General features: G+C 40.8%; 4 protein-coding genes and 1 long non-coding RNA gene across 10 annotated transcripts in view; 2 read left to right on the forward strand and 3 right to left on the reverse strand.

Moving 5' to 3' along the window:
- Positions 1-391: 391 nt before the first annotated feature.
- jak3 (Janus kinase 3 (a protein tyrosine kinase, leukocyte)) lies at positions 392-23292 on the forward strand. 2 transcript variants are annotated; one of them, XR_014869395.1, is made up of 25 exons: positions 392-569; positions 4109-4306; positions 4390-4507; positions 5174-5291; positions 5750-5895; positions 5981-6278; positions 6394-6531; positions 8131-8288; positions 8387-8498; positions 8666-8846; positions 9670-9794; positions 11482-11613; positions 11694-11781; positions 12046-12170; positions 12430-12568; positions 12786-12937; positions 13362-13512; positions 16350-16477; positions 16646-16835; positions 17142-17266; positions 19034-19206; positions 19510-19627; positions 19714-19827; positions 20018-21442; positions 21474-23292. XR_014869395.1 is itself a non-coding variant. In XM_085133193.1 (24 exons), exons 2-24 carry the CDS (start codon positions 4114-4116, stop codon positions 20135-20137), a joined length of 3342 nt encoding a protein of 1113 aa, XP_084989319.1. In that variant the 5' UTR covers positions 392-569; positions 4109-4113; the 3' UTR covers positions 20138-23292. The 2 variants fall into 2 exon arrangements, 1 of the variants encoding a protein (XP_084989319.1); XM_085133193.1 differs by having other exon boundaries at positions 20018-23292.
- A 95-nt stretch (positions 23293-23387) lies between these two features.
- LOC146502501 (N-acetyllactosaminide beta-1,3-N-acetylglucosaminyltransferase 3-like) lies at positions 23388-29533 on the reverse strand. 3 transcript variants are annotated; one of them, XM_085133196.1, is made up of 3 exons: positions 29239-29533; positions 27413-27501; positions 23388-26330 (listed from the first exon to the last, which is right to left on the reverse strand). In XM_085133196.1, the coding sequence occupies exons 2-3, from the start codon at positions 27424-27426 to the stop codon at positions 25178-25180; spliced, it is 1167 nt and encodes a 388-aa protein (XP_084989322.1). In that variant the 5' UTR covers positions 27427-27501; positions 29239-29533; the 3' UTR covers positions 23388-25177. The 3 variants fall into 3 exon arrangements, with proteins under 3 accessions (XP_084989322.1, XP_084989321.1, XP_084989323.1); XM_085133195.1 differs by having other exon boundaries at positions 27413-27524; XM_085133197.1 differs by lacking the exon at positions 29239-29533 and adding an exon at positions 26977-27109 and having other exon boundaries at positions 27413-29232.
- A 3099-nt stretch (positions 29534-32632) lies between these two features.
- Positions 32633-35645, reverse strand: LOC146502502 (potassium voltage-gated channel subfamily V member 2-like). Its single transcript, XM_085133194.1, has 2 exons — positions 34115-35645; positions 32633-33246 (listed from the first exon to the last, which is right to left on the reverse strand). The coding sequence occupies exons 1-2, from the start codon at positions 35372-35374 to the stop codon at positions 32965-32967; spliced, it is 1542 nt and encodes a 513-aa protein (XP_084989320.1). The 5' UTR covers positions 35375-35645; the 3' UTR covers positions 32633-32964.
- Positions 35646-48402: 12757 nt separating this feature from the next.
- The window catches only part of LOC146502503 (low-density lipoprotein receptor-related protein 8-like), a 36030-nt gene continuing 13017 nt past the window's right edge, over positions 48403-71415 (reverse strand). Inside the window, exons 7-14 of one of the 3 annotated variants that reach the window (XM_085132733.1) lie at positions 60571-60786; positions 59572-59690; positions 59223-59362; positions 58507-58648; positions 58236-58433; positions 53853-54013; positions 52765-52863; positions 48403-50943 (exon numbers count right to left, since the gene is read on the reverse strand). In XM_085132733.1, coding sequence (XP_084988859.1) covers positions 50908-50943; positions 52765-52863; positions 53853-54013; positions 58236-58433; positions 58507-58648; positions 59223-59362; positions 59572-59690; positions 60571-60786 — 1111 coding nt within the window. In that variant the 3' untranslated portion in view covers positions 48403-50907. The other 2 variants (XM_085132734.1, XM_085132735.1) reach the window with 2 other exon arrangements.
- LOC146502504 (uncharacterized) lies at positions 54008-56321 on the forward strand. Its single transcript, XR_014869330.1, has 2 exons — positions 54008-54505; positions 55573-56321. It is a non-coding gene; the product is annotated as an uncharacterized LOC146502504 (long non-coding RNA).

Below are 71415 nucleotides of genomic sequence, written 5' to 3' on the forward strand. Positions count from 1 at the left end.
AAGGAAAATAAATTTGGTCAACATCCTCTAGGAAGCATAAATGTGTTCAGTATATTTTATTGCATTCTGTATGTTTCATTTGCTGGTAACCAAGAGAAACAGCCACACTACTCTGGGGTAACCAAAATGTATTAAGTTCATCCACCGGTGACGGTCCTTATTAAAAGAAATGCATTACAAGGCGTTTTTTGAACACTATTTGAACCAATGATTATTCATTTAGACAGCTGGAATGAGCAACATGCTAATTCTCGTGCAATGTGCATCATAGGTCCTTATGGTGAAAAGTGAATTCTAACGAGAAGTTGCACAAGTTCTGACATCAGTATTTCAGTTTTAAAAGTTGTATGGGTTTGTATGTGTGGGGTGACAACAGCCTGGTGACAAACAGTTGGTGAGTTTTCTGAAAATCAGGAAATCCTTTTAAACTTCCTGTCTCACACAGACAGACACGCAGCGCAAAAGTCAGAAAAGTAACTCTGTGTTTGTGGCTACAAAGTAACAAAATGAGGACTTCTGATGGTCACATGTGACGATACACGACCCGACGAGTGATTGCACATATTCCTGTAAGTATAAAAGATATTTTTACATACTTCCTACTAAGAAACATCCACTTCCACTGTATATCGACAAGTATTATGTCACATTATGAAGAATGTGTTTGATCTATGGATTAATCTCTGTCTTTAGCTCTTTATAAATGGCTATTCAAAGAAGCTTTTACAGCATGTCCATATTGTGGGATATTTTTCTATAACAGTGACTCCTTCTTAAGTTGTTATGGTGATCTTTAAAAAAAACAAAACATTCCTAAAATTGATCCTAATATACGGTATTTGAAAGACATTCATGAAAAAGTCAAATAAATGTACTTATTACATCGAAACGTAAGTCACATGTTCTCACATAGTGTTAATTTGGGCTACGGCAAAGCGTGGTAACCAGTTTCACTTGAGGGCGGGAATCCCCGCAAAACTACAATTGACTTTTCAAAAGCTTTCTGAATGCTTTTATATGGATGTGAATACTGAATATGGGGTCTGTCCAGGTTTACATCATATTCGGTATATGATGTTTATCTAGATGACTTCATCCTATACAAGCAGGAGCCTGCATTAAGGTTTACAAACACAAATTGACATTTAAGGACTTACCTTTAATTAATTTGAGTGCTACTGAAAGGAATAGTTTTCCTGTTAATATTTGGTAAATGTTTCCTGTGAGCTCGCTGTCACAGATCAGTATTTGATCTCTTTTAGCAAAAGTATTAAGCAAAAATCTAAATATGATCAAAAATATTAATTATATTAAAGAGCTTGGTGGAAAAACATAAAAAATAATGTTGGTTATTACCAATAATGTAAATCTATGACATAAACCTTACATGATGGTGGTCTAATTTATCTGTGTGTATATAATCACGCAATATATTTACATGTGGACAATATTTTTTCAGCTCCAAGATTATGTTATTTTCTCTTTTTATTTTATTATTCTCTTTTTCATCCTTGCAATTATTTCCCATACAGACATTTCTTGCAGCCCAGAGCAATATTTATATTGCTTAATATTTAAGTTTATTAAACATTTTTTGTTATTTTTAAGAAACACCAAAATAACAGGTTCTTGATCCTAACAGAATAGTACAGTGTAATTTTATCAAGCATTGTTTACATAGACCACCAGAGAGTTCACTGCTACAGTAAACTGCATAAACACTTCACTGAAATTGTCTGGTAAAAGCACTATTAGAGTTACAAGCTAAAAAGTTCATTTAAAAAAAGCATCCACTGATCTTGGTAAAGATAACATTAAGAAAAGAGAAGACAGCCAAAGGGTGCAGCACCTCAATAGTGATGCACATGATTCCACAATAAAGTCAGGTGCCATCATAAATCACTCTGCCCCAAGTGTGCACACTGGTTGACATAAGAACCAGTGTTAAAATCACTACCATAATACCATTAATCACCAATAGAAACAAAACAAGCAATGTATTAGAATTAGAAGGACAATTAAGATACTATTAGATAATAATTGGAGCTTAATTGGAATTCAAAAGAGAAAAAGACAGTTAGATTCACAGGTAACATAAGTATAACAAATATAAAAGTATGCTATGTCTTTTGTTGACACAGACCAGGTAGGTACAGGTCTGTTTTGTCAAAAGAAGACCTTTGACATTAATGTATACGTGGGTACTGCCTGATGCATGGCTTTTTGTTACCTCACAGTCTCCCACTAACACACCCATTATTCCTCAGCACTAATGAATCTATGAAGGACCTGACTAATCAAGAAAACAACTTAGGACTACACCCTCCTGTGACTTTTCTCCTAATTTATGTTGTTTAAGGTCACAAATTCCTATACAGTTAGCAAGAAAATCCAGTGGTAGTTATCTTTGTAAACAGTCTTTCCAACACATCCCAGTCAGCATTTATATACATACATTTGGGAAATAGGATATGAAACATTTCTTTGGTTTTTGTCCAAGATTTTAATTATTAAGCATTTGGGGCTTTTCCAGGCATCTGAAACCATGTTGTAATGCACCAAGGTACCTTAAAACTCGATTTCAGCCATGACACTGATTCTTATGACACGATGAGTCATAAGCATATACTGTAAACTACTGTGATACAATAACACCTTGTAACAATAATCTAGTTTTTTTTTCCTGAGTCAAAGGGGTTTCATAGAGCTGAATCACTCCCTTGTCATGTACGTGCTGTGCGAGCAGCCAGATTTGGAACCCACAATGCAGGACTTCAGAAACAGAATAAAATCCCTCTGAACCTGAACCACACAGCATGTAGGTATGAGGGACGATGCAATAAAGGGAGACTGAGATAATATATACACACCGAGTAACAAGGGAAAAGGAAACACTGATTACAGGGGAGGAGACAAGAAAAGTTAAACTGAACGTAGCACATATTTGACAAGGGGCTATAGAAATAACACACCAAACTAACAATGAGACGGAGACTGAGACATGCAACCTTGACACTGACCAAAGAGGAAAACAAATGTCTGACTAGGGACAGAAAGGGGAACGAAATATAGCAAAACAGGGAGACACAACTGAACGAGAAACCTTGGTTAACTTAACAGAGGAGAACAGGAGGAAGTGACAGGGGACATAGGGAGACAAACAACGATTAGATTGGAATCCCAGGGAGCACAGAAGAGAACAAATCAGGGAAGATGAGACAGAGAGAGTAAAACTAGACCTAGAGGACAGGAGGACAAAAGACCACAGGAAATACCAGGTGACAGGCCAATAAATGAACCTAACAGGGAAACAGTAAAGCATATAAGATGCTGAAAGGTAAGGCTGATGCACACATGGTAAATGGCCTGCATTTGTATAGCACTTCACTCAGTCCCTAAGGACCCCAAAGCGCTTTACACCACATTCAGTCATTCACACACACATTCACACACTGGCAATGGCAAGCTACGTTGTAGCCACAGCTGCCCTGGGGCGCACTGACAGAGGCGAGGACACCGGACACTGGCGCCACCGGGCCCTGTGGTTAGTATCTTGCCCAAGGATATTTGGCATGCAGCCAGGAGGCAGCGTGGGATCGAACCACCGATCTTCTGATTAGTGGCTGAGCTGCTCTGCCACCTGAGCTACAGCCACATGAGACAAAGGACAAAACACAGATGAGACAAGAACAGACAGGAAACCAAGAACAGACTAAATAAGAAGCTAGACCTGTGAAAAACAATTCAATGAAACAGTTCCTGACTCAATGACTCAGTCAGACATCACTGATCTAAAATGGATGAAGTCAAGCTTTGTGGAAGTCACAAGAACAGAATAACCTTTTATTGTCACTGTACGCGTACAACAAAAAACAGTTGGAAAACAACTCAGGTATTCAGCATTAGTTATTTAACTCTCCATTTTTTTTTACACTTATGTCAACACTTCAGCCAATCAAGTCAAAATTGAACCTTCTATGTCAGAACATAAAATGTTCGAGTTATTCCAAGGATTTCTGATTTTCAGTGTAAGTTAATATAAAAAAGGTCACCTGACTGCCTCTAAATACATTTTCTGATGTTTATCTGTTGGCTTTATTTTCTGAAGTAACCATGGATCTCAGCGAGGAAGAGTCAACTCCTCTGGTGATCAGAGACCGCGGAGGCAGCCAGAGGTCCAGTTCAAGCAATGTTCATAATTTACAAGTCAACTTCTTCCCTGTCAGAAAGGAAGCAACAACATTACAGATCACATCTGGACAAATATCTGCTGAAAATGTCTGCATCCAAGCAGGGAAGAAATGTGGTAAGACTGTAATGCATTATGTATTATGTAAGTCACTAATTTTTGTCAGCCATATTCATTATTGTGGGGTTTTTTTCCTCCAGGAATCTTGCCGGTATACCTAAGTCTATTTGGTTTGGCATCTGAAGACCTCTCGTTTTGGTATCCTCCTTCTCACATGTTTGACACTGATGAAAACTTAAAAGTCCATTTCAGAGTCAGGTGGGTGTCAAAATGCTTTATTTGATGAGAAAAAATATATATATTTAAGATTCAAATTCAACTTTTCAAATGCTTGTTAATGCGCAGTTTGGCATGTAGACACGGTTAAAACAACTTGCTGAAGTTCAACCCAAACGTCAGAATGGGGAAGAAATGTGATTTAAGTGACTTTGAACACAATATAGCTGTTTGTACCAGACGGAGTATTTATGAAACTGCTCTACTGGGATCTACCCCACACAGTCATTGCTAGTGTTTGCAAAGAATGGTCTGAAAAAGAAATAAATAACCAATGAGTCAAAGTTCTCTGGGTGAAAAGGACTTTGAGCTGATAGGAAGACAACAATAACTCAAGTAACTGCATTACAACCAAGACACAGAATAAAATCTCTGAACCGGGTGCCACTCCTGTTAGCTAAGAACAGGAAACTGATGCCACAAGAGCTCACCAAAGTTTGACAACAGAAGATAAAGTGACAGACAGATAAAGTGGCTATTGAATATTCTTTCATTTGATGAATTCTTAGTGCATCAACTCCTTATACTTAGAATGTTGCTATAAATAATTAGAGTTTGGAGTACTAGTTGAAAGGTTTTTAATGGATCCTGATGTAAAGGTTAGTTTTATATGATTTAATATGTAATGGAGTTCTTTTGTGTTTGAAGGTTCTTCTTTGGAAATTGGTTTGGGCAAGAACCAAGATCTTCATACCGCTACAGTTTGACTAGAGACAGAATCAGTCCAGTACTCGACTACAGTGTCATTGACTATCTTTTTGCCCAGGTAAAGTACTAAATAATCATATTATTTTATTATTTTCAAACATATTAAGTAAATATTTTAATTAATTAACATAATTAATTAAAATTATGTTATACTTTATGAAATTCTTGATTTTATTTTAATTTTAAGAATCAAGTCGAGACTGATAGAAAGTGATTAGATAAATGTTTTTCTATTTTAAGTACCGATTTCCAGTAAGATGAAATATTTACAATTTCTATTATTGAAAATGGTGCGATTCCATGAGATTCTTCAATTTAATTCATTAGCAAAACTTTAACCAACCATGTACTGTCTTTGTTGCTTTGAGGTGTCTATCAGTTTTGCTTTTTGTAAAACTGATAGATTAATGTACTACTGCACAATATAACACAAGTTGTGGCCACAAAAAAACTGCATGCTTGTTATACTAGTAGATGTGACTATAATAAGTCCAATTGATTTCTTTTGGTGTTTAGCTTCGAAATGACTTCATTGAAAGTAAGGCAGGCATAGCCCCACCATTGACTCTTCAGGAGGAATGCCTTGGCCTTGCAGTGCTGGACTTGTGGAGAATGGCCAAGGAGCGCAACCAGAGTGTTAGAGAGCTCTGCAAGACTGTCAGGTATTTACAGTTGAGACTGTATGATTGCTTATACAACAATCCATTCCAGTTTGCAGTCATTACACCAAATATTATTCCTCTTTAGCTACAAATCCTGCCTTCCCATGTCACATCGCCATGACATCCAAAAAAGAAACCGGCTGGACCGCTACCGAATTAGAAATACCCTCAAGCGTTTCTTAAAGAAGCTCGGCAACTGCTCCGTAGATGAGTGCAGCCTGAAACTCAAGTACCTGATTGAGCTGTCTGGCATTGAGCCTTCTGTTGGAACGGAAACCTTCCAAGTGAATTATTCTTCCTCCCATCCAACGTCAGACTTCTCTCTTGTGCGGGTCACAGGGGAAACAGGAATCCAAACCGCTGGAAGTATCAATAACAGCCAGGTAAGATGACTGAAGAAGATCGAGTTTAGTTTGTAGTTGGTTAACTGCTATCATTTTCCTGCTTTAATATCTCTACTACGCTACTAAACAGATCAAAATGCTATTTGGTTGATAGGTTTTGTCAAGAGTTGAGTGGCAGACCTTCTGTGATTTCCAAGAAATCATTGACATCAGTATACAGCGGGTATGCCATGAGCAGGTTCCCCAAGACAGCAGGATGGTGACTATAACACGAAAGGATGACAGCTGCTTGGTAAAAAAAACAACATATTTTACACTTAAACCATTGCAATATATATATGTATATATATATGTATGTATATAAATATATTGTTCTAGTAACTATTTTACTGTTTGGATGTAAATATGAACAATTTAAAAGCTATTCGCATCAAATTAGTGTCCTCGGGCAACTGTATCCCTTCTACTTTTGTATTGCTTCTCCAAAGCTCCCTGTTCTGGATGACATTTGGTTTGCTGGGGTGGAAAAGTTGCAAATTTGTACCATCTGGCCAAAACTGGTCATGGCATAACACCAAACCTTTAATCGTAGATGGGCCGATGTTGGTGATGTTTGTATGTTGAATAGAATTCTACCCAGACCATCTCTGGATCAGAAGTGAGAAATATTCATCAAATAATGTCATTTGTGGCATTTTGAAGTTAAAGTGTTGGAGTCTTACAATTATCCCTATTCTTTCTGTGATGTCAGGAAAGCTGTTATATCTATAGGAAGTCAGTTAACGAGTTAGGACAAGTGGTGGACCCAAAAGTATGAGACATCAAGTTTTCATCACCACTGAAAAATGCTTTTTTCCCTCCTCATTCTTTTTTCAAGAAGGCTTTCAAATTTTGCTTAGTTGAAATTAATTAATAGAGAGATAGTTGAGAGCACTTTGTCTTTCTAGAAAGTCTAACAACGGTGTCCAGGCAACATTTCAGGAGTAACTTGACGGAGCATCATTGTAACACCCCAGACACTGGTTCAACTTTTAGTTTGGAAGTATTTTTCTACCATGACTAAGTCTGTGAAGGTTCTCAGTCATCCAGGTCATCGTAGTCAAAGGAGCTTGCAAAGAAAAGCGTCTGGACTTCTTTAAGTTACTTGAAGACGTTTCACCTCTCATCCGAGAGGCTTCTTCAGTTCTAAGGTCAAATGGTGGAGAGTCCCAGATATAAACCTGGTGGGAGTGTCCCCCCACAGAGGGACAAAAGGACCCCCTGATGATCCTCTAATCGCCTGAGCCAAGGTGTGGAACTGGGTGTGGGTCCCAATCAGCCAGAGTTTCGGGTGAGTTCATTGTGAAACCTGGCCCCACCTTATCATGCGAATTCCTGAGGTCCCTGAGATCCCTTCCCAGACGCCTTAACGCCTACTCACACCCTGGGCCATCTGACCTCAGGAATTCGTCTTCAAGTAACTTAAAGAAGTCCAGACGCTTTTCTTTGCAAGCTCCTTTGACTACCATGACTAAGCAAACACTTGGTGATTATTCAGCATTGTAATGCTTGCTGACGCTGTCAAACAATGGTCCTTTAACTTAAAACTAAAACTAGAGAAGAGGACAAGAACACAGAGGGCCAAATGTGGCAAGCAGGGTGTGCAGTGAGTAATAAATGTCTGCCTACAAATGGTTCATAACCAGAGGCCCAACTCCCGTGACTGCTGATGGTCCTCAGGATAAATGTTGGCTAGGTTTGATCCATAATGTGAGTGAGTGTGTGGGAAGTCCATGGTAAGACTCCACGGTACATGTGGCATCGGTCAGAACGGGAGTTTGAAAACCTAACTAAGTGGTCCAGTAATGCAACAGGAGACTAACTTTTTTTTTCGTGACTACTTTCATTACAGGAAGTCAAGTTCCAGAGTCTCAAAAAGGCACTTTCATTTGTGTCACTTGTTGATGGCTACTTCAGACTGACCACAGACTCAAGCCACTTCTTCTGCCAAGACATTGCTCCGCCAAGTATCCTGGAGGGAATCAAAAACCATTGTCATGGCCCAATAACGTGTGTCAATTTAATCATTACTTAATCAGACGCCAACTTTTATACACACACACACACACATATAGATATTCTGATTTGTTTTTATGCTGTTTGAGCAGATCAGAGTTTGCAGTCAACAAATTGAAAAAGTCAGGATACAAAGGTGGTACCTTCCTTCTGCGGCAGAGTCCGAAGAACTATGACAACTTTTTCCTCACTGTTTGTGTTCAGGTACAGATACAGACAAAAACCTTTGTTTAAATGTTTTTTGTCACCCACTTCATGTTAAAGAAGCATCTGCTCAATCCGATGTGCAAGAGTGTTTCCCATGGCTTACATTTTGACTCAAGTGTTTGGATTCTTCCTTCTGATCAAAAATCACCCTCTTATTTTTGCAGACTCCACTTGGACTTGATTATAAAGACTGTCTCATTAATAAAAATGAGCACTACAGTCTCTTTGGTGTCCAGAAATCATTTTCCAGCTTGAGAGAGCTTACCAGCCACTATCAACACAATAAGCTCCTGCTGGCTGAAGTACCTGTCAAGTTAACCTGCTGCTGTCCACCCCGACCCAAAGGTATGTTTCCTCAAGCTACAGATGACATTATCTGCGTTGATCGCCAAAAATACAAGGGCAAACACACAGAGAGATGTGACCCTGATACTTCATTTTGGCCATCTACTTCCTGAAATTCAGCACCATGACTACCAAGAGGCTAAATTAATAAGCTAGCTTATCTAGTTAGCTAGGCGCAGTGAGTAAACACTGTGTCAACTGGGATGCTTGTTTTCACTAGTGAAAAAGAGACATAAAAAGTACTTGCCAAAATAAGTTCAGAGCCAACTACCAAGAGTATCCTTTAGTGCAACTTCTTTCACAGAGGAGCTGCCACCTGCTGGCCATTAGAAACAGTGCAGATTAATGGCACTGTAAGACTTTGCTGTTAAGAGCAGCAGGTTATGTCCATATTTTTTGACGGGTCTGTTACAGGAAAATCAAAGTGTGATTACATATTTGCATCAACTGCATGACAATTTTCGCAATAGAGTACATACTGTTCTGATTTTTTTTTAAATATGAAATTGTCATATTACAGTTGTCTTATAATCTACGTTTTATTGTTTCAATTGATCTGTGCATTTCTACTCAAAGCTATCAATTGTAGCAGTAGAAACAAATGAACATCCACATGGTTACAATGTGTAACTGTCACATTCAGTATTCTGAACTACATCAAGGATATAGAAAAAAACATTACTAGGACACATGTACTGTCAAATCTACAGTTGCTCGACAGTTTTCTGTGCACTCATCATCATTCAATTCTTGTTTGAGGTAATATATGTCTGAAAGATTGAAGATTTTATAACAAATATTATGTTTTCTGCTGTTTTTAAAGAGCTCACAAATTTGATCATCATACGCAACTGCAGCTCTGTAGAAGCTCCAGGCTCTCCAACAACCGAAAGGAACAAATTCAGTCACATCCAGTTTCATATGATCAAATATGAGGACCTGAGCTGCGTAAGTTGATCTGCATGTTGTGCCAATCAGGCCAGTTGGTACCTCTGATGACTGTCAGTACAAAACTTCTTCTACTTGTTTTCTTCTTTTTCCATCTACTCCTTTTTTAGTGAAAGCAGAGCAGGAGCATTAATGAAAAATATACCTTTATCCTAACATAACAGGCATTTCTTGCTTGCTAGCTTTGGACGAGAAGTGGTGCATGCCTATAGTGGTGAACTCATTTTTTAAACAGTAAACGGCAAGTATTTATAAACTATCTGTATCATTAAATTTCTATTGAAAAATTAATGTTAACTCAGAGGTAGGCAACAGCAGCCCACTTCCCCAGCTGCTATCCTTCATTTTGGATTTATTTTCCTGCATTGTTCTATTGGGGTAGCTCTTCAGCACCATGTAGAGAGAGGGATTCTGGGAATCCAAACAATGCTATGGCTATGATGTCAACCACATCTCCAGTGGTTCCTTCTGCACCTTTCACAAACAACAAACTAGATGAACATGGATATGGAATAGTTGTTGGTTATTTTTCTTTGAATTGTAATTTTTAATTGTTTATTACCTTAACATATTCCTTTCTGACATGAACAGTAGCACCCTGTATTACAGCTTCCATGTGTTTTTGATATTTCATAACGGCAACAAGATTTGCAAAGATTTGCATAGCACCTATGTACCCTGTGAAACTGTCCTGAATTTCAGATATCTATCTATAGAGAGAGAAAGCATGTGATAGGGTGCCAAAAGAGTAATTGTGATAGTGCACACGGAAGTCAGAAATATGTAAGGATGGTGTATTAGGACTGTGAGACAGTGGTGAAGTGTGCAGTTGGGGTGATAGATGGGTTCATGGTGAGGGTGAGATTATATAAGGGATCGGCTCAGACCCCCTTATTGTTTGCTATGGTGATATACAGCTTGACAGATGAGATCTGGCAGGAGTCTCTATAAATTATGATGTTTGCAGATGATATTGTGATCTGTAGTGAGAGTGGGGAGAGGTGGAAAAGAGTCTGGAGACATTGGGGTGTGGGGAATGAAAGTCAATAGAAGTAAGACAGAATACATGTGTGTGAATGAGAACAGGGCAGGTGTAACAGTGAAGCTCTGAGGAGCAGAGGTAGTGACGCTAGAAGAGTTTCAATACAGACAGTGGCACAGACATAAGACAGGACGTGGAGCTAAAGATTTCTGCTTGGAGTGACCAATATGGATAAGATTAGAAACTGGTATTTTAGAAGGATAAGTCAGGTTTAGATGGTTTGGGCATCAGAGGAGAGATCGTTGGTATATTGGACAAATTATGTTGAAATGGAGCTGCCAGGCAGGTGGAAAAGAGGAAGACCTCAGAGGAGGCTCATGGATGTAGTGAAGGAGGACATGAAGAGGGTTGGCGTGACAGAAGAGGATGCTGAGGATAGGGTGAAATAAAAGCAGATGATTTGCTGTAGTGACCCTTAAGTAGCTGAATGAAGAACAAGAGCTGGCACCCTTTATTGTGATTGTCTGCCCCTGCTTCTTCTACAACTGCTCATACCTCCATTACAGCTACAGTTGTGTCTTTTTAAATAAATAACGCTGTGGCACTAACAAATACTGCTAATGCTGCTACTGTGACGCTATAGCCACGGTAATCTAAAAAGAATCGCTGAGCTATAATGTTGTTTATGATGGATACTTCAATCAGGACGAAAGCCTCGGAAAGGGCTCTTTCACTCGAATCTTTAAAGGCAAAAAAATCGACATTCATGACGGGGAGAAACGTGTGACCGAAGTTCTGCTGAAAGAGCTCGATGCGACTCACAAGAACTGCTGGGAGGTGACTTTATACATACCTAAGTATTTTTTTTTAAATGTATTTGTTTCTTATGATTAACACATGCTTTTTGACCATTTCAGTCATTCTTTGAAGCTGCCAGCCTGATGAGTCAGATTGCACACAGACACCTGCTCCTTGTATACGGTGTTAGTGTTCACGGAGCAAAGAGTGAGTTAAAACTAAGTTTCATGATTGCATTGACTGTTTTTGTTGTTTTGTGTTTTGTTGTTTGCTAGTAAGCCCGGTAAAGCTGAATGTTGTGTTGCTGAATGTTGTGCAATCAGTGTTTCGAGTGACACAAGTAGTTGACAGTTTTTTGGTTAACTTTGTCTCATATCATGTGGCCCTAACTCAGGCGCTGCACTGCGAGTGAGCGCTCTGTGTTTTGGTTTGAAGTACAGCTGTTGAAACAAACCTTGTTGTGCCTTTCAGACATCATGGTGCAGGAGTATGTCAAGTACGGGGCCCTTGACCTTTACTTGAAAAGGGGGAGATCTGTATCAGTGAGCTGGAAACTTGACGTAGCCAAACAGCTCGCATCAGCCCTCAACTTCCTGGTAAGGAAGATTTACCGATGTGGAAATGAGAAGAAGGCAGCCTAGAGCAGGCCTGACTGTAGATTGCATGATGTGCAAATAAATGTTATTTAAAATGTCATGTTTTACCAGGTATTTTAAAATACATAACTGCTGTGAACAATAGAATTAATGCAAAGGATGAAGTGTTTCCTAATAACACTAAACAAGCAAACAGGTATTTTTCTGTCCTGCTTACTTTGAAATGTAGTTGCTAAAATCACATGTAACCCTCGTACAGGAAGAGAAGAACATTGTTCATGGAAATATCTGTGCCAAAAATCTGCTGCTGGCCAGAGAAGGTGACCCCTCTCAGGGGAGCTCTCCTTTCATTAAGCTGAGTGATCCGGGCATCAGTATGGCCATGGTGGGCAAAGATGGTAAAGCCTTTTTTTTTATTTAAATTGACTGATTATTTACTGTAATGTATGTATCAGCATTTTTTTTTATGCAATGGTAACCAATTCTAGCTTTATTCGTTTTATTTTATACACATTAACATGCCTTACAAAATAAAGGATACTTTTAGCTGCTTCCTTATAGCCAAACAAACAAATAGACGAAGAAACTTAATTAATAGAGTTGTCGTTTCTCCAGTCATTCTGGACAGGATCCCCTGGGTGGCCCCCGAGGTGTTGGACGCTCCAGAAAAACTGACCCTCGAGTGTGATAAATGGAGCTTTGGCGCCACAGTGTGGGAAATCTTTAACAATGGAAACTCCCTGCTACGAGGCTGGAACCTAGATCAGGTAGATCATCGTATTCCCTGATCTGCAGTTTGTGGTTTTGGAAGGCTTTAAACACTCTAAACTTTTTAGCTGTCTGGGTCAGTGTTACATGATCACTCAAAGCTCATTGCTGTTATGCAACAATTGCAGAAAATGCCTAAACTAGAGGACTCTGTGTGTGAGTTGTAGCTCTGGTTTTGGTTTATAAAGTTCAGCATGCAGAAAAACTGATGCAGTTCAGAATATTATATTAACTTTTCAATTTGATGTAAATAAAATGCAACACCGTGAAAAGACTACTGAGAATACTGTGTAGATTACATGAAAATTGCACTTCCTTTTCTGTGAATTTTCAGTCGTTAGAAAAATTGTTGTACAAACATTAAATGGTGCTATGTGGTGCTAAATGTGTTGTGTTTTTTTGTTTTTTGCTTTTTGTTTGCAGAAGAAGCAGTTTTATGAGAGTTTCCAGCAGCTGCCTCCCTCTCAGTGGACAGAGCTAGCAGATCTGATCAGTCAGTGTATGGACTACCAGGCAGACTTCAGACCTTCATGTCGCAGTATTATCCGTCAACTCAACAGTCTCATCACTTCAGGTAAAGATGCGTATCATACTGTTCTGGTAATCAGCTGACACATACATGTTAAAACTGTCCTTTAAAACATAAATTAATTAGATAAATAAAATTAATTCAGTTAATACCAGAATACTTTGACTAACTTTTTGTATCGGATATAATCCTTAGAAAAGCAGACATAGATAACAAATGATGGTGTTTTATGTAATGTAAATAAAAACAGAATCCATGATTTGCAAATCTTATAAACCCGTATTTTATTCAGAATAGAACATAGAAAACATAACTGATGTTTAAAGTGAGACATTGTATTACTTCATGAAAGATATGAGCTGATTTAGAGTTTGACGGCAGCCAAAAATCTCAAACATTTTGGAATGCAAGTGACAAAAGTCAGCGCTAATAAAGAAGAGCATCCTAAAGAGGTAATGTTTCTCTGAAGTAAAGATGGGCGGAGGTTCACCAATTCTGCAAAAAAATACCTCTACAAATTTCAGAATAATGTTCCTCAATATAGAATTGCAAAGACTTTGAATATGTCATCATATGACAAGTTTCAGAGAATCTGGAGAAATCTCTGTGTGCAAGTGACAAGGCCTAAAATGAATATTGGATGCCAATGATCACATGTCACTGCATAAGAACAGGCAAGATTCTTTCATTGAAATAACTGCACGGGCTCAGGGACATCTCCAGAAATCGCTGTCTGTAAAACACAATTAACTCTGTCATGCAACTCTATAAAAAACAAAGTCATACGTGAACATGACCCCGGATCATCGTCTTCTCTGGATCAGAGATCATTTAAAACAGACTTTGAAATTCTTTTCGCAAAACACGCGCACCCTAACCTTTGGACTAAAGAGGAGAGGGACCGGTTCACACACATTCACATATGTTCAGTGTGAACATTCTGATGAGTTCTATAAAGAGCAAGTATGAATCATTTAAAGGAACAAGAACACACAGGTGTGTTCAGTCCAGATACCACAGTGGTTCCCAAACTTTTTTTGCTAGGTCCCCCTTTGTTTTACAAGAAAAATGTTCGCCCCCCCACCTGTGCACAAACACATCCTCCAACCACACATATTTTGTTTTCAAACCCCATTGCGGTTTATTTCACACCTCAAACATTTATTAAACAATTAAGCAAATACAAGTAATCTGCAATAAATTACAGGTAGTAATAAAATACACTACTAACTCTTTTACGCTATGTCCACACCTACACGGGTATTTTTGAAAACGCAGCTGTTTCTATGCGTTTGGGCCTTTCGTCCGCACGTAAACGGCGTTTCAAATCACCAAAAATTGAGATTTTTTTAAAACTCCTTTTTTTTGCGTTTACGTGCGGACAAGGAATACAGAGTTTGTCCTGCAACGTCAAAGGTATGTGCCTTTCTTCACGTCACGCTGTGCACACGTTATTGTTTACATAAGATGAATTGCAGAATGGCAGATAGAGACAAAATACTGTTAATCTGACTATCTTCAGTTTTTACACGCTTACATATACACACAGTTACTGTCCCTCCATTTAGGAAGGCAGAGGCATCACGGTATGATTATTTTACGTGTAGTTGCTTTGTTCCTGTGTAATAATATTCAACATTGCTATCAATACATTTTTCAAAAATGTCTCTCTGTGCAAAATGGGTTCAAAAACATAAAAAGCTGTGGGATACTGTTTGTCTGTGATTTGAACCGGGGAAACAAATTGTGGCAGGATCAGCCTGATATTATTTGTGTCCCGCTGTAACTTTACTGTATAAAGAGCTAACGTCTCCGAAATGTCAGGAGTAGTTACTCATTACAACAAGTGTTTGTGAACTAAAAATCAAGAATGTGGGATACTGTTTGTCAGTGATTTGGAGAGCCCAGCGCTGCTCCCGACGCAGGGAAAACCAATTCTGCAGGGGGAGACCTACCTTGGCACTTGTGCAGGTGATAAGAGACAATATTTATCAAGTAATCAGGTATAATGGAATAACACTCAGACACTTGTAACAGTTCAACGTGCACGGGTGAGAGCTCAAGGGAGTCTCACACCCTGGAGCAGTTCTCTGCCTTTATTTATACACAGCATGAAACATACAAGAAAGGAAGTAACATTCTCTAGTCAAACAGGCAGGTGTGAGATCTCGGAACTTATGTTCAAAAAAGGTTATGTTCTTACAAGGTCATTTCTTACTCTTTGGGTGGCGGTTTCCTGTGAGATAATGTGAGAGCAAAACAAGTCTTTTTAAGGCAAAGTGTAGACAGTTAGTTGTGCAGGTGGTTTAGTGCAAACAGAAATGTGAACACTCTTAGCTTTAGTATATCAGCAATAATGATTAATAAAATGTCTTAATAATAAAAATCTCATAACAGCAGGTGAAACCAAAGGGAAGATATGCTTTACCATATTTTCTAGTCTTTGGCTTAGAATGAAGTTGGTCTGGAAACATATTCAGCGATGCTTCATCTCCTGCCTTGTGTTTGTGTGGGCGCCCTGTCAAAAACCTGTCCATTATGCTAGCAGTGTCCAAGTGTTTTTTGTGGGGGGGTTTTCCTTTTCATACCACACTTTGGGAAGCTCTGAGATAACACAATATAAGTAAGTGCATTTAAAAAAAAAAGCTCTAATATACAGTAGTACAGTGAACCTTTTAAATGTAAATGATAAAATAGCAAAGAGAAATCTTTGTTTGTCCTTGTGTTTGTGTGTTTGTGTGATTCCTCCAGGGGTAGCTGTTAAACAGAGTACTGTTGCTACCAATAGCTGTTTTCCAAATGGATGATGTTTTAGGTATTACGCTGAGATTCACTGAAGTGAAAATGCTGCTGATTGCTAATTTTGCCTTGTTTTTTGCCAGACTATGTGATACTTCACGCTACTGAACCTGTCACACAGAGCCCCGTGTGCAGATCTTACAGCCACCCTCAGCACGACCAGACACTGTTTGAGGAGAGATACTTGCGCTACATCTCCCCTCTGGGAAAAGTAAGTGTGAAGCGACATATAATGGACAGAAGCTTTAAACTAAATAAATATGTCAAGCTGATGTTATGCTACACAAGCAGGACCTACTATTTGTGCTCATTCTTTATCTGTCTCTTTCATGCATCTACTTTAACTTCAGTTTTTACCTGTGACTTAACACATTTGCAGGGGAACTTTGGTAGCGTGGAGCTTTGCCGTTATGACCCGCTGGGTGATAACACTGGTGAGCTGGTGGCTGTGAAGAAGCTGCAGTCCAACAAGCAGTCAAACCTGGAGGACTTCCAAAAGGAGGTCAACACCCTCCACGTCTTACACTGCGACTACATCGTCAAATACAAGGGAGTCTGCTACAGCATGGGTAAAAAAAAAACCAAACAATAATAAAATGATCTACCCCCTGCTTAGACTGTAAAACTCTTAGCTCTCCCTTTCCTGTTTTATAAATGAACTCATTAAGGATTGCTGTGCCACTTCAAAAACATGTTTAAGGTGACTTGTATGACTTTTTTGTAAAAGGTGTAGATGTAAGTGAACCAAGCAAAAGAGCTCGTTGCACTTACTCATTTCCTCTTAAAGCATGAAACTCACACGTCTCTGTGTTTCAGTGACAAAGATTTGAAAGGACATTATCTGATGAACAACGTTATGGCTTGTCTGTTCACAGGTCGCCTCAGCATGAGTCTAGTGATGGAGTACCTTCCCTATGGCAGCCTTATTGGCTACTTAGAGAAGAACAAACACAACGTCAACACCAGGCGGATGTTACTATTTGCTTCTCAGATTTGTAAGGTGCGTGAGCTTGCAAAATGTTAAAAATATGACCTCTGTTATATGGACAGGAATTAATTGCTTTCCCACACAATCATAAATGAGTATCGACTGCACATTCTATGACTTGAAAGTCTTTTGCTTTAACGTGTGCTTGACCTGCTGCTTTTGATAAAGATGATAAACATGTCTTCCCAAGCAAGTGTAAACCAGCAGGATTTAAAGCTGCCTGTGATGCAGCAGGATTACAGATCTGATTGGGCAGGATCTGAAAATTTACGCGACATATGTGAGGCCATTCCTGAACCAGTGCTCACATTTTACTAAACACACAAGAAAACAATGGTAAATGGCCTGTATTTGTATAGCGCTTTACTAGTCCCTAAGGACCCCAAAGCACTTTACACATTCAGTCATCCACCCATTCACACACTGGTGATGGCAAGCTACATTGTAGCCACAGCTACCCTGGGGTGCACTGACAGAGGCAAGGCTGCCGGACACTGGCGCCACCGGGCCCTCTGACCACCACCAGTAGGCAACGGGTGAAGTGTCTTGCCCAAGGACACAACGACCGAAGCTGTCCAAGCCAGGGCTCGAACCGGCAACCTTCCAATTACAAGGCGAACTCCCAACTCTTGAGCCACGATCGCCCCAAACAAGTCGTAAGATGTTATAGAATGGATGTTTCATTGCTGTTCAATTTACATCAAAGACGTCTAAAATGCTTTTTTATGTGTGTGTGGACAAGGCCACGGGACTTAGGGGGGTTGCAGCACACCGTGTTACAAAAGGCAGACATCCCCTGCCAAATGCACAAAAATAGAAAAATAAAGGCGCTCAAACACTTCAAATACCAAATTGTTCAGATTTTTTCTTTAAATAAGCCAGGTATTGTGGTCAAATAATCTTACATAATACTCACCAGTCACTATAAATGGTGCATTTTTCAAAATGAGCTGTGAGCACATACGTATCCCAATAACAAGAAAACATGATTTTTTATTTTAATGCTAGCTACCAGCTAATAAAAAGAGCACAAATTGATGGGTAGATAAAACCTTTCGGCCTCATCTGAGTGATCATTCTCACAAATGTCCTCATACATTTTGAACACTTTGGATATTGTTGCCCCTCATCGTGATTGGTCAAACATCTGAGCGTGCAGTCATATTATTCCAACAGCAGATGGAGGCTCTTTGACTTATTGCTAGCTGTAGCAGTTAGACATTAGTATTAAACAGTAATTTTACTCTACCTTTGTTGCAAAAGGGAACTGAGTTACCCCATGTATATTTTCTACATACAAATAATAAATATATTTAGGTAAAACGCTCATATTTGGATGTAAGCTTATTAAGCTTATTGCACATGTGGCAGTCACAAGACTCAAGTCATAAAGATTTTACTCACCTGTTTGTGCACCTGACGTGTGTGTGTGTGCGTGTGTGTGTGTGTGTGTGTGCGTGTGTGTGTGCGTGTAATGCAGAATATTTCTCTCTGCTGTGTGGACCGGTTCAGTTTTGGCAGTTTATTCTTATCTGCTGTGTAACGATGACGCACGTTTTAGAGTTGTATTAGAAGGTGACAAGAAGAATTAATAGCTAAAAATATTTACCTTCTAATACCATATAGCTTATTATATTTCCCCCACAGACACACACAAATACATAGACTTTCCACAGTTCTACGTGTTGCAAATCTTTAAAAGAAAAAAACTTAAAACACACAGGGAGATTGACAGAGCTAAAAATAAAAGTGTCTTTTGTTTGTTTCTAATCCTGTCAGGGGATGGAGTACCTGCAGAGCCTGCGTTATGTGCACCGAGACCTTGCAGCCCGAAATATCCTTGTAGCCAGTGAGACGCTGGTAAAAATCGCAGATTTTGGGCTGACCAAGGTCATCCCACATAATAAGGACTACTACCGTGTCACCCAACCAGGAGAGAGCCCCATCTTCTGGTAGGTTTCCACTAGTTTCACCAATAAAAATCTAATAACTGCTTTTCAATGAATCAACTACTTTCTTGTGTCGATGGTGTGGTTACTAGCTGTTAATACTTCCTAATATGACTAAATGAAAGACATGAATAAAAGCAAACATGAGACGGTGCTTATTTTTTAAAAGACATGCTTCTCAGAAAAGAATATGTAATGTTGAAAAGTGAAGCATAAGCTATGAGATAGATTTCCTCTGCTTGAAGATCACAGTTGCCCCATTACTCAGGATTATTTTGTGCTCTAATGGTCATGCATTTACTGCAGGTATGCCCCAGAGTCCATCACTGAGTCCAGATTCTCCCAAAAATCAGATGTCTGGAGTTTCGGGGTTGTTCTTCATGAAATCCTATCTTACTGTGATATAAGTTTCAATCCGAAAAGAGTAAGAAAATGTACAATTGTTACAAATGTGTCTGGAAAATGCTTCAGCTTAAATATGGATTCCCATGGCTTACTGTTTTGTTTCAGCTTTATATGCAGGAGATTGGGCACAACGTGCTGGGTACATCCATTTCAGTGCATCTGGCAAATCTACTGAAAGGTAACTGGAGGTTACCACCACCTTTAAACTGCCCGACCAAGGTACGTTTGCTCTGTGCGGTCGAAACTAGTTTTTTCGGAATACTTTTTGATCTTTGCTATTGTAAGTCAATCAGACCTTTGGAGAAACGGCTTTCTTATCTGTCTTACATCAGCAATAAAGTAATTTCCCTTCTATCCTTTTATTCCACAATGTTTATCCTTGCTCATATTACTTTCATTGTAATGCCAGGTGTACCTTTTGATGAGGCAGTGCTGGGCACATGACTTTGATGAGCGTCCATGTTTCTCCAACCTTGGAAACCAAATTGAAACTATGATCCAGGATGAAAGAGAGAACTCTAAAGGCTGACGAGGATACAAGATACTTACTCTTTGTTCAAAAGGAAATCAAGTTTAAATGAGTACATGTTCAAGCTCTCGGGAGTGAACATCCAATTATGGGAGTATGTGCAGGCTGACTTATTTATGATAGATCTCAGGGTACACTGGTTCTGATAAGCTCTACTTAGGCTCTTTCAAGTTGATATCACAGCAAAGCCTAGGTTATTATATTTTGATATTTTTATATTTTATATTTTTCCAGCAGCTTGAGCAAGAACTTTTTGCAGAGATTTAATGGTTGTTTGGTTTTTTTTTGTTTTTTTTTTGGGGGGGGGGGGGGGGGTTGTAAGTGTTTCTCAGTAATATTCATAATTCATAATAATAGTGTTTAAACCCAACCTAGCCCCCCACGTCTTAAAAGTAGATGAAAAATATATGTTACCTGGATGTAACTTTAGTTCTCTGTGTTCATGCGTTGATCGCACTTACGAAAGATGCAGCAAAGCATAAATAAAGCTCTTTTTCTAAATTAAAATGTGTTTTTTGAGATGAGCGGGAGAAAGACAAGCTGGACAAGCTTATATAAAGCTAATAAGTTTATGTGGTAAAAAAAAATATATGTATGTATGTATTAGAGATGGACCAATCCGATATTACGTATCGGTATCGGTCCGATACTGACGTAAATTACTGGATCGGATATTGGAGAGAAATAAAAAATGTAATCCGATCCATTAAATATCAAAAAAAGCACCTCACAAAACTTGCGACACGGCGTAACTCGGCTCATAACCGTAGCACGTCGCAGCAGTATGCGTCGCGTGATAGAGCGGCTGTGTGTATTTGTAGCCTCGCTACCAATCCAGCATTTCATCTCCGAGGAAGTGATCCCAGAGAGAAGTAAAGCAAGTGTGTAAGTTCATCTCTGAATGTTTATAAAGCATTCCAGCGTTAAGCTTAACAACGGATATATGGAGCAACTGCCTCTCTCTCTCCCTCTGCTCATAGCTGGACTGGCCATCGGCCCACCGGGCATTTTTATGGGCAGATGATTTTTTTTTTCATTCTGGTAACGGTATAAATAATGAAAGGTGGTGGATTGGTCAGATGCCCTTTCGTTAATACTGCCATTTAGTTGTGTAAATGTGCATGTTAGAAGTGTGTAGAGGTTTTGTGTTTTTAGATAATCTGTGTAGTTTTAGATCCCTCAGTTGAGTGAGTGGTACTAGCTGGGCAATTGGAGGGAAATTGATGGCCCTATTTAAAGCCAGTCTCTACCAGATGCAGGAGAGAGGAGAGGTGAGCTGTGTCACCAGAGCCATGTTATGTTGAGGTTTGTTAATAGAGTTTGTTTGGGGAGGAAGTTTTGTTAAGTTACATTAAATTAAGTTCACTGTAAATAAATTGCTCACCTTGGAAACCTGAAATGTCTGCATAGTCTGCTTCCCTACCACCTTCCTTGACGTTCGAGTCTGACTACTTCACAGTCCTTAAATACCAAACACTGATTGGGCAATGTAAAGCAGGTGTTGAGTTAAAGACCGAAAAAAGGGCACAGTAACCGCCCGCCCACCTCTTCCCCTGAGAGGGGAAAAAAAACAAGCCTTGTAGGCGTTGCTTTCAGTTAGCGTCGCTTTGTCTGTTATGTTGGCTTTCATCCTCTCTTAATGTAATTCTTAACATCTTTTAAAAAACCTAAAAAATTTAGAACTTTTAACACACCCCCGTTCTCTGCTAGCCATCGGGGCGGGGGGGCTGGGAAGAGATGCTGGCTGTCCGATTGGCCTCCCTGCTGCCGCGGAGCCTGGGGCGGTCTGCTTGCCTCCACCCCGGAGGGAAGGGTAACATCTCTTGGGTCTGGGTGCCGTTTCCATCTCTGGGGGTGAGGATACCTGGACCCGGGGTATAGAGTATGTTTGGGGAGTGTGATTGTGTGTACATGTCCATTTACATGTCCGGGTTTATTCCTACGTTGGGTGAGTGCTGAGTGTTTGTATATGTGTGCATGAGGGTGGGAATGCATGTCTGTGTCTGTGTGTGCCTGTTTGTCTGTGTCTATATGTCAGGTCGGGTCTTAGACTCCACCTCTCTGGGAACTCCCAGGCCCTCCAAAGTGTGGAGGCCTATCTCCCCTCACCACACTCCCTGCCGGTGACTGATGCCCTCAGGGGTCGGTGCATTGTTGGTTCTTGGTGTCCGGGGCTGGGCGCTCAGGTCATGTGCCAGCTCACTCCCGGTGGCTACTTGGCGGGGCCTGGCGCCTGCTGCTCGGTCAGGCCTCTTCTGGGGCGCGGGGGGCCCTCGGGCCTCCGGCCTCTGTGCCTGCGGCTCGGTTCACTCTGGCACAGCTGGCTGCCGGCGGAGCCGGCGGGCACGCCGGTGCAGCCCCCTCTAGCTTCTGCCCGGTGGCTACTGGGTGACCCCTCGTCTGGGGATCCTCAGCCCTTCCCATGAAGGTGGCACGGATGCCCCTCCGGTGGTCCTCCTTGGGCTCTTGCACTCTGGGGCCTCTGGATGTCTGGGGCCTGGATCTCCTCCATGCCTGCTTCATGCCCTGGGGGACAGGGCTATGGCTCTCTACATCCTCTAGCAGACCATTACATGGGGAAACCATTTGAATACAAGCGCGCCGATCCACACAGGTGTGCACATGGGTGTTCACTGTTCGTAGACTTAAATCACACCTTTCTTGGCTGCTACTTCAAAGCACATTGTGCGCTGTCTGTGCTGCACAACAACATTCAATATTTAGTATTTACTGCTGTTTACACTTAGCTAGATTAATGCGATGGTGTTGTGTATAGTATGTTGCTTTGTTTTGGGTTTTTTTGCTTGTTTTCTATTCTTTTTCTCTCAACAGGTGATCCCGGAGATATTTTTTCTTCCCCCCTTTCTCACTGTCCCTCTCCCCTTCTGTTTTTCTTTTCCTTCCTCTTTCTTTCTCCCTTTCCTATCCCTCACTCATGTCTGTCCCGTCTGTAACAACTGAAAATAAAATAAATAATAAAAACAAAGGTCGATCAAATGGACCAATACGGCAATGCCATGATGATCCATTTGGCAAAATAAATCCATTGGGTATCCTTGTTGGTCTTCAGACAACAATTCTGACGGCTAAAGAACCAAATGGGACAGGCAAAAAAAAAAAAAGAAAAAAAAAAAGAAAAAAAAAAAATTTTAGAACTGACCCAAACAGTCTCCTCACATTCCTCCACCTGGTGTTAAGTAAGGTTAGAATTATATAACAATTTCTTTACAGACATGAACAAAATCCAAGGCAGCTTATAAATATTTATCCCAATGTTTATTATAAAATAATCCTCCAAAATGTCTTGCGCAGGTACAACAAAAAAGGTCCAAGGACATTATGCGTACATCTTATTTAAAACGAGAAGATTGTGTACTGCCAGTGTATGCAGTTCAGTTACCATTTAAAGCTGTTTAACGGTACAACATAAAGTCCCTTACTTAGCAGCATTAAACCCAAACAGATTTGAACATTTGTGCATATACTCAATTCAGCATACTGAATCTGCAACAACAGATATTGATTCTTAATGAAACAGTGATCCTGCATTGGATTGCCTACTGGCAACTACTTGTAATGGCTTTTACCGACACCCAGTTGTTATGTTCTGCAACACTGATGTAAGGCACAAATCCCTTTGTGTAACAGAAATATTGAGGCTGAAACAAACAAAATAAAGAAGGCTTAACAGAACAAAGAGGATTAAGAAGATAAAAAAATATATATATTACACCTTTTATTCTTAAGAAACCCTGAGAAATTATTTTTGGATGATATCTGCGGCAACACAAGCATCAGATCTAGAGCTGGGCATTGTTCAGAAGTTTACAGGTACAATTAAACTGCAGTGTAAAATTTACCAAATGTAGTACTTAAAATATCAAACCAACTCAAACATGAGTTCAATCGTTCTTTTTAGGTGATGAATTGTATTGTTATTTGTCCTGTTTTATTTAAATTATTTATTTATTTTTGGAGAAGTCTCAGTATATTTAAGCACTTTGTAACTTTGTGCAGAAAAATAATACATAAATAAAATGTTTTCATATCATTGCTGTATTTTATTGTAAATAAATACCCAGCTCTTATAACCAATTTAACCCGCAAAATGTACTTTCCTACATACAATCGTAGCATGAAAAGACCCATACAGATGAACCATAGTACTCCGCAATGCTTAACATTTGAATTGGTTGATTATATGTCATCTGTTCATGATTTTCACACCGGCTGGCACGCGACATACAGAAAAAATCCAACAGAAAGTATGAATTAAATATTACAATCAGCTCTTAAAATTCACGTTTGACTTACAGGCAGCTGACGAGAGAACTGCTCAGTGTTCATAGGCTATTTTAATGACATTAACTTGGTAACTCTCCTTACACCTGGCTCATTTTCTACGTGATAGAAATTCAGTAAATTATGCAATATAGAGCCAACTTTTCAATTCTTGGCCATTTTTCATGTCCTTAATCTCAGGACAAGGTAGCTAACACACGGCTGCACTCTAGCTGGCAGCTTTTGTCTACTAAAACATGGCCTTTCTTAGTCTGTATCAGCTGTAGCTATGCTGAACTTTATGTGATACTAAAATATAGAAAATCAGACCCAATGACTTTAAATGTGGACTCATTTTCCAATGAGAATTCTCAAAATGAGGCGTAACTTTACACTTGATGGCTACTTAAAATTCACATTCATTCTTTCTGTGCAGTAAGTGGGCATTTCAAGCAAAAGCAAAATCTAGCAATCCAACCAGTATAGTACCTACTAAGTAACATTAGACAATCTGGTAAAGAAAGGTACAAGATTTGGTGAGACAAAGACAAAATATAATGTATTGTATTGTAATGCAACAGCCAGTCCTGCCTGTTCAAATTTTGTCAACTCATTTAAGGTATGTGCCAGTCCCTTCTGTCCAGCAAAAGTTTTTTCTCCTTACAGTATGTGAAACAAACACATGTTCATTTGAGCTGGAAGCAGGAGGAACTGGAACATCACTAAGCTCTATTATTGCCTAGAAGTTAAAGCTTGGGGCTACAAATATTTTTGGCTGGAGAGACCACATCTTAGATTTGGATCGTGTACTCTGTGCCACATTAGATACATCTGAGCTGGAAGAAATCTATGCACAAGTAAAACCTCTTTATAAAAGCAAGGATGGTACTGGTCTATACTGTGGGATGGAACGTGTTGTCCTGCTGTCTTGACGCCCATGTGGGAAGTGGGGCCAAGTCCTGCCTTGGCCAGACACATCCCCATGTAAACATCATCAATGGGAAGAATGGTAATAGACTGGGACATATTGTAAATGACTGAGGCTGTATAGCCAGAGAGGAGGAAGCCCCCGCCACCACAATAAGGAGGGTACGAGTTTGACTCCTGCACCTGAACAGGAATATAGTACTTGCTGTTTGGTGATCTAATAGGGCCCACATTTTGGATCAGATGGCCAGTAAAGAGGTGCTGGCTTCCGTCATTGTCATTGAGGCTTTGCAGATACTCGACCATGTTGTCTGTGTTGGCAAAGACGTCGTCATCACCATTCAACAGGAAGTGGGCATTGGGACAGTTCCTTTCCATCCATTCAAGGAAGAGTATCTGTTTCAATGTAAGGTTGTAAAATGTGTCACTGAAATCCCATTGGAGGATGTCGTTGTGCTCCTGTTGCTCCAGCTCCAGGAGCTTGTTCAGCCTTTCCTTCTCAAACCCACTCTCTGTCGTTCCTGAGATGAAGATCCGTCGAATCCACACACCGTTGTGTAACCTCTCTTCACCCCACGTTTTGCGCAGCACCTCTCTGCGTTCGTAGTTCCCCGGAGAGCTTTTAATGACCAGAAGAAGAAAGACTTCTCCAGATTTATCAGCTCCTCCACATTTGTCCGGAATGTCCAGTAGCATGGAGAAGTGGCGACAGTGGCGATAGTAGAGGAAATCCTTGATAGAATTAGGCAAAGAGTTGAACTCAGCGATGTTGGCAGCAGATGTGTTTTGTTGACATTTTGGCCATGAGAATACATATGTGCTGTTTTTGGTGTTTTGCGTCAGTCGGCTGTGGTCCTCTCTAACATCTACGTGGAAACTTATAGTTTTATGGTCAACAAAATCTTTGCAAAGGTGAAGGAGCAAAAGCCCGAGTGCTACCACCATCAATACATTTCTTGCCCTGATGGTTTTCATCTTCAAAACTCTGTAGCGACAAGACAAAAGACAGAGATTGATTAAGATCAGAATGAAACTAGACTAACCGTGGAAGTTATTGAGTAGAAGCAAGTACAAGCATGCAGTGAGCCAAAGCCTTATAGATTTATATACTGCTTGTGCAGTGCATAAGACCCTCGCATTCTTCTTGAAAGTTCCTTTAGGGTGATGTGGTTAAACCCGCAACTGTAGCATACATTGCACTGACAAGGGCATAACTTGCTGGGAACTTGCAATTTGTTTTGTCAGAGTATTGCTGGCCACTTTAAGACCTATGTTCCCTTTATTAGCTAACAATACAGTGGTTTTTAAACACTTTAAACATACTTGTTTGTATGTTACAATTGCTCTCCTATATCTGTGGCATTTAGGCATAAGGTGAAATTATTTTTCAGAATATGATCCTTCGCTCTCAATGTGGTTTTAAGAGTAAACTTGTGATTTCCTGAAACACGAGGACAGAGTGCAATTTAACTCTAGAATGATCACGTACCAGCGTTAGCTCAGTGATCGTTACAATGGGCCTTATTATAATGTTGCCTTTGTCTTGTCTTGTAATGTGATACTGTATTGGTAAGGGTTGTGTACTTTGGTGTGATTGTGTTTGCAGGCTGAGATCTACACTGAGGTTTCACCTGTTAAAATCAATCTTCAAACAGCTTAAAACGCAGCAATGGGTGTTATATTCCTTCCAACAGAGCTAATGCTGGTGCCTTAATGGTAGACTGTGTGGTGCACATGGGTTGACCATTCAAAGCATTCATCTTCCTGTTTTAAATTAAACAGAACATGTGTTGCGTTTAAAATTTTTGTGCATGCACACAAAATGCGACACGCATGTAACAGCATATGTTTTTCACACATCCTTTTTACAGTACAGGTGATGTTTGTTTTGCAAAAGACTGAAGCATCATTTTAATTACCAAATTCTTTGCTGTAGCCCTGACACCTCGTGGGATGTGGCTTTACACTTATGCAAAACTAACATTTTTGTTTTAATTTGAAATGAAGGCAACACCCTCCCACGAAAAAACATACAAAAACACTTGGGCAGCAGGAATGCAAACTCACCTGCACCACGACATGACTCTCAGAGTGACAAGCCAGCAGGAGTGAGGAGACCAAGCTTCAGAGCAGACATGAGGCAGCTGGACATGTGCCTGAAAAATCCACACATGGGATGCTGTCACACAAAATAAAAATAAATCAAATGTTGTTTTGTGTCCTCAGAATGGATGGAATATGTTACATAGGCTGTGTCTGACATTGAGTAATAAAACCACACAGTCATTTCGAAAGAACCATTAAGGGGGGAAAAAGAAAGAAAGAAAAGGAAGTTCCTGGTCCACACAAGCTTTTGTGTGTTTTTTAAATGCAAATCTGACAGCAATAAAACTCAAAATGTGCCGTGTAACAGTGTTCAGCAATCCTTAAGCATGTTAGTGCGGTAGGACAGCTGCGGCAGATTGCTTTATGTTGTTATTAAAGCAGAATTTTCAGTGTTGACCAGTTTTAACTGTTACTAGTTTTCTTCCTCTTTTGTTTTGCACGATTTTTGTGTAGTTGGCACAACATTACGGTAAAGCCGGGAACGATGGGCTTAGCTTTGGATTCCACAGAAATGGACTGGAAAACGGAAGTTAACTGCACAGTATCGTCAGTATTTGATTTGTGACAGCCACGACATCAAAAACAATTAAAAAGATGAATGACATATAGGCCTTTTTTAAAATTATTTTTGCTGTGTGTGAAAGTGTTATTTACTAGGATCGCTGAATATTTCTATGCTTATTTCAATTTCCTGTTACAATACAAAGGGCAATTGTTAACCAGTTACATACTGTGCAGACTCACGAATACAGAAGGCTAGTTTTGTAAAAAGCAAAATGATAAACAGCATTCAAATTAGAGTCTTCTGGACAAGGTAGAGCATGACTGCACAGGTTTTAAGTACACTTTTCTGGTTAAGACTTTCCCTTGTAATGTGGTTTTTACTTTGTGGTGTTTCTACTTTCAGACAATAAGCTCCTTTCAGTCTTGAACATGTCCAGACTATTCTCAGGTACAACAGTCATTTGAAGAGATTTACTTTTTAATCGGCAAGTCCAATGGTTATTATATGTATTTCTTATTAAATCCTTTCATAGTGTATTGTCATCCAAGCATCAGTTGCCACAGGCTGTAATTTCTTTTTGCCAAATATTATATTTTATCTTTGTTGTTTGGTCTTTGTTGTCTCTGTTCTCCAGTTTGTTTTAAGATGGTGCCATTTAGTGGGTTAATATCTGCCAGCTCCATCACACAGAAGGCGTATTAAACAAATGTAATTTTTCTAAACCATCAAGAGATTAAAAGAAGCATTGGTGAACATTTAAGTCCATTTTTTGATTTTTTTTTTTTTTTTTTTTTTTAAATAGTGTCATATTGTTGAATAGACAATAGTCGAGCTTTAAGCGACTATTATTAGTTTGTTTCCGGATTTTGACATTTCTTTGTCTTCCACAAACCAGACAGAGTTTGTGGAAGCCAAAGTAAGCAGAGTAAGCAGAGTTACACGCCGCGCATGGCCGAAGCATCAGAAGACATTTATATTTAGCTTTCGTCGAGTTCTCATATAGCGAGTCATGCCTAAAGTATTGTAAACTAATCTAGGGGACAGTTAAGATTCATAAAATAAGAGATTTTAAAAAGCGACACTCCAAAATAATTATTTTTAAACAGCATTTGTCAGGAAACTGTGTTATTATAGCCAGTAATATATAGTACAAACTAAACATGTGATGCTCCCTATGCCAGATCCCGTTACTTTACGGAAACTTTATTCGAGAGTTATAATTTCCAGGACGCGCACGGGCACAGAGACAGCACTTCGCGAAGCTGCTGTGTACGGTACTTACAAGTTTAAGAAGATCGTCCCTCTCCTGTGTCTGTAGTGAAGTCAGACTAATAATGAATCCAGAATCCGGTGGCTGAAAAGCTCAGGTCCCTGCACTGCAGGGCGTTGTTCTGTCCGCCCCGAACAGGAGTGCGTCATCTCCTCATCTATTGCCTGTTGGCAACGATCTGCGATCATCCCGCTATGACATATTTCTTTCACAATTTCAGTTACTTTGACTGTTGATTAATAACAAATATCTATAGAAATAATATTACTTCTGATTATTATAGGATATATGATATTATAATACTTTAAATGAAGTATTATAAGTATTACAATATCATTCAGACGCTGCTTAAATAAAATGTACTACTGATGATTACCTAATAATAAAACCTTAAAAGTAAAGGTTGCTGTAGCTGTAGGAGGTGGAGCACGTCATCAACTTATCAGAAGGTTGGTGGTTTAATTCCTGGCTGCTCTGGTTTGCATATTAAAGTATCCTTGGATAAGATACTGAATCCACTGGATTGTGAATGCGTGTGGATGTTAGATAGAAAGTACTTAGAAAAAGTGCTTGGGTGATTGAGGTATTCACCATTTATACATCCACTAGTAGCATTTTACACAACGCAGTCTAAGGAAATCCTTTAGCAGAATTTACGAAAGATCACATTATCCAGTTAAAGATTTGAGCTTCCTTTTCAACCAAATGGGACACTTAATGTAGTTAAAACTCTACTTGTAGGGTTAGTCGTATCTGTAGAGACAGAGGTCACAGTAGGACACAGGTAAATATCACCACAGTAAAACAAGAAGACCTTAACTCATGTGGATGGTAAAATGCTTTTAAGGGCTTGGCCTTGAGATTTAAATATTTCCCTGCACTTTGTCTTCAAAAGCTTTTTAATCCCTTTCAGATTTATCGTGAAAATATTTCTTCATCTTTCCGTTTAGTTTTTTTCTGTCTATACAACACTTTTCAGGCATGCTTCTGTGTAAATTTCAACCAAAATAAAAGGAAGTTCTTTCTGAAAGCCTGTTCTTCCTTGTTGGAGTGCTGCCATGACCATTATTACTCTTCCAGTGATCTTCGTTGTTTAAGCGCTCATGGTCTAAAATTTCCTCTATTTTGCACACAGTTTTTTGACCGGGGCTGAAGGACTCCAAACGCTTTCAAGAACCTTTTGTACATTTTAAAACTCATTTTCCACGCTGCCAAGCATCAACAATGATAAGTCAAACATCTTCAAGAGTTGAATACTAAAAGTGTTCGCACTCCCTGCTGATTCCTGACAGAAAACACCTGATCCCAAGTCCACCTTCAAGTTAATGTTTAATCCCAGAGGCTGTCCTACTTTGCTGTCCCCACAGTTGAATGATTTTTAATTGAATGATTAAGCAATTTTGAATTGACCGAGCATGTTTGCCTCGCGTGTTCAACCTTTAGCACTTGGGTGAAAAAATTACAAATATTTCAGTTCATATTTACACTGAAATGTACATGTTTACATGAGGCATAACAACTAAACATAGAACGTGAACCTCAAGGTTTAGTTGCCATCGGCATTGGCATTTTTTTAGCCGAGAGTTAAAAGTGCTGAGTTAAGCACAGCATAAAAATACTGCTGTAGTATATGGAAATATAAATGCGGTTATAGTTTCTGCTGTCATGACACTAAAGCAATTTGGAGAAATGAAAGAGAAAGACAGGGAAGTGGAAGAATCTAAAGCTTAATTTTACTAGACTAACTGCATTTCACTGTGAAATATGGATTAAAAACTCACCAGTGCTAGGACTGAATGTATTATGTTCTGTGTGAGTTTGCAATGCCTGATGTAATATGCTGTGTAATCTCTTTTAAAGAGTGAAACAATGCACAGCGCAGTTGACTACGAATCTGGAAAAATATGTGGCTGTAAGGTGATATGCAGCTTTTTAGTCACCAGATCTCAACTCGGGTGAATACCTGATGGAGAATTCGGACCTGTATACTAAACAGCGCACTCCATCAAATGAAGTGATATCTTATGGAATAGTGGGGTTTACCCCTACAGCAGACTATCAAAGTCATTTAAATATAATGGGCAAGTATCAACTTTAAATCTCCCCAATTACATACAGACCAATTGTCTGTATCATCAACTTGGTCACCTATAACATGTCAAAGTTTCTGGCTTCAATCCTCAATCCGTTAGCAGGAAGCTCTAAACACCATATCCAGAACACCTTGGATTCTGTTGAGAAGGTGATGTGTTTTGTAAACACACATGGATCAGTGTAATCAGTCTGACTCTCATCATCCATTGGAGCATAAACTGGGTGTCATCAGGACACTACAACACGGAGCAAATTACATCCCCACAGATCGAGTGGCCAGGAAAGCAGAAGAACATCACATCAAGAAGGCCCTGAGTAAATGTAGTTATCCCAGCTGAACATTTGTCAAAGCCTTCCCAGCTTTGGCAAAAAGAAAGCTCCAAGGTATCCAGGAGAGAAGGACAACTGCTGCCTAAGCACTTTAGTGATCCCTTGTGTGTCAGGAGTACGGGAACAGCTAGGACGCATTTGAAACTGATCTCACAGCCCATTGTTGTTATATCTTTTACTATTTCACTTACTATGATTGAGCATGCATCAAGACTTTAAAAAAAGGAATTTCCACAGGACGCACAAGGAAAAATAAAAGTGACATATAGAAATGTTTACAGTAAACACTGTGAAGAACTGGGAGCACCAGTCTAATGACAGGAACTGTTGTGAAGTCCTCCCCCCAGACATTAAATGTGAAAATGACCTTTTATTTCATGGAACAGAGCTCAGATAAGGCCATATGGAAATATTATATGCATACACAAGTGCCCCCCCTCTGATTAAATTATTTGCATGAGATATGTGTTTGTACAAAAGACCTTGAGTCATTGAAGACTCATGAGAAAAAGGTTTTACAGTGGAGTGTTTATAAAAGATTATTTTTATAAACATTTTCTTTTATCAGGCAGCCAGCAGTGACATGAGTGTAAAGAAACTGCATAGAAAATGCAACTCTTTTTCAATAAACATCAATTTTAAGGACAGTTTTTTTTAAAAGTTGTTGGTAATTTATTACTTAACCTTTGAGCCTAACATACTGCAACCTAAATAGATGCAAGTTTTGTTGTATTCATTTGTTTTTATTAATCCCAAGTCATTTGGGAACAAAGAAAATACATTTTCCTCTTGGCACATGTCAAAACCTGCTCACATTTTATCCAGAAACGTTTAATTTGACCTTCACCAAAACATCGTGTCAGGGTCGTTATTCCTTAGTATAATTTTGCTTTAGCGGGAAATCTACAGTGTAACCTATATGGTAACCAGAAACCCCTTTTAGCCCTGTTTGGTATGTCACAGTTGCATGTTTAGTTTGATTATTTATAATTCACTGGTGTCAGGTGGAAGATAAGCATCACGATGGATTCACCTGAGGTTAAAAACCTGGGTTGGACATCCAGGCTCCTTTTCAATCGCATGAATTACTTACATACAAGATGCATACACAATGAAAAAGAAACAGTGGTGCATGTGGTAGTTGTGAAACTACCAGGCCAGAAATTGCATTAGTACACATAAACTTTCCACTTCCTCTTCCTGCCCTCATTCATATGTGCTAGGTTTAATTTTTTTGCACCACATTTTAACTTTTGAAGGCAGCTTGAAGCTGCAGCACATTCACAGTACACAGTGGTGATGTATGAGATGCACTTAGCGTGGGGATTGGGCTGTGGTGTCATCTTCTTCAAAGGGATGGAACCATGCATCCATTTTACGCTTGAGTCTCTTCTTAAGCTGAAAGCGGCGCTGGACTGAGGTAGAATTGTAAGCTTGGGTCTTTAGTTTGCTGTAGTAATCAGAGAACTTGTTAAACAGGAAAGAAATCGGCATGCCGTTGAGGATTATCCCAAAAGTAATGCATCCAAAGGCCACGATGCGGCCCAGGATAGTTACAGGAACCACATCCCCGTAGCCCACAGTGGAGATACTGACCTGAGAGAGAAAAGGGGAAACAAAATCCTATGTTCAGTTTCCAGGAACGTGTCCTTTAATCAGAGTTATTTTTGATTCTAAGAATGAATTAAAAGTTTAAACTAACAAGTAGTACAGCTGGCCTTGAAAATATCTGCTGAATCGACACTTACTTGTTTAATTTCACTTCAAAAGCAACACAAAGACATTATCTGAAGTCTGCAGTGCAAGTTTAAACATTAAAATGTGTAACTTTATTGGACAGTTCTGTACAATCAGGCTGCTGCTTCCATCAAAACCTACACCCTAGCCTCTTTGTGGCTCTTTGTGGCTCTAGCGGGTGTCAAAATACTTAAGAAAAAGCACAGACAGCAGACCACTTCCGTTGACCAGTGTTAGGATCGCCATCTTGTAATTCTTTATGAGAAAACAGTTTGGGCAGGGTTTGCCTTTCATGAAATGACATTTAAGAAATTTATACAAATAGACTAAAAAAAATGCTGAGAAGAATTTAGTTTTTTAAGCCAAACATAAGTACAGATCACTGCATGTTACATTTGTGAAAATCAATTAATTTCTGTGTTTGACTAATAAGTAGTGGAATAATAACCCTTGATCTAGAGAGTGTTTACATTTCTAGACATGTGAAAGTCACACTTGTAGGTGTTAGAACGTTCAACCTATTGCTCAGGGGAAGAGTAGGTAGGTGAAAAAAGACTGCAAAAGGAAATAAGCTGCTGGTTTGGGTTAGGGCTTAGATGCTGTAGTACACATTTCTTTGAACCTTCCTTTTATTAGCGCACATAATAGGCAGATGTTTGCTTAGAAAGAAAAAGTCAAAGGCAGACGTGGAGATGTGGAGTTTATAGCTACAGACAGTGATACTTACTGCTGCCCACCACCAGGCGTACGGGATACTGCTGATGGGAGAGCCCTCGGTTTCCCTTTCTGCTGAATGCAGGAGAGCAGAGAATGTGAAGATTCCCAAGGCGATAAAGAGAAAAATGCAAGAGGCCTCCTGGTAGCACCTCCGCAGAGTAAATGCAAAGGCCCTCATGCCGGTCGAGTGGCGGGCTAGCTTCAAAATCCGAAAGATCCGCAGCAACTTGACAATTTTGAGGACGTGGCTGAGCTCACTGACCCAAGCCATGGCCCTGAGGTCTTCCTGTGCACTTACATCCTCAGTAAAGGCTTCAAAGATGATCTGGACAAAATATGGCATGACTGAAACCATGTCCACAAAGTTAAGTCCGCTCTTCAAAAATAATACAATGTCAGGAGTGGTGATGAGACGAATCCAATACACAAAGGCGAAGAACACAATGGTGATGATCTCTCCCCATTCCATGTAGGTTTTGTCATCGATTCTGTACGACTGTAGTTCTTCCACAGTGTTGAGACACATTGCAGCGATGGACAAGAGCACGAAAAGGTTAGAGAGCAGAGTGAAAGTCTTCGCAAGAGTTGACGAGTACGGATTCTCCACAATGTTCCACATAGTCATCCGAACGTCCCCAAACATCATGTCCTTGAAATACTCATCATTGTACTTTACCTCGACCTCAGCCATTAGTTCTCTTTCCACCTTCAGGTTCTCCTTCAGCTCATCTACCTTCTCCTGAAACACCATCCAACAGCAGAACTGTGTGTCCTTCAGGCTCAGGCCCCAGTATGCAATTTCTTCCTCAAAGCTGATGGGACACATTTCCACTATGATCCAAAGCACTCGGGTTGCATAGAAATGGCAGATGTGGTGAAAGAAGGCAGGATCCCGGTCAAAGAAGAACTCGTTGCTGCACACAGAGTAGTCATCACAGAGGGTGAGGAGTTTTGCCTGGTCCCGGCAGAGAGCTAAGGAGCCTATTCGAGTGTTAGGATATCTAACTGCACACATTCTTGGAATGTAAAACACTTTCCCTCCTACATTTAAGTTCATGTTTTGCTGGGGTTTGGGTGTCTTCTCACCTTTAGGGCAGTCATCTTTATTCCCAGGATAGTCCAGATTCTTCAGTGAGCTCCACGCTTTGGCTGTTTTTTCCTGAGAAAATGGGAATGTTTTATTGTCCTTTGTGCACTTTGAGAGAGAGCTGACACTATAGCAGGAGCTCTGCAAACATGTTTGCAGCTGAGCATTCTCTGAGCAAGCCATATCAGCTGTGGTCCAAGACAGGAAATGCAACAGAACAAAAAGAGGAAAACAACAATTAAAAGAAAGACTCTGAGAAAGAGATGTAATCAACACATGGTAAATCCACGAATATCTGATCCTGCAGCCACTTCTGACATCCCAGGGAAAACGGGGTTTTCCTGTTTGATGGCTCAGCTGTGGCTGATATGGTGACTCCTGGAAGTCAGGGGACAGAAGGAATTTCCTCTGTCTGTCTGTTACAGCAAAGACAACACATTGGACTTTACGACCAGAAGATCAGGACAAGCAGCAGGGATTTTATCAATTTAATCTCATTGGGACCCTTCCAAGTTCCCTTAAGTAGTTGTATATTTAGGAGGGAGGGGCATGGAGGGCAGGATTAGTAAACAAAGTTGCTTTAAGGATTTTGAACCTACGCAGGTACAGGGAAAACAAGCAAACCTCACACAGTAAGGCCTCAGCCAACCAGGAAGTGTAAAATCAGAACCTCCTTGACGTGAGACAACAATACTAAACACTGCACCACCGTGCCACCCTCAATGGTCATTTTTTTTTTAAATTAATATTGAAATCACGGCATATTATCAATGTCCCTGAATGAGCCCCACCCCCCGCCCACACTGCCCACACAGTTTGTTCTCGTAATTGTGCCTCCTTCTCCCCCTCTTTCCAACTCATTCACTTCTCATAGATATTATATATATATATATATATATATATATATATATATATATATATATATATACACGTACTGTGGAGATACAGAAATGATTTTATTGCTGCCATATAATCTGCATCATTATAATTGCATTGATAACATTCTTTACAGCATTATTTCATCTAATAATATTTCTCACAGTATTGATATTGCATTAAAGTTGTTTAGTGAAGATGTAACTCAACTCATAGGAGGGTGTGTGAACAGAGGAAGTCTGAGAGAGAAGTGTGTGCGTCAAACGGGAAGTCTGATTATAGCTTGTGAGCTGGTGAGAGACGTTGCAACATGAAAACAGAGGAATTAGAAACTGAATGTTTTAAGAAAAGAAATGAAAATGATATTAATTGTATGCTTTAGTGTGTCAATACAAGGGACTCTCCTCAACCTGAAAACATGAGAACAGCGGGAAAAGGATGGATTAACAGAACTGGGTTGAAATTGAAGCCTGAACTCATGATGGTTTAGAGACGTCCACCACGTCACAAACAAACAGATAAAAAAAAAATTAAAATAAAGAGAGAAAACAACTGACAATTACATTAATGAATAGAAAACGCACGTACACAAATTGTCACATGTGAAATTATTGTTGGAAAGAATATTAATTAATTAATAATTAATTAATTAATATACACATGCAATGAAGAAAGCAGCTTACACTCCTTTAATTTCCAGAGCCAGAGTGTGTCCCCTCCCCTCATAGCACCCCTGCCCATTTGGCCCCTGTATCAGGCGAGTATGGAAGGCTGGATAGCCCATGACGGGTAAGATCCCACCTCGAAACCCTGGGACAACCTAAGGCAGGCACAGTCACGATTACTCGGCCTCAGTCCCTGTGAGCTCAGACTCACTGGTGAGATGAAGTGAAGAAGACGGGACTTCAAGGGTAAAGCCGCTGGGCTGAGGTGGAGGGGGAAATGTCATTAACAATGACCAGAGATGAGCCAAAGAGAGAAAACACTCCCTCTCTTTCTGGTTGAATTATTCACAGCGCCATCTCTCCATAAACCTGACAAGTGGGCCCTAACTTCTGGCTGAGGACAAGGAATGCTGTTATTTAAGGAGGGGAATCAAAATTTGGGTTAGCAAATTTGGGAAAGAGAAAACTGACTGTTTAAGTGGAAAATTGTGAAGGAGTCTGAAACACCACAAAAAGAAACATATACACAATCACACACACAAATAGAAAATGCATTAAACTTAGAATACAAGAGAGCTCATGAAGATTAGTCAGCATGTTGAGCATATGAGTCTGTTTATCATCTTGTCCAAATCGCTTGGTGTGTAGTAGTTTTTAGAAAAGAAACTTAGAATTCAGTGATGATGGTGTGCAAGCTGTGTGGTTTTTAACAAGATTTTCTGTGTATTGAGCAGGTGAAATTAGGTCAGTTGACCTCAGAGTCTCAGGATGCTGAAGAAGCTGAGGCAACTGAAATATGATGTGGGGAAAATGAACAGATGGAGTGATTTAAGTCTGATTTCAGACTATGTAAGTATTAGTTAAGCCAAAGTAGGGCAAAACTTTTGTGACCCTGAAGTTCTAATCCCAACAACATATGGATTAGAAGCAAGCAAAATGTTCTGTGTGTAAGATTTTTGAGGTTGTTGTTGTAGTGATGGGTTGCTTCTGTCGGTTAGGTTTGTGTTGTTTTCTTATTTTAATAATGGGAGTTTTATTGAACATGGACATGTCTAAGAGGGGCCCATTATTTTTGTAACAGTGCACTTAGAGAAAACCAGGCAGGTGATTTTGTTTTGTGCTTTGATGAGCTAATAATCAGCTCTCTTTTTTCTCATTTTTGTTCTAAGCAGGCCTGCAAGATGAAATTGACAGCGCGGTAAAATTTCCAGGAGAACAAACATAAGGTCACCTGTCCAGATTACAATGGGCGGAGGAGAAGGCTACCTGTGGGGACCTGATCAGATTGAAAGTCCCTGTCTAAAAGGATTGCCGCGAGCCAATCCAGTCCAAAAGCATAAAGAACTATTTTCCTAGAAAAAAGTAAAACAAATGAATGAGCTCATGTTGCTGAGAGGGGAGAATCTGATTATTTGCGCTCCACTATCAGCAATACCTGGTGTGAATGCGTGTGAGTGAATGGGTGTGACCGGACTAAGATTGGGATGAATAAATGTGGACAAACAATTTACCATGCCAGAAGGAGAAAGGGGATACTTTGCTTTGCTTTGTTTTGGCTTTTGCCATGAGCAGGAGAAGTGGAAGACTTAATTCTGGGGATGCTGATTTTGGGTTGCTGATGTTCGCTTTGAGAAAATTTCTGTTTTATTGACTGGGGTTAGATTATGGTATTATATTATATTGTTGGGATAATGCCGAATGGTAAAGGGAAAACATTTTTGATATAACTCATGTTACCATGAACTGAAGAAACACATGACTGATAACTGTTCTGTTTTAAGTTTTCTTTTTTATAACACAGATTGGATCATGGGGAAAACTGAGTATGAAATGTGAAGTTGGGGTTAACATACAGGTTTTGTTTCTAGGAAGTTCCAAGGATGCAGGCTGTTGATGGAGCCAGGAGTTCGAAAAGATTTGACATGATGATTAATGGTTCCTTCCATTGATTTCATTCCTTAAACACAGGTTTGCTGGGCCGGAGCAGATATACCTGAGAGGAGGATTGCTGAGGTGTTTGGAGAAATGATATGACTAACCTTTTCTTTTAATTTCCTAAGATCGGTGAAGCATTTTGAGTTTGTGACACATAAGATGTGTCACAAAAGGGGGATTTAAGGTTTAATTTGAAATGGGTTTCAGGATCATTTTCTGACGTTTTTTTTTTTTTTTTTGATAATTTAGATATTGTATAACTGAGGCAGAAATTGTTATTTTCAGGTTTAAGTTAAAGGATTAAAATGAACTAAATCCTGTGTAGAAGATAAAATGCCGGTGTGCATAATAAGCTGTATACCAAACTTAAAGGGAAACTGTGGGACACTTTGAAGAAAAGATATGCTTTGGGGAAAACTAGCGAAGATTTTAGGAGTAGAAAATTTTTGATTTCTAGAATAAGAGGTTATAATTTAGGCTTACACATACAGATATGTCAAAGGAAAATCGTGTATATGTTATCAGCTACATGAAATGTATTCTTTTAGGATCACTGAGCAAATGTCTACGTGACTTTTCACTTAATAACTTTTGTGATGATAAACTTATTTACCAACTAGCAGCTTCCTCTCTTCTAGAACATACAGATAGAAAAGGGGAACCTCAGCTCTGGGTTCTGAGAATAACTCTGTTATCTTTGTACACACACACAACAGACACTGCTTGTATAAATTAAGCACGCAGACAGTGATGAGACGCAGGTCTTGCGTTCCATGACTGCCCCTGGCGAGTGAAAGGATTGCAGTGTTAGTGTGTTCTAACTTAGGTGTCTCAGCTGAAGAACTACGGGGTGATCTTTAGAAATCCCCTGTCAAGATATTACATAGATTTATTTCTAGGGTAGAGGTGAAACACAGTTTGCTTTGTCTTTGTGAAGGAAGTAGATTTATGGCAGCTCACAGCCCGGCGTAAACGCAGGGTGCTGTCACACAGCTAAAGTTATTTGTTTGATTTATTTTTATGACAAAATAATTAGGATACATTGAAAACATACAACCCGTTGAGGGGACAGATAGGGTTGGGCAATTGAAAGGTTTTGTTTATTTAGCATAATCTCTTTGGTTACATTTTAGCTTTTAACATGGAACATGCCTCTCTGGAGCTTCTCTCCTGATGCTACCCCCCCAAAAACCCTTCTCTATAGAGACTATGTCAGCTCCCAAACAGATAAAAACAAACTAAAAGCCAGCAATAAACAACTTAAACATAAACAATCACAAAGCAAGAACAATACAGAATCCACATCTGAACTAAAGAGTAAAACAGTGAAATGTGGATTATTAAATAATAGGTCTCTCTCCTCTAAGTCTCTGTTATCTCACACCAACCGGTCGCAGCAGATGGCTGCCCCTTACTGAGCCTGGTTCTGCCGGAGGTTTCTTCCTGTTAAAAGGGAGTTTTTCCTTCCCACTGTCGCCAAAGGGCTTGCTCACGAGGGGCTCATATGATTGTTGGGTTTTTCCTCTGTATCTATGAAGCGCCTTGAGGCAACTTTTGTTGTGATTTTGCGCTATATAAATAAAATTGAATTGTATTAAGTAAACTTAATGTGCTAAATTAGGAATTAGTTCATTCCTCAAGTGAGAAATGAAAAAGGGGGACCCCATCTTAGACGAAATCCTCTGTTAGGGATAAGAGAAATATTTTTTAATGTGTATCTGCTCATTATATTGTTTTATGTACTTTAATAAAGGCTTGTAGTGCAAGGCCACTTTTAACTCACAAACTAAGTGCTCAGCCAGACTGAAAAACAGGAAGTTTTAGTGCACAGCCATATTAATAGATAAGACACTGAAATGAGGAACTTGCCATATAAGCAATGTTTGAGACTGTGTGACGTGTAAAGTACCAAAATAAAACCTATATGAAGCACAGTTTATGATTCTAATGTAAGATGGCTCTTGCAACTGGCGTTTGAGCTGTGCAGAGGTCGCTCTCTTCCGGAAGATGATTGAATAAAAGAAAGATAAATGTTTTAACACAGGTTTGGAACAGTGTACCATCCTCAATCTCAAGGGAAGGTAGAGAGAATGAACTTCAATTTTGAGTTGAATAATTTGGAAAACAAATTATCTAAAATCTGTGCGCAGACAGGGCCAAATTGGATCTCAGCTCTGCCAATTGCTCTAATGACTATAAGATGCTCCGTGAATCAATCCACAGGGTTTACACCACATGAGCTGCAGACGGGAAGGCCGTTCCCAGCAGCCTGGACCGAGGTCCCGGTGGAACCGAGCACCAGGAGTAACAGGTCTCATGCAGAATACTGGAATGAATTAAAAGCTCTTGTCTCCAGTTTCACAAACAGGTCACCTCTGGAGTACACGCTGTGGACAGGGCGACCCCGGAGGCAAAGGTGGTGTGGCTGAAGGTGCTCAAACGAAAGTGGAAGGAACCACGCTGCACGGGTCCTTAGGAGGTCATTGCCAGAACGACTATAGCAGTTCAACTCAAAGGGAAAGGCGACACCCACACCTGGTACCACTGGTCGCAGTGTGCACCCGCACACGAGAGCTTGGTAGAGGAAAACTCGTCTTCAACTAACACAGGTGTCAGCAAACAGAGGCAGAATAAACCCTCTCACCTGTGCAACGGGCCGACCAGTAGTCCACCTGGAAGGCCGAAGAAAGAAGAAGAGCATCGCAGAAGGTCGCCGCGCCACCAAAAGGAGCGGTAACAAATTGAAAGAACTAGAAGGAGTGAAAGTGTAGGCTAAAGCTAAAATCCACACAACATAATGGAAATGCCTGAACCTCAAAAGAGGGACAGGAAGAGTATTGCAATATTGTTTTTGATTTTACGTATCCTATGTGCATTAATATTGATTGCGGCCGGGTGTGTTTTCTTGTTTATCTTTTGGAGGGCGCATTTTTGTGAGTCCGTGTTTGGACGGTGGAAAGGTTTGGCCATGTCAGGACTTTTTTCCTTGGCCATACTTTTAGGAATACTGGTCACCTGTGGTTGTTGGGTCATTCCTTGAGTCAGAGGATTGTTGGTAAAGGTAGTGGCAAGGGCAGTGGACCCCGGAGCGGTCGTTCTGGTGTTCCAGTGTCCATTGAGGAACTTAGATGCCTTGGAGTGGGCCAAGGAGTGATACAACACGAGGTGTGGTGACATTCCTTTTTGGAATGTCAAAAGAGGGAATGTGGAGATACAGAAATGATTTTATTGCTGCCATATAATCTGCATCTTTATAATTGCATTGATAGCATTCTTCACAGCATTATTTCATCTAATAATATTTCTCACAGTATTGATATTGCATTAAAGTTGTTTAGTGAAGATGTCCATTTGAGGATCCTTCCATTATGTTAACTTTTATTACAAGTACGGTATTTCATACACATTGCATATTTGTGCTTATTTCGAGTTGATGTTCGGTTCATTAAGGGTCTTAAGCTTCACTGGCGTGACTGTCCAGGTGATACATGCTGAGGGAAACTGGAACATAGAAGGATAACTGCAATGCATGCTTACAATACATATAACACATATAATCTAGGAATGTGTCAGGCCTGAGGCCTTAACTCATTTGGTGTCTTACTATATTTTACTCTACTTGGCAACAGATGACCAGAGTCTATAATTAGCCGCTGGGGTCCTGAGTGCTCGAAATTTATTACCTTGTATGGAAGATGTTATAGAAAAGAGAAGTTCTATGTCTGTTTATAGCTATTAAAGATGTACAAGATGTACGATTAACTGTGACTAATGTCTGGAACCTATTTTAATCTGTAATTGACGCCATGGGGGGGCGTGTACCCCACTGCTTTATAAGTATCCACAACATGTATTTTGGTCAGAAGACATATGCTGATGTTTTCTCCGGGCTGTTAATAAACTCATCGTTTGATTGCACTTTTCTGGGGCCTCCGTGGTTTGTCTCACTGCTCTACATTGATCGATTTCGCGACAGTACACATGTGCACACATGCATACACCAAGGCGTATAACCCAACCATAAATAACCAATCTAAATTTTATACACATAAAATACAGGATAAAATGAGATGAATACCACAGAATGTACATAATGTGCAGTTGCAGTCTGGCAGTGTGAGCAGTGTGACAGTTCAACTGTTTAAGAGGGAGATGGCGAGGGGAAAGAAACTGTTCCTATGTCGGGTGGTCCTGGTCTGCAGGCTTCTGTACCATCTGCCAGAAGGCAGCAGGTAAAGAAAGTCTGTGGCCAGGGTGTGAGGGGTTTGTAATGATTTTCCCCGTTTCCTGGTTCTTGAGAGGTACAAGTCCTGGATGGAGGGCAGGGGGGCGCCGATTATCTTTTCTGCTGCCCGCACAGTCCGCTGCAGTCTGCACCTGTCCTGTTTAGTGGCTGCACCATACCAGACTGTGATGGAGGAGCACAAGACAGACTCAATGACTGCAGTGTAGAACTGGATCAGCAGCTCCTGTGGAAGACTGTATTTCCCCAGTTGTATCAGGAAGTACATCCTCTGCTGGGTGTTTTTGAGGATGGAGGAGATGTTGGTCTCCCACTTCAGGTCCTGGGAGATGGTGGTACCCAAGAACTTGAAGATCGCCACAATTGACACCGGGCTGTCTGATATGGTTAGGGGGAGCAGTGTTGAAGGATGTCTCCTGAAGTCCACTGTCATCTCTACAGTCTTCAGCACAGATGGCAGAAATGTGGAGTTTTACATAAATACCTTAGAGTTAACCCTGACATCAAAACTTCAGTATCTTTGTCTTAAACCCAACAAGGTTTATCAGCCTTAATAAAATGCAGTCCAATTCTTCAATTTCTGCAAAACAAGTAAGTAAAGTTGTGTTTATATAGCACAAATTCAAGACAAAAATCACAAAGTAAAAATAAAAAAAATAAAAATCAACCAAAAGCAAGTTTAAAAAGATGAGTTTTTGTAGCGAATTAGGTTAATCAAAAACACGTCAGTAACACGACTGGGTATAAAAGGAGCATCTTAGAGATGCAGAATTTATCAGAAACAAATATCAGCAGAGGCTCACCAATCTGCAAAAAAGAACAACAACAAATCAGAGGGCAATTTCAGATTAAGAAAGAATATCTCTTTTACAGTGCATGCGTACTGTTGTCAATAAGTCCAGAGAATCTGGAGAAATCTCTGTCCACAAGGGACAAGGCTAATACTTGTGATCTTTGGGCCCTCAGGTGAAATTGCATTAAATGAGAGAGATTACTGTCTGTGAACACAGTTCATAGTGCCATTCAGATACAGGTTAAAGCTCTATAATGCAAAGAAGAAGCTATCAGTTCTATTTGTATGGTGCCAAATCACAACTACGGTTGACTCAGGGTGCTTTATATTGTAAAGTAAAGACCCTACAAAAATACAGAGAAAATCCAACAATTCAATGACCCCCTGTGAGGAGCCACTTGGTGAGAGTGGAAAGGAAAAACACCCTTTTAACAGGAAGAAACCTCCAGCAGAACCACACTCAGACAGAGTCAACCAACCATTGCCATATATGTGTGCACTTACAGTTAAACTGCACATCAGTCCACTGAAGCAGACAAAATCCTCCCACACAAAATGAGCACAATGCAGCACGGTTATCAGATTAGACTGTGGGTGGTTACATCCTCTGCATGCAACACTGATGAGGTTTGAACTAGTTCACTGACTGAATTATTTATGAATGTAAGTGGATGTGAAACTTAAAACATGCTTTGACTGCACTAGGAATAAGTCTCTTCTACATTTGTCATGAGACAGCTGTGTTGCTACCAACACACACTCGTTGGTTAGATAAAAAAGGGTGTGTAAATCCTGTATCTGTGTGAGACAGATTGTGTCAAATGTAATCCATTGGTGAATAGTTCACTTGGCTATCTGAAAAAACACATCCTGTTTTATATCTGTGCTAAACCACACACACACACAAAAAAAACAGCTGGGTGTTGCCCTAGATGGATGGCTTATGTGCTGTGTTGTGTTGAGGTGGCTATGAAAATGAGATTACACAAACTGCTGAGGATCTGAAATCCTACATCAGAGCTGCAGAAACTGCTGTCCTCACTTCACAGACACTTAAAGAATAGTTTTAAAATACTGACTTCTAATAAATCCCCCATATTAAAGAGACACTACCAAGCTATTCTGTTTTGCCTCTGCACTCTCTACCACTCACTGTGACACAGAGCAATCTCTCAGCTTAATTAACTAAGCGTGATCTTCTCCTGCTAACCTACTTATCTCACTTCAGTGAACTGATCATAAGATGAAATCTGCAAGGGACAGAGGGGGATTGGGCAACTTTATTGAAATACTGCAAACATAACACAAACTGGAAACATGGAGTTGGTAGTGGTGCAGTGAGTGATGATGTTTCTAAACGTACTGACAGGTGTGTTTGATGTGCTGGCCAACCAGAAGCTTGAAACATACAAATTCACTAAGGTAACAATGTTTCATAAGCGACATCACTTCACAATACTTTCTGCAAGACAGGATGTGGAAAAAAAGGAAAAATAGTTCGACTCTATGTCAAAGCTGAACAAACCTGCCAAAGCTACTCGGCACTTCCTGTAGATTCATGATGCTTTGACCCCTAAGTCTCTGTTAGAATTGGTGGCAGAGCTGCTCTTGAAAAGAGAAAGCGAGCTAATAGCTGCACTGTTATTTGTTATTTCCCCTTTGTATTTGTCATTCTTCCCCCACAGGTGAAGAAATGACATCGATAGCAGTTCACTGAGCTTTAGGAAAGGCCAGCAATAAGTTTAAATAGTCAACCTGGATCAGTGACAACACCAGAGGTCCTAGGAGAGAATTGCAGGGGTCTTCAAGTCTCAAAGTTTGAAAAATGACCTTATTAAATATCAAGCTGCGATATCTTGTGAATATATTGCAAAAAACTCCCATGATCCCAGGATTTTGTTATCCACCATCAAGTCTGTTATCTCTGCCTTTGCCAGTACCCTTCAGGAAAGTTCAGAGTATTAGGAGTGGCATTCCCACTGCTCTCACATTTTTACTGGTTCTATTCGCTATTCTCTCCTCTTAACATTGTGCCCTCCACTCTTCTGAAAGACATCCCCCATTATTGGTCCAACGCCCTCTCCATGATCAACAGTTTTATGTCTACTGGTATTGTTCAATCTCTCTTCAAGCACCCCCCCCACTGTATAGGAACAACCTGGACCCCACCTTCCCAACAGCCCAATAACAACTACTAACCTTCCTCTAAACCTTTCCACTAACTTCATCCATAGTTATAAAGCATTTCTGAAAACCTTCAGTCAGGTTTCAGGGCCAGCTGCAGCTCAAAGTAATCAGTGACTCTGCTGACTGTGCCATCCTCCTCATCCTCAGTGCTGCATTTGATGCTTCAAGGACATTAAGAACTGGATGGCGTGAGCCTCTTCAGCTGGATGAAGATAAAATAGAAACAGTTCTATCAAAGGGTTTTTTTTATTTACATAATTAAGCCTTAAGATTTCAGAATGACTCACGCTCAGTTCATTTTACACTGGTTCCTGTCAGTCTCTGTCCCCCATCTCAAAATATTACTGCTAGGCCTCTCACATGTGCCCAAAAAAAGAGATCATATTGTATCTGTTTTAGCTTCTCTCCACTGGTTTCCAGTGAGGTTTAAAATTGATTTCAAGGTCCTCCTGTTTGTATACCACTACAGGATGTATGTCTACAGGATAGGGGTGCAACAATACTCGTATCGATATTGAACCATTCGATACAGTGCTTTCGGTTCGGTACACATATGTATCGAACAATACAAAATTTGTAATTTATTTGATCAACTTTTCTTCTGACAATGCTGTCTGTGTTGTGTGTTCAGTGGATCTGCGTTCGACTACTCCGCGTAGGCTGCACTGTTGAGTGCAGATCCACTGAGCCCAAGCTCATTTGCCCAAGCTAGCAAGACAGAAGCTAAGCTCGTTGCAGCATGCCAACTGCCTCAACGCTAGCCGAAATTGAACCTCCCCCACCCTCATTCAAATCTGGCTTTTGGAACTATCTTGGTTTTCATGTGAAGCATGACCCTGATGGTAAGCGCGTCATGGACAAAAGTAAAACAGTATGTCGGATGTGCCACGCAATGCTCAATTACATTGGTGGGAACTAGTGCGTTAGCGCAGTTAGCTTGTTAACGTGTTGACGCCGTCCAGCCCCACGCCAGGGGGCAGTGTTGCCAACTCCTCAGTAAGGAAAATCGCTATTGGCTGTCCAAAAAGTCGCTACAAGTCGCTAAATGACGTCATCACCTAATTTGTATAATTGGTGATGCTAATGTAATTGTAACCTACGCTGTTGGAGAGAGAAATAACATCGTGGAAGAGACATAAAGTGAGTAAAAAACGTACTAAATGCATTTAGAATTTATTTAGAACTACAAATTAAATTTCTTTTAGCAATTATTGTTTTTTAATGTCACAATTCCAACCCTGATCCTTTATCCGGGTTTGGACCGGCAAAAGTGACCCGAAATTGGCACTCTAGTGGAGTTACTTTGTGTGTGTAAGTGTTTTTAAACCCCTTTGATCCACAAAACAGCATAACACTAAAAGAAGAACTGACTGCAGTCAGTGCGGGAGCAGCGGCTTTGCTCATGCGCGGTTCATTTGCAGTTTGGACGCATAGGTGTGAACATCTCCTGCAGCGGGGGGAGGACTATCCTCCGCCTGTGAGCGCTTTAGCACGGGTGATGTGCCCACGGCAGCACCCGCTGCTTGTTGAGAGTAAGAGCAACACGCCCTTTCACATCAAAAAGTCGTCATAAATAAGTCTCCAATAACACCAGAAAAAGTCGCTTTTTAGAAAAAAAAAAGTCGCTAAGGGGTCTGAAAACTCGCTAAATATAGCGACAAAGTCGCTAAGTTGGCAACACCGGCACGGGGCGATCCGCGGTAACTCGTTAACGGAGATTTGCCACGTTATGGCGTTAATGTCATTTTAATGAGATTAACGCTGACAGCACTAGTGGGAACACAACGAATATGACTGCACATTTACGCTGACATCATCCTAGTGCAAAGACAAGTGGAAGCAGACAAAAACAACAAGCACGTATGCTACAAACTTTACCCGAGTCATTTAGACAGCCGTTAGCACATGATTCTCCTTATGGGGACCTGATATGTTTAATATGCTGCTGAGAATATAGCCCAGAAGAAGCGTATAGTATAGCTTTTATTTTGGAAAGAGCCATTTCTCTGTAATAAACTCCCTTTTCCAAAGATGAGTGATTCCTCGATCAGATAGATTTTTTTTATTTATTTTGTTGTTTCAGCAACATTAAATTTAAAAACTGTACTTTTGAGTTAAAATATATATTTATAATTTTAATAAATGACAAATTAAAAAGGCATGAACATTTTTTTGTATTGAAAAAATATCGAATCGTGACACCAAAGTATCGAACCGAACCGTGAATTTTGTGTATCGTTGCACCCCTACTACAGGATGTGGTCCTGTAGACTAAACTAAAGATTACTCACTCACATTTTTGCTCATCCTAGCCTCGGTGCCTTTTTCTGTTTAGCACCTACTAACATGTGCTTTACTTATTTCTTATCTATTCCCTTGATTTGTTTTTCTCTATTTATTCTAATTTTTGTACAACATTTCTTTTTTTTATAGATATTCTTTATAAATAAAATTTAACTCGAGTCATGTTTTACAGTCTCGATACATGCTGGAATTACTGAAAGAGCATCTCAACCTCTGACCTCATTAAAATCGAGAAAAACTCTTAAAGCTGGAGGCAAAAATCAGTTTTTTCAAGTGTGTAATAAGAAACTACAACGAGATTTTATGAATGATTGTGAAGTGTTGATTCCATCTCTAATTTATATATAATGTCTGTGACATCACGAGCCTCATTTTGCTAAAATGCACCTTGTTGTAATGTTACGGACATTAGACACCAACAATAATTATATTTTCAGTTACTGCCAGCTAATAAGGCAGAACATGCTGCATGAGTGAACAGTAAGAGCGACATTTAAGACAGCAGCCATTTCCACTCATGTTTGGCATGCTAAAGATGAGCTGCCGAAGTTCAGACTGAGCGTCAGAACGGGGAAGATGCTGATCTGCTGTGGTTTTCCCACAAAATCAGCTCTAGGGTTTACAGAGGATGGTCCAAATAAAGAGAAAACATCCATTGAGCAGCAGTTCTCTGAGAATGTTTGCTAATGCCAGAGGTCAGGGGAAAATAATTAGACTGCTTCAAGCTGGAAACAGTCACACAGGATGCCACTCCTATGAGTCAATAACAGGAAATTGAGGCTATTGTGCCATTTATAGTTTCTATTTCTGCTGCAAATTGCAGTTGGTAGAGTCACTTTGGTGTGAACAAAACAAAAGCATAGATCCATCCTGCTCTGTATCACCAGTTTAGGTTGGTGGTTTTGGTGTAATGGTGTGAGGCAGACCTTCCTGGCACACATTGGACACCTTAGTCTTAAATGAGCATCGTTTACAACACCAAAGCCTACCCGAGTATCACACAAACTGTGTGATGCTGTTGCATCAACATGGATCAAAATCTGAGGAAAGTTTCCAGCATCTTGTTGAATCTGTGCCATGAAGAATTAAAGCAGTTTTGAAAGCAACAAGTGGACCAATTCGGTACTAGCTAGGTGTAACTAATGAAGTGGCCAGCGAGTGTATAGTTAAAATAGGCAAACATAAATGCACAAACACAGTGAACTCAGGTCTGTTTGGAGTTATTAATTAAAACAGATCATTGCAGTGCAGACAGGGGTGCAGGAGGCTCCTGACATATGGTACAACTGGTGCTTTGTCACAATTGGATTAGCTAAAACTTTCATATTTTCCAGAGAGCAATGAAGTCAAAATGCAAAAACATCAAATGTAGGAAAACATAAAATTCTTTATTTGACTCATTTACAGCAATTAACAGAATTATGTAAAGTACAGAGACAGCACTAAAGCAGCTGCAATACTACTGCAAAATAAATAAACCCACCAAAATAAATACTAACCATACAAGTCAGCAGTTTGTCAGTTTCTACCAACAGATCTTTTTTTTAAGGTCCAACAGAAAAAACAAATCAAGAGACTGAAATCAGATAAGGCATGTTAACCATTCAACAGCATCAACCACAACCGCATCAACGCACAAACAAAAACATGAGGAAACCCCCAAACCAGTTATGTGATAAGAAAAAAAGCCCTTTATGTATTTATTTAAGGTCACTTTAAACTGAATTGAGATTCCAAATGATGCCATAAACTGGGTTAGGAATGTTGAAATGTTTAACTCAGCCAGCTTCTGAACTGGTAATAAAATGTGTGCTGCACAAAAGTGGCTGCTAGATAGTTGATGTTATATTGTAGAAAATAGGAAAGCGGTCTAACACTGATGAAAGCTCTCAAAATTAACTAAGCAAGGAAAAAAAGGTGACCATTTAAAAACAAACATCGTGGTAGGGATGGATTTTTTAGATCAATATTTAACTTTCAGCTTTAATCCAGTCTGTGAAAACACACAAGAGTGACCTTCTACACTTCTGCACTTTGTACCCTGCAGGATTCACACCGAGTGTGTAAACAGGACCATGCATACATTTGGTGATGCGTAAGTTTGGTGAATTGAACACGAGGCAAAAAGTATTCAAAACGTTCAGTAAAACGATGCAACTAAACTAAAATACAAATATGAACAAATATTAGTGACTAAATAATTTCATCTGTGAAACCTCATCCTACAGTTTGCTCATTCTCTTTGATCAAAAGTGCAAAACATATCAAAGAAACCAGCAAACTGTGTTATCAATTATCAGAACGATCTCACTGCCAGTGTCCTTCATACACATATTTTCACCTCGTCTTCAGTTCACATGGAAATGTGAAGACCTTAACAGTTAATCTGATGAATATTACTAAGCCATACTTAAAGAAAAAGAAACTGGATGTGCTTGTTCACCATTAAGTAAATAAACTATGACTTTAACAAAAACAAAGTGAGTTGCGAGAGCTATGTGAAAAATATCCTGAAAAGTGAAGGCCTTTCCTCCTCTTCAAATGCAGATATTTATCCCAGATCACAGATTTAAACTTCCAGGGGAGCTGAAACTCTCAGCCGGGCCTGCTTGCTGCCTTGATGTCCTGTCAGCTCTGAGGTCTTTGCCAGGGGTTAAGACACCACCAGGTTCACCGGGAGAAACCCAGTCAGCTGATCACTTGTGTCAAACCTTCACTCACCGTCCAAGTCCCGCTTAAGCAAAGTTTCCTGGCAGCAAAGAAAACACGACTTAGTCAACCTGCTGCATGGGATAAGCCTCTAACTTGTGAGTCAAACTGTGTTTATCCTTATATATATATATTCTAGGATAAAGTCCACACAAACAAACAAAATAAACTCATTGATGGGACAGCCTGTGTTGGGTCTGTTTCCACAAGCCCCGCTAATTCTAGAGACTTATTCATTATGAAGAAAACAAGACAGTCGATCGATCGATTATTTGCGCAAGGGAGGCCTCGTCTGTGTCCACCACGAAAATGACCTCCAGATCTGACCTCCTGCTGCCTTTTATTGAGAGACAGTTCACACAAAACACGTCAGAACAAAGCCACGCCCAGACAAGGCATTGTATGTATATGTGTGAACTTCTGTATCTAAGTATGAATGTGTGTGTCAGACCTCCTGCTGACCAAAGGGTCGTAAACGCAGGAAGCTTACATCAAAAGAAGCACAAGGATGTGTCTGTGATAAAAGATTACAGCCCCCCACCTAGAACCTCGAGAATCTGGGGGTAAGGACAGTGGAATTTCTTTCATCAGAGTTAAAACAATCAAAATATGGTAAACATAAAAATGACAAACATTTAACAATTCACTCTAACAGCCTGTTTGTTTATATTGTGATTGTGTCAGTTTAAAGTCTAGACAGGAGGAAGAAACTGTAGCTTAACGGATGTATTCTGTATGCCTTTCAAACAGCCCACATTTGCAGTTCCAACTATTTTAAAAGCTGAGATGCAAATTAGAAAATCTGAGGTTGCTGGCTTCAAATCTTAATAGTAAGACGTGCGTGTGTGCGTGTTTTTCCTGAGGAGGAAACACCTGTTGATTGTGTCGCTTCAGAAGCACGAGGCTGGTTTTTTAACTACCAAAAGAGAAAGTTGCTGCACTTACCACAGCTTAATTCAAGGACAACACACACATGAAACATTTAGGAGCAAGGAGCAATATTTAGAAGCACTAGTTTTTTTTTGTCATCAGTCCCAATTTTACCCTCAAAGAAATCCACTCTTCTTCACCAGAACTGCTTACAGTGGCTTGATAAGATTTACTGACTGTAATGAAATAACTCAAGAAGGATCACCAGGTTTTAATCCACATTAACCCAACCCCTGATCTGTGTATCACTACTGAACACGGCTCGAGTCAAAGCAGCAAGCAGAGCCCAGCCAAAAACAAACAAATGCATAAATGTTTAATGGGGGGGGGGCATGTCAGGTGTCAGGACTCCAATAAATGGGATGATCTTAGCCAGCCTCCTTACAGTGAAAACATTGTTCAGGGCTACTAAAGGCTGAGTCAGGGAACTTATGATAACACATTGTGCTGTTTGACAATCCTGTGTCCTCTAATAAAAGCAGCCTGCACATTAGCCACAATATACTCCCTCATCTACTAATTCACTCCTTCGAGCATGCAAAGCAGGCCTCTTTAGAGGTTAATGCAAGCCTAAGCTCTACTTCCTTGCTCTCAGACTGCAGGCTTGCTTGTGGTTCTCAGGGCATTTAAAAGTAGCTTTCAGCCTACCTCTCCTGTGGAACCAGCTCTCTCTTTGATAAAGCACATAGTCAGGGCTGGATTAAGTGACTCTGTTGGAGGTTTCTTCCTGTTAAAAGGGAGTTTTTCCATCCCACTGTCACAAAGTGCTTGCTTATAGGAGGTCATCTGATTTTCGGTCTTCTCTGTAACATTGTAGTCTTGACCTTACAATATAAAGCGCCTTGAGGGGACTGTTGTTGTGATACGAGGCTGTATAGCTAAACTTCATTTGAACTGCTAGATTAGATAGCACCCCTCCGTGAATCACTACCTTATCGTAGTGGAGGGGTTTGTGTGTCCCAGGGATCCCAGGGGCTATGCTGTCCAGGGGCGTTTGCCCCCTGGTAGGGTCTCCCATGGCAAATTGGTCCTGGGGGAGGGACCAGACAAAGAGCGATTCAGAAGTACCCTATGAAAAGACCATCGAGGGAACAGTTCACCCTGCCCGGGATAGGGTTACTGGGTCCCCACCCTGGAGCCAGACCCGGGGAGGGTGCCCGAGGGTGAGCGTCTGGTGGCCGGGTGCGCCGAGTGGCAGTTCAGAGTAACCAGCCTTCTTAGAGTCCCTGGGTGGGGTGCTGGAAGGTGCTCCACCTGGAGACTCTGTTGTCCTACTGGGAGACTTCAATGCTCACGTGGGTAACAACGGTGAGACCTAGAGGGGCGTGATTGGGAGGAACGGTGTTTTGTTATTGGACTTCTGTGCAAATCACAGTTTGGCCATAACAAACACCTTGTTCAAACATAAGAGTGTCCATAAGTGCACGTGGCACCAGGATGCTCTAGGCCGCAGGTCGATAATCGATTTTGTAATTGTATCACCAGACCTGCGACCATATGTTCTGGACACTTAAAGATAGGGAAAGATCAGGGATGTAAAGCACTGGGGGAAATGCTGGTTTTTGTTTGGCGTTTTCTTTAAGGAATAGTCCAATAAATGCAATGAACAGTTTGTTTTTGTGTGCAGGAAAAAATGGGAATGACAAAAACATTTGAAAATACGACTTATATGGCTTAACACACGTGCATGTGGGTCCAGGTTCAGTTTGCAGTTGCATGCTACATGCCCAATAGCTATGGTTTCCCTTTATTGTTTATTATGTAGATTCCTTCTTTGGATGTGTTTTTGCAGGATTATTAAATCACTGGGAGCAGTGAAAAAGAAATTTTAAAACATTTTTGCCTGTGAGGGTTGCATCTTACTGTCCTAAAAAAGATAAAACAGAGCCTGTAAGATAGCCATGAAGTGGAAAAACATGTAAAGCAGTTAGCTGTATCTCTCACATGTGCACACAAGCTTACAATATCTCTTCTCTGCACAAACACAAACTCCTGGTTTTACCTTCAAACTCCTCTCACCTTGACTATACGTGTGTCTGAACCCATCGGTGGCTCTTGAATGACGAGGGGGTCCTGGGATTCCTTCAGGGAGAAGCTCTGCACGGTGAGAGATCTGTAAGGTTGGAATTCTTTCCTCCACCACCACGCAGCCATTCCCACCAGCAGGACACTGAGGAACACTTGGAAACACACACAGGAAATTCATCAGTTTTTTGGAGTTCCAGACATGACATAGAAGCTGAAGTCATGCATGATGTCACTTCTATTACCTCCACTGAGTGGGCAAATGGGTGGCTGCATGAATGGAAAAACACTTGTGGAAAAAGCCCTTTGAATTAACAACGCTTCATAAAAACTTGAAAACATTTACTTATGTGTGGTAAATGAAATGCTTCTTATTTTGCTTTTCTACTTGATCTGGGCATTTTTATAAAACAGGTCTCGTTCACGCAGATTCATATAAGCATTTTTTGCAAAGATATTCATTTGCAAGCTTGACTTCATACATGTAATCAAGCATTAAATTATGACCACACAGGTGATGTGAATAACACTGATTATCTCTTTGTTATGGCACCTGGTAGAGGTGGGATATTTTCAGGGAACAAGTGAACATTTTGTCATGGTGGCCCGGGTCTGCTGTGGTCAGTATCTATCAAAAGTAGGGATGGGTATCGAAAACCGGTTCTTGTTGAGAACCGGTTCCCACTGTTTCAATTCCTTGGAATTGTTTGCCATTTTTGCAAACGATTCCCTTATCGATTCCAGTCGCCCCAAATGACGTCACCACGTTGCGGAGCGTCATTTACCTGGCAGGAAACATGGCGGCTCAAACGCTAAAAAGTTTGGTTATACTTTACGAGAACGGATGACAACAGGGCAACTTGCAATACTTGCAAAGTAGATATTTCATTTAAGGGAGGAAACACTACGAATATGCAAAAGCATTTGCTCACAAAACACGCGATAACCTTAAATGAATGTCGTGTTTTTAATTCCGCTCCGGACTCGTGAACCTCAATCCAGCAGCAGCGGTAACGTTTGCACGTCCTCTCCCGTTAATGCGGCAGGTAAATAACCAACTAACAGTGCATATTATGTTAGCGCGATCTGCCTTATTACAAAATCTGCCATTACTGTGCGTTTAGGTGACCATGATGAGAGAGACAGACAGAGTCTGGCTGGCTCAGATGCTGGCAGTTGTCGCTGCAGTCTACCGGTAGCGTCTCCATTCAGGCCAGGATAGACGAATGTCACCGAGCAGTGACTAAGTTTGTGGTCAAAGGCTTGAACCCATTTGCCACAGCAGATGCCCCGATTTTCGGTAAGTGAATGTGTTTAATTGTAGGCAGGGACATTATTGGATATTCTTGTGTAATTGCTACAGAATAATTTATGTTATACTTTGTTATTGCTACAGAAGAATATTTATTTTACATTTACAATTTTTTTTCCTGGGGACCCTGTGACACCCCATTGAAGAGCCATAGGCTGGATCTCTTAAGATCTCACTGTTGGGTTTGTAAGGCCATGTTATTCCTAAATTTCTATCTTGTTCAAAGAGAAGATATAAAACAAAGATCTAAGCTAATTGACCTTAGTGTTCTCCTTTTTAAAAAAAAAATTAAAAAAACGATAAGAGAATCGATAAAGAATCGAATCGTTAAACAGAATCGAAAATGGAATCGGAATCGTGAAAATCTTATCAATACCCATCCCTAATCAAAAGTGGTCCAAGCAAGGAACAATGGTAAAACCAGTGACAGGGTCATGGGCGGCCAAGCCCCATCAATGCACGTAGGAAGCAAAGGCTTCCCCGTGTCGTCCAAACCAACAGATGAGCTACCGTAGCTCGAATTGTCAAAAAAGTTCATGCTGGTTCTGATAGAAAGGTGTCAGAATACACAGTGCATTAGTTAGGTGCATATGAGGCTGCACAGACACAAACCAGTCACGGTAACCATGCTGACCCCTGTCCACCCTTTCATGGAAACCATATTGACTAATGGCTGTGGCCGCTTTCAGCAGGATAATGCACCCTGCCACAGAGCAAAAAATAAAAAAATCTTTCAGCAATGGTTTGAAGAGCACAACAAACAATTTGAGGTTTTGATTTGGTCTCCAAATTCCACTGATCTCAATCCAATCGAGCATCTCTTGGATTTGCTGGACAAGTCTGATCCATGGAGGTCATACCTCGGAACTTACAGGATAAATACAACAAAACAAAATGACACGACCAAGACAAAAACTGTCGTATTTTGTAAATATAATAATAAATGCCAAATCACTCTGTAATTGTGTAACTTTATTAGCAGTGTCCTCCTGAAATGCACCAACAACATCGAGAGTAGCTCTCTGCCCCTTAATGCTCTCTGGTTGCTATGGTAACGCGTAAATATTTCTTTCAAAATAAGACACACAACTACAACACGGGAAAAGACCCAGGGAAAGAGAGTTAACGATAACAGAAAACAAAACAAACAACACCGAAGCCGGTCAAACACTCCCTGATAACGACTGTGTGATGACTATTCTCCCCATCCCATGCAAGGACACCTGGATTGGCTGGAGGACTGTTTACTTAGCCTGATAGGGCGAAGGACACTGTCTCAGCTGAACTATGGACACGCACACACACACACTTACACTGATAAGCACTAAAGGGAAGGAAACCCTTCCCTTTCCAACGCCTTCGATGCTTGTTACCTCCTGGGAACACAAGGCGGGTCTGGGCCCGCGCTGGCGAGTCGGCGCAGTGGCAGAATGTCTGCTGTGTTGCCTGGGATTAGGGCTGGGTATCGTCACTGATTTTTAGAATCGATTCAATTCCGATTCACAAGGTCCTGAATCGATTTAATTCGATTCGATTCGATTCACTTCGATTTGAATATGGGAAATTTTGACAGTCAGAAATATTATAATTCAGATTAGTACATTTACATATTTTTGTATCTATAAAAAGGAAGCTGACACACGCAAGACTTTATCAAAGGTGTGAGCGTCACAGCAGATGCCTTTGTGTCAAAGTAGCTGAAGATAAAACACAGAAACACATGAAGGTGATTTTTCCTGGTCTGGGATTTTATAAAAATATTCTGCAGTACATCAAAAACGAAAGAAAACCATTAATCAACATATGAACATTACCTCTGAAGTTACAGCGGTTTTATTAGAGACATGGCTAAGCATTTTGCATTTTGCATAATTTTAAAAAATTTAAATTTGTTCAGCATTGAACGGCAGAAATTAGGTTTTCTTTTCGGAAGTATATAAAACAGAAAAAAAAAAAGTCGGCCGATAGCGCTGTAAACAACGGTAGACTTGTGCGTAACAAGCAAGCGAATAATGCAGAAACCCGTACAGAGAGAGAGGGGGGGAGAGAGAGAGAGAGAGAGAGCTGTGCATCGTGGTCGAAGCAAAACAGTAAAAGTAAGAGTGAATACATGACGATGTTTTTGTGAAGCGTAGTTTGGATCCTCTTTTGCTGCTGGTTCGGTCAATATTGTTTGGAGAGACATCAAACTAACAGCTTTAGAATCAGCGCATAAAGGAGGTGAACACAAAGCGCGGACCCGCCGACAGATCAGAATCAGCGGGCTGTCGGCTTTCCGCCCCGACTGTGAGAAATTCGACATCTAACTGATTCTGATCCGCGGGCTGCGCTGTGTGTTTAAGTCTTTGTGCAGAATCCGTGTTCCTGCTCTCATTTACTGTTTTAGCTGTTTGGTGGTTGTTGAAATTTTGTGAGATTTCACCAGAGATTCTGGCATTTCGGGCAAAATAAATTAATATTAAAAAAATCGATTCAGGATTTTAATGAATCGATTTTACGTAATCCAAGCCAGAATCGATTTTAATCGATAAATCGATTATAAAAACCCACCCCTACCTGGGATTATTCCTCATCCCCCTACCCAACCCTGTGGCTTGTTATGTCTTCATAATGTTGTGCTGTGAACATTCATGTGCTTTTTTTGTGCAGAGGAGTTTTTTTTGTTTCCTGTTCTCGTGCTGTCCTACCATGGAAGCACAGCATGAGTAGGGGTCTCTTTTTTTCCTCTTGTACCTTCCCATTGTGTGTACATTTCAGTGTTTTTTTCCGTAACTGCCGATCTCCGACTTGTAACCCCCATGTAATGTCTGTGTTATGTGTGTAAGGTCGGGGGGGGGGGGGGGGGGGGGGTGTGTCTCATTTCACTGCGGGGCAACCTGTATGTGACAAATAAATTCTGAATCTGAATCTGAAATTCTGAATCTGAAACCCTGAAAACCATAAATTTCACACCCGGGCCTCAACTCTCGTGGAAAGATTTGTGCCACTGCTAATGACAGACGACCTTTCATGTGCAGTGTGGATCTGATTTGTTTAAATGTTTTGAGACTTTGACAGATTCTTACCAATCAGAGAAAGGATTCCCAAAAATGTAGGATCCGATAAAGTTGTTGCAGGAACTGAACGGGAGACTGCAGGAATTTCCTCTGTTTTGTTTCTTCCTATTTCTGGAGAAACACAGCTGAACTTTGGACCCTGAGTCAGCAAGTCAATGACACACTTGTGATGGCAAACTGCCCTTGGACGTCCACAAACAGAGGGTCCTTAGAAGAAATCAGCAACAGTTATCAGTCTGGGACCTACAGTGTGAACAAGTCCCTTTTTGATTGGGTATACCTTTTGGTTGGAGAACAGGCTGTATGATGAGCACACCACCTGGCGAGGTGACGTTAGACAGAAGTGCTTGGAGGTCTCTGCCGTTGTGTTTGTTTGCTCGGCAAATGGACCGCGTAACTTTGTCACTCCAATATACAAATCCCTGAAACCCAGTGAGGGAAAGCTTTAGCAGCACACAGCAGAAATCGGGCTTTGCATGCAAGAAGAAAGCTCCATATCTCATCATGAAGTGATTTTCTTGTATACAGTATATCCAGGAAGTATTCACACTTCAATTCAGCAAGTGGTGCAGGCCAGATATTCTCTTTCGTTTTAAGCTGCAGCTGCAGCTGAACTCTTTAATTCAGCTGTGATGAAATTATAAAAGGGGACTGATCAAGCACCAGTGAAATGTGCAAGCAGCATGTCTTCGCAGTGATAGCCAATGGCACAAGTAATAGATCTTTTAGTAGAAATTTAGGCACTTTTGTCGCATGCGTGTTGTGTTAGGGGTATTGTGTGTTGGGTTTTAAGGTGAAAAATGAATTGAATGCACTTTGAATAAGCCCGCAAAATAACAAAAAGTGGAAGAAATGAAGCACTTTAAATCCTTTCTGGATGCACTGCATTTAGTTTCCTTGCATTTAGCTGCCTTCAGTATTAAAATGCATTTGTTGTTGCCCCCCGGGTCTGACACAGGATGTCAGCCAGCACAGACCATAATGTAATTCTTGTACCTCGAACACAGACAGTCCAAACGCTCGGTCCAGATAGCCGTTAGACTCCACCACCGTTTTACGCTGACGACCGTCTAGATTTACTCTTGAGATTCTTCTCATTCCCTCATCAAACCAGTACAGCAGCTGCCGAGGCATATCTAAGGGAACGTGCGACATGAATATCAGCACTAAGTGACTCAACATAAATATATTCAAATGCTCCAAACTGAAGGTCTGACTTCTGCCTGAAGTACAGAAAAATGAACTCATGTTGTTCCTGATTTAAGGACGAAGATGTTTTTCCTCTCCTCTGACCTCTCTAAATAATGCCAGTTTGACAGCAATTAATTTGAATGTCAGAACATACCTAGAGAGAGGGCTACAGGCTGGCGTATTGAGGAAGTGACCAGAGCTTTTCTGTCGCAGCCGTCCAAACCAGCACTTTCAATCTTTGGGGAGACACCACAATCCGCCCAGAAAAGCAGCCTGAGAAAATAAAAGCACCCATGTTTTGATCTTCTGTAGCTTTGATTTTTAAGACTTATTTTACCTTTTGGTGATGTCTTTTTTTAATTCAGGAGACAAGCTATTTGCCAACAAATAACACTTCAATAAAGATGAAACAAGCAAAAAGAAATAAGCCAAACTAAAGGAAGTGGTTGGACCTACTAGCATAAAGCAAGGAAGAGGATGTATTATTTGAATAATTCAAAGCCTTCAAGCATGACATGGACACAGTCATGCTTAAACACGGATGATCTGATATCGTCGTGTTGGTGTTGTTCCCGGATCATCATGAAAATGTTGCTCCAGGTTCAACATCGCAAGTGACCAATCACATTATTGTGACGTTATTCTTTTGCGCACCAACCCATTCGTGCATTTATGAAATTCCAATGTTGCAAGGACAATATCAATTCTGCTTAGCGTTTATTAAAGGGTTAGGGTTAGGGTCAGGGTTAGGGTCCGTTGATCGGCAGACAAAGGCGGTTTCTCGCAGCTTAAGTACAGTTTTTTGTTTTACGCCGGTTTTTCCCGAAGTCGCGAAAGTATGACATCACAACATTCTGATTGGTCACTTGCAATGTTGATCCTGGAACAACCTTTAGTATGATGATCTGGGAACAACACCAACACGAGGATATCAGATCGTGCCTTAAACACCATGTAAACTGTATTAATGTAGGGTTTTGTAATGTGCTGCCCTTCCCTGGACAAGTAAACGTGTAAATGTTTAACCAGCTCCAGTGTGACGTGCTGGCTTTTAGCTTCTTTCAACAGCCCCTTATCACAGGTGAAGCATTTTTTTTCCTTATCTTGTGCTGTTAACCATTAAAAGGAAATGCAAAATCCCAGAGCCTCGTACCCTCGGAGAGGATCCACGGCCACTGCGGAGGGCTTGTCGAGCCCTGCGATGAGCCGGCGATGAGCTGAACCATCCAGAAAGGCCACGCTAACCCACCCCATCTCTATACTGGTCCAGTAGAGAAGTTGGTGGATCCAATCCACTGCCATGCTGGTTACCGAATCTTGAACTTTCAGCACCAACACAGCTTCCTGTGGCTTTCTATCCAAGGAGATCCTAAAAAAACAAAAAAAACAATGCAAGAGTAAAAATAAGAAGCCCAGACAATACATTAAAAAAAACCCAAAAAAACCCCCACCACAACAACAACCACAACCACAACAATGACAGTGTTTATTGAAATTTCAGCTCTAACAAATCCAATCAGACTCCATCCATGCCACTGGCTCCATCCCACAACAGGCTAATTCATCAAAACTTGGCCTAAGCATTATTTTAGCCACATTAGCAACAGTAATGTTAGTGTTAGTACCGTCTCAGACTGATACATCACCACAGTCACCCCCACCACAGAACAATTCATGACCAACATTTCCTTCCCCTCCACTATCAGGCTGATGTTTCCAGTTCTGTCTCAGTGAAATATTTTAGCAGTTACTCAAAACACTTTTTTTTATTATTATTATTATCTTATATTATATATACACATTTTATTTATTCAAGTCAAATTTTTTATTTTACTTTTTAATTCACTACTAGAAGCCAGTACTTGTGCACTTTAACAGCCTTAGTTGTACTTTCTATATAGGAGCAACTGGCATAATTTAGCATTCAAAGATTCTGTGTTGTGATTTTGGAGTCACATAATGAAGAAAAAAAAAACAAGAACAAAAAATATAGACAAATAAACAAATATTCACAATATGGAAACACACACACATAAAAAATACTATTTTATACTATTAAAAAGTGGTATTGTAAAGTGCAGTGGCCTTGTGCATGTCTTCAGGTGTGTGTGCAGGGGGTGTTAGATTTCAGAGCTATAGGAAAGAAACTGTCCCTATACCTCCTGGGAGACAGAGGGGCAGTTTATTACCCAGGGGGGTGGAGACCGTGTAATAAATTCCCTTTCAGTCGCTTCACTCGGTACAACACATAAGTATGGGATATCATGCCCTCGCGTGTCCTGGCTGAAGAGACCTTTATTCCCGCCTTTAAGGCAGATGACGTGTGATGACACACGCACGGCCCCACCTACACTTATAGCCGCTGTCATCACAGTTGTGGAGTAAGGGAAATATTTTACTGCTACTCATACTTATTATTACCATTGCATTAATTAGCTTTGCATTAAGACATAATCAAATTAATCATCATTTCATTAAAGCATTTGTTGAAGCTGTTGGCATTACATTGACATTTTTATTACAGGTGCAGCTATAACCATTTTATACACATTGCATTTTGTGCTTATTAAAGAGTTGAAGCTCAGTCAACTAAAGGATATAAGCTTTGTTTGGCGCAATGTCCAGACAATCTATTATGTAAGTGACTTGGTGCTATAAAAGGTTAAAACTGCATACACGCCTACAAAACACATAATCCATATAATCTAGAAACAGGCTTGAGTGAAGGCCTGAATGTATTCAGCTTCTTGTTGCATTTGAGTTTGCCTAGTAACAGGTGACAGAAGATGGGCCAAAGAAGAGGACAAGTCCCTGGGGACCTTCAGGGTCTGAATTCATCGCCATATTTGAAAGAAGATGCTAGAGAGGGGAACTTCGGTGTCTGCATTTATCTCTTAAAATTGATCATTGTCTGTAAAAGATGCAAATTATGTTCTTGTAAAACGCAAGAAGGGGCATTAACCCTGATGTTATAAAAGCAATCTGAAGTGTATTTTTGGGCGGAGATCTACATCTGATGTTTTGCAGTGTACATCTTCCCACGCGTGTGTTCAATAAACTCATCTGTTTGACTGCATCCTTCTGGGCCTTTGGTATTTTGTTTTGGTTCTCAACATCGCGAATCAGGACACAGTCATCCCTCAGTTCTTACGCTCTTCACCTCGCTGAGAACACCTCTGCTGAGTTGGACTAGCTAGCTGCTGCTAGTTAGCTCCGTTGTCTGCTGACTTGAACTTAGCTTAACTGCCCCTGTTGGTGTTAGCCTCCACTGCGCAGTTGGTGCGTAGGCTGCCCGCAGAGCACTAATTTCGAGTTTTAACTGTGCAGCGTTTTGCTTTGCGTTTTAAAATGGACTCCAAACTGAAGCGAGCAAAGCGGAAATCTTCTGTTCTCCCGTCCTCCTCTTTGCATGATAGCGACCAGCACGATGCCTGCTCTGTCTGCCTGCGGATCGTCCACACTAGGAGAGCGTTGACGGAGCCCGAAGCCTGTGCGTTTTGCCACCAGCTCTGGCGCTCGACCCTGGAAAGATGGGTGATGTTTGTGGAAAAAGTGCTGGGACGCTCGGCTGTCGCACAGCATGACCCTCTCCTTTCTGAGTCTGGAGCCCCGGCTTCGTCCAAGTCCGAAGACGAGGATGATCCGGTCGATGTCCTCCCTAATTAACTGGGCTGACAACATGGAATATGTTGACGGGTTAGCCAGTGACGAGCTGGAACCATGCAGGAGCGCTGACGGGCTTCAGCCTGGGTTGAAGCCCGCCAGCGCTCCCCAGGAAGACGATGACGTGCTGGACATCGGCCTGGACATCCATGGTGTGTTGGAGGATGAGCAAGAGAGCTCATTGTCGGCCCAATGTGCCGCCACTGCTGCGCCGGTCAGCCACGATGACACCTTTCTTTTCTCCCTGTTTCGCCGTGCTGCTGAGAAGCTGCAGGTGGACTGGTCCTCTCCTCCGCCAGCTCAGAAGCCATCGTGGTTCGCTAGTTTTTTCCTCCTACCAGAGCCCGCATCGGCCAAAAAGTGGCTTCCCATGTTCCCAGACCTTGTCTGCGAGCTAACGGCATCATGGGACAAACCTCTGTCTAGCCGCATCACTGTGCCCGGCTATGGAAAGTACATGGAGTTGGACGGCGCAGAGGAAGCTGGCTTAGTTAACGCAGTCTCTGGCTGCTTATCTGGCCCCATCCCATAACGATGGTGTTGGCGGCCCTGCAACTCTGCCGTCCAAACTAGAGATGGACCGATCCGATATTACGTATCGGTATCGGTCCGATACTGACCCAAATTACTGGATCGGATATCGGTGAGAAATAAAAAATGTAATCCGATCCATTAAATATCAAAAAAGCACCTCACAAAACTTGCTACAAGGCGTAACTCGGCTCATAACCGTAGCACGTAGCAGCAGTATGCATCACGTGATAGAGCAGCTGTGTGTATTTGTAGCCTTGCTAGCAAACCAGCATTTCATCTCCGAGGAAGTTATCCCAGAGAGAAGTAAAGCAAGTGTGTAAGTTCATCTCTGAATGTTTGTAAAGCGTTCCCACGTTAAGCTTAACAACCGAGATATGGAGCGACTGCCTCTCTCTCTCCCTCTCCTGCTGCTGCTTCAATCGTGAAACTGCTTAATGATCAGCTGATCGGCTTTTCTGTCGCGAGTCCGTCTCTCTTGTTTGTTTTTGGCCCACTTCTCACCAGAAAGAGGAAACCAGCGGCTGAACAACAGCAGCACGTTTAAGCTTGATAAGCTGTTGTTAGAATTTATTTAATATTACTTTCTACACCAGGATCCTTTTCTAGCAGCTGACCGCTGGTAACTGTGCAGGGGCGGATCTAGCAAAGTGTAGCCAGGGGGGGCCGATAGGGCATGAACAGGCAAAAGGGGGCACAAAGACATACTTTTCTTTCTTATTCTCATTTAAAATGTCTAGCTTTTAATAAATAATTATCTGACTCTTACACCCAAAGTTTTAATCTGATGTAAAATATATAGAAGTCCATTACTGTATATAGTAACTGTTAAGTCTAATATAGTAAGCTATACTACTTTTTCCTTCGGGAAGATACCATCCGTGCAGTCTGCAATTCTGTTGAAGAAAGATGTTGAATCTATTTAATTATTCTTGAAAAATAATTTATTTTTGTGCATTTTCCCCCCTGCATCAAATTAATTTTGATTACATCGATTAAGCATCATGAGGTGGAGGGTGGTTCCCTTTTTCTTTTTTTGCTGGGAGTTTGCAACCCTATTAGTATAGTACTCATACCAGAATAGGGAGGATGGAGCAGGTTTAAGTTTATTAGATTGATCAGTATTGCTGAACTATGAAATATTTTGGGCGCAGTGTATTTTTTTACATACAGGTTTAACAGAATAGCTTTAGTGTTGTTATTTATTTAAACTTGAGTATAAACTTATACAAAATGCAGCAAGATATTAAAAAATTTTATTGATTAAAAAACACTATATCGGATTCGTATCGGTATCGGCAGATATCCAAATTTATGATATCGGTATCGGTATCGGACATAAAAAAGTGGTATCGTGCCATCTCTAGTCCAAACACTGCAGATTCTCGGCTTTGCAGCTGGAGAAGATTTATCAGGCTCAGGCCGGCACTGCTTGCGCAATGAGCTCCGTCACCATGCTCCAGACGTACCAGGCTATGTGCCTGGTGGAGCTCAAATCGCTGGTTCTTGATGACAGCCCGCTGGTACCTCTTCCTAATGAGGTCAGAGTCGCCACAGATTACATCCTCTGTGTGTCCCGCTGTACAGCGCTCTCCCTGGGCAAAGGAATGGCTTTGACAGTAGTGGCGCAGCAGTGGCTGACCCTCTCAGACGTCCCGGATAGAGACAGGGCTGTATATTTGGACGCACCAGTGTCTGCGGCTGGGTTATTCAGACATTCACTTGAAGCCATTCAGGTTAGATTCGATCTGAGGAAGAAGCAGACAGAAGCTCTGCACGACATCATCCCCAGACGTCAGGCAAAGCCCAAGCCCGCAGCTAGCTCTAACAGGCCCGCCGCTCTTCTGCCAACTGGCAAAAGACCAGCGCTCACTGCTGCAGTGCGTGTGCCACTAGCGAAAGCACATCCTACAGCCTGAGCTCCACACCAGTCGGCCTGGAGCAAAGGCCCACCCGACGCCCAGGAGAAAGAAGCCTCAGCCCTCCTAGCTGTGGTTCTGAGTGGAAAAGGGGGCCAGCAGCAGGGAGACGCTGCTTTTACCCCTCTGTTGCCGCCCAAGAGGTGCCGCTTAAGTTCTGTTTAGGTTGTCAGCTCCAGAGGGCGCTGCACATTCTTAACACTGTCTCCCAATCACAAAACCCCTGCACACAAAATGCCTCAGGTTGTAACTCCCCGTTCAGGTGTGTTAAATGTTCAGGTGACCACATCACGTGTTACCGTTGTTTTTCATTGTTGTGCCCCAGGAAAGGTGCCTCCAAAAAAATGTATGAATGTACATCTTTCCATGTTACAATCAATAACACTCAGACAGGTCTTGAATGAAGTCGGCCCGGAAGATTGGTTTGCAACAATCAATCTAACAGATGCTTATGTTCATGTGGCTATAAACCTGAAATGCAGGCAGTTCCTGATTTGCATTCGAGGTCTTAGCCTATGAATACCTGGTGCTGCCATTTCGGGCTGTTGCTCGCTCCTCGCACCTTTGCAAAATGTGCCGAGGCAGCGCTAGTCCCCCTCAGAGAGAGAGGTATCCGCATCTTAGCCATCTCGTAGCTTGCTCCAGAGATCAGGCAGAAACACAGCTGTCACTGGTTCTGTCACACATTCAGACACTGGGGTTCTCTGAGAACTTTCAAAAGAGCTCACTAATCGAGAGTCAGCAGATTTCTTTCCTTGGTTTGGAAATATGCTCGCTTTCCAGCCGCGCACGTTTGTTAGACCATAGAGTGGCTGAGTTTCATCGCTGCCTCGCTCAGTTTCAGCTTTGATGCAGACTGCGTTTCCAGACGATACTATGTTTGTTGGGCATCATGGCATCTATGATTGCCGTAGTGCCACTTGGACTGTTAAAGATGAGAGGTAGGACTGCCACAAACGATTATTTTGATAGTCGACTAGTCACAATTTATTTTTGAGATTAGTCAACTAATCAGATCATGCATCCATTGGACGTAAAACGTACAGTTTATTGCATCAGCATGCATCTGTTCTTATATGACTATCATTAACTTACAGCTTGAAGTGTTTATGGTATGTGCTAACTAAAAATAAAGACAAGATGATAGTTTATTAAACTTTTAATGAATATTGCAGATAGTCTTGGTGGAGTTTAATAAACTCAGCCATCTGCTCCTTGCTATCTAAAATATAACAGGACACTGGAGTGCTCTGGTGAGAGAATGAAGGTTACACCCTTTAGTAGTGGCTCAGTTTTGGGATCTATTTAGCAAGGCTCAAATATTTCTTTTTCCCTCCAAGGTAAATACTCACTGCCCCCTGTTCTTCTCCATAATCGACCACGGTGCACCCTTGGGCATGGAGGCGCTGATTATATTGTTTTATGTACTTTAGTAATGAAGGTTTGTAAGGCAAGGCCACTTTTGACTCACAAACTAAGTGCTCAGCCAGACTGAAAAACAGGAAGTTAGTGTAGCGCTATACAAGCATATTAATAAATACGGAAAGCCAGACATAAAAGAGGAACTTGTACCATATATAAGGAGTTGTTGAAACTATGTGTGACATGTAAAGTACCAAAATAACACCTATTTTACATTACATTAGAATCATAAAATGTGTGATAACCAGTGTTGGGACTAACGCGTTATTAAGTAACGCGTTACAGTAACTACGTTATTTTTGTGGTAACGAGCACGGTAACTAGTTATTATGCCAAAATCAGGAACGCGTTAGTCGTTACTGGGATTTAGATAGGGTCGTTACTCGTTACTTCGTGTGGTGGCTATCGCGGAGCTTCGACAGATTCAGTAACATTAGCAAGTGGTGGAGGCAGCAGGTGGATGAGAGAAAGGGGACGCAGAAGGAAAAGAGACCCGAGGCGGCCGCCGGTCCGAGTGTGAACTGAACTTCAGGTAAGAAGTTATGACCTGCAGTCTATCTGGGTCAGATATAAACCAAGTTTAGGTGGAGTTTATTTTCGTTATTCTGACTTTTTCCGTACTGCGTACTAGCTAGCATGACGGAGTTTCTATACAGCTGGGTGGGTGCTATGAAGTTAATGATGTTGAACTTTATTTTGTTCATAAGTTATTAGAGTTGCCAACCGTCCCGTCTGGTATTAAGAGAAAATATTAAGCGTTTTGAGGTGAAAAGGAACAGTTTGTCCCGTAATTCAGCTACAATGAAAAAGACACAAAGCTTGAGTTATTCTGTGTCTTTGCTGCACAGCTGCCTCTTCTTCTTTCATTCTCCCCCCTCCCTCTCCTGTTTCTACTTCAATCATGAAAACTGATCAGTGATCAGCTGATCGGCTTTTCTCTCTTGTTTGTTTATCGCCCACTTTGCGCCAGAAAGAGGAAACCAGCCGATGTCGCGTTAAACAACAGCAGCACGTTTAAGCTTGATCAGGTGTTGTTATAATTTATTTAATATTAATTTCTACTATCAGCTGATGTTTGCTGGAGCCACAGCTGCAAAAAAGCTGCTGGTCATGATATCGGTTTGGATATCTGGTGAGAGGGAAACATGAAGATGAAACCAGGAGATGTCCTTACTGAATCATCAGAGCTGAACAGGTGATGGAGAAACAGGTTTACCTTTTAGGTGACATGAATGAGTTGAAGGGAAGTTATGAACTGTTTCTGAGAGACAAATAACACCAGGATCCTTTTTTTATGTAGCTGACAGCTGGTAACTGTGCAGGGGCGGGTCTAGCAAAGTTTTTGCCAGGGGGGCCAGGTAGGGCATTAACAGGGAGAGGGGGGCACAAAGAAATACTTTTCTTTCTTATTCTCATTTAAAATATCTAGCTTTTAAAAAATAATTATCTGAATCTTACAACAAACGATTGATAGATTGATGCATACATACCATCAAGACAGTGAACATCACTGTCACAACAGCGTTTGTTTTCATTCAAAGGCTTTATGAGTTTTCCTATAATGGTGGGCCAGTCTCTAGTCAAAATGCCCGGGCCAATTTTCTGTCCCAGTCCAGCCCTGTATGCAGCTCATCTGCAGTCTGGTGTTGCTTACATCTTCCTATTCAGAAGGCAGAATTTCCGAGTTCTGAGTACAATCAAAGCACCACGACTGCAGTTTTTGTGTTGGATGTAAAAGGCGCACATGACACTGTGACGTAGGCTAGAATCATGGCAGCAGTCAATGACGGTCCAGGCGTGGGATTTCTCTCGTGGAAATATGCACATTATCTTTTCCTTTCTATTGGTAGGTGGCACAGTGCACTTGTGGCAAGTAAGCAAGCTAGAAGACTGGCAAAGTTATGGAAGCAACACATTAACAAGAGAATTCTGAGTAAAACCAAAGTTACTTTCCCTAGTAACTAGTTACTTTGAAAGTAACGAGTAACTTGAAGTAACTGAGTTACTTTTGATAGAAGTAACTAGTAATGTAACTTAGTTACTATTTTAAAGTAACTTACCCAACACTGGTGATAACATTAGAATCACACATTTTATGATTCTAATGTTAGATATCCTGCAACTGGCGTTGGGCTGTGCAGGGCTCTCTCTTCCGGAAGATGATTGAATAAAGAATTAAATATAAAATGTTTTGACCACTCTGAGTCGGGTTTTCTCTGTTCTATTATGGGGATCAAAGAATCTGGTTTTAATACGCACCAATGGCCAGACGTGCTCCTGTATCATTTCCACAGGGGGAAATGCACATCTAAATCCAAATAGAGGTAGAGCTCTGTCTAAACAGAGGCTGTCCCACTGGATTATAGAAGCTATCTCACTGGCATACAGCACCAAAGGTCTTGCTTTGCCCCAGGGAGTGAGAGCTCATTCCACCAGGGGGATGGCAACCTCATGGGCTCTTTGCAAAGGGGTGCCTGTAGCTGATATTTGTGCGGCAGCTAGTTGGGCATCACCGCACACTTTGGTGCGGTTTTATCGGTTGGACGTTACAGCCCCATCGGTGGCTCATACTGTCCTTTCTGCTAGGTCTACCGCTCACTAAGGTGGTGGTGGTCCGATTCCGGTTTGGTGGCTGCTCTGCGGGGCGTGTATATATGTCCCATACTTATGTGTTGTACCGAGTGAATCAACTGAAAGGAAACGAATAGTTATGTCTATAACTTCTGTTCCCTGAAGGAGAGGAACGAGGTACAACACAAGGTGGCCCCATGGAGCAGTTAGGCTCGGTGAAGCGCGGCTATAAAACTGAGGGATGACTGTGATGACAGCGGTGAATAAAGGTTTCTTCAGCCAGGGCACGCGAGGTCGTGATATCCCATACTTATGTGTTGTACCTCGTTCCTCTCCTTCAGGGAACAGAAGTTATAGACATAACTATTCATTACTCCACTAAAAAAAAAAAAAAACCCTCTATGGTAAACGATATATGTCATTGTATCAAGTTTTTTAAACTAGCTAACACACAAGCTATACATCCCTGCATAGGTTGCACCGTAAGGTGAAAACATACGTACACTCTTTGTTTGATCTCTACAGTCAATAACTTCAACAGGAACAACAGGCTAAAATCGTGGGAACTGTGACTAACCTTTGCGAAATACAGTATCACTTTTGTTATGTTATGCTGATGATACACAGATCTACTTTGAACTAGCTGATGATTCTCCTCTGTCTCTGCACTGCTTTCAAGAGTGCATGTGTGAGGTCAAATAATGGCTTTGTTTCCCTTTGTTTTCATGTGTGGCTAACGCTACGTCCACACGTACACGGGTATTTTTGAAAACTGAGATTTTCCGTTTTCGTTTTAAAAAAATAATCCCATCCACACGTAAACGCACAAATGAAGGAAAACGCTACTAGGAACATGCCAAAGCAACAGGTGGCGATATATTCCTAACCGTGTAGAAATGATGGCGAATCAGAAGTCTAGAAGCCTCGGTGGGAAATAGTAAACAAAGCTGGGGCATAGAAGCAGAACCGAGTCATATGCGTGGAGGGACAGTAACTGTGTGTGTATATGTAAGCATTTAAACACTGCAGAGAGTACAATTAACAGTAACAGTATTGTAGAAATTCATTTCACTGAAACAATAACGTGGCGCACAGTGTGACGTCAAAAAAGGCGCACACCTTTGACGCTGCGTTTTCTCCGTTTTTCTCGTCCACATGTAAATGCAAAAACAGAGTTTTCGAAAATATCCACCCTGGCTGGAGTTTTTAGAAATCGTTTACGTGTGGACGAAAGGTGCAAACGCATAGAAAAATCTGCGTTTTCAAAAATACCCGGGTACGTGTGGACATAGCCTAAATGTGGTACGAAGCATTGTTTCCCTTGTGTGACTGATGTATTATATCAGTCACACATGGGCAACCATTTATTTTTTAAGAAGCATCCGAGCACTAATCGCTTTATAGGAGAAAGCAATCTGCAAGATAAAGTCTTCACTTATACAACAGTAGTTTCTCAAAACTTAGCACTAAGTACATGACATAGGTGATATGTGATCTTCTCTCCATAACTTGAAGAGCTTCTTTGAGATGTGGAATTTGACTCTCTTGTTTGCCTGTGATGAGTCATTTAAACGAATCAGCATAAGGTAAAACTTCCCTTATAGCCGTATCAGCAAACTCATGTCACAGTTTGACGCTTCTCAGAATCACTTTTATTCTGAAATGCTTTGCATAATGAAGGCTGTTGAACTAGAAACATTTCCCCATAAAAAGCATTTCCTTATATCAACAACACCGACACACTTGTATGCGGATTATTATCACTGTGTGCCATGAGAGAGAAGATATTTGATATTGACACAACTAAATTACCTATTACCCAAATAATCTGGTCAGGTGAAGGTTATTAGGTTTCTGTTGCCCTAATCTGAGTCAAAGCTGTCTAAGAAACA

Source organism: Neolamprologus multifasciatus, chromosome 15 (assembly GCF_963576455.1).
Source record: "Neolamprologus multifasciatus chromosome 15, fNeoMul1.2, whole genome shotgun sequence".
Lineage (NCBI taxonomy): Eukaryota > Metazoa > Chordata > Actinopteri > Cichliformes > Cichlidae > Neolamprologus > Neolamprologus multifasciatus.

What these genes read in the sequence shown, in the direction of transcription:
- jak3 (XM_085133193.1), top strand. Translation starts at nt 4,114, where the DNA reads ATGGATCTCAGCGAGGAAGAGTCAACTCCTCTGGTGATCAGAGACCGC. An exon ending in GAAAGGATGACAGCTGCTTG is followed by an intron (nt 6,532 to 8,130) that starts GTAAAAAAAACA and finishes CTTTCATTACAG; the next exon opens with GAAGTCAAGTTCCAGAGTCT. An exon ending in CAACAGTCTCATCACTTCAG is followed by an intron (nt 13,513 to 16,349) that starts GTAAAGATGCGT and finishes GTTTTTTGCCAG; the next exon opens with ACTATGTGATACTTCACGCT.
- LOC146502502 (XM_085133194.1), bottom strand. Translation starts at nt 35,374, where the DNA reads ATGGCTTGCTCAGAGAATGCTCAGCTGCAAACATGTTTGCAGAGCTCC. An exon ending in ACGCCTGGTGGTGGGCAGCA is followed by an intron (nt 33,247 to 34,114) that starts GTAAGTATCACT and finishes TTTCTCTCTCAG; the next exon opens with GTCAGTATCTCCACTGTGGG.